General features: G+C 32.0%; 9 protein-coding genes across 16 annotated transcripts; 3 read left to right on the top strand and 6 right to left on the bottom strand.

The window, feature by feature from the left end:
* The first annotated feature begins 364 nt into the window (after window positions 1-364).
* LOC113863402 (long chain acyl-CoA synthetase 1-like) lies at window positions 365-5440 on the top strand. The gene is made up of 19 exons (XM_027496970.1): window positions 365-510; window positions 684-747; window positions 822-911; window positions 1010-1066; window positions 1147-1195; window positions 1478-1554; window positions 1673-1712; window positions 1788-1882; window positions 2034-2201; window positions 2609-2719; window positions 3178-3265; window positions 3343-3409; window positions 3534-3609; window positions 3796-3913; window positions 4187-4432; window positions 4524-4663; window positions 4758-4940; window positions 5075-5194; window positions 5303-5440. Exons 1-19 carry the CDS (start codon window positions 365-367, stop codon window positions 5354-5356), a joined length of 1989 nt encoding a protein of 662 aa, XP_027352771.1. The 3' UTR covers window positions 5357-5440.
* A 293-nt stretch (window positions 5441-5733) lies between these two features.
* Window positions 5734-7802, top strand: LOC113863403 (pentatricopeptide repeat-containing protein At4g02750-like). Its single transcript, XM_027496971.1, has one exon. The coding sequence runs from the start codon at window positions 5923-5925 to the stop codon at window positions 7510-7512; it is 1590 nt and encodes a 529-aa protein (XP_027352772.1). The 5' UTR covers window positions 5734-5922; the 3' UTR covers window positions 7513-7802.
* Window positions 7803-8223: 421 nt separating this feature from the next.
* On the bottom strand, window positions 8224-12337 carry LOC113863401 (probable pre-mRNA-splicing factor ATP-dependent RNA helicase DEAH2). 5 transcript variants are annotated; one of them, XM_027496969.1, is made up of 7 exons: window positions 11887-12334; window positions 11332-11534; window positions 10120-11204; window positions 9592-9717; window positions 9256-9494; window positions 9006-9124; window positions 8224-8765 (listed from the first exon to the last, which is right to left on the bottom strand). In XM_027496969.1, the coding sequence occupies exons 1-7, from the start codon at window positions 12160-12162 to the stop codon at window positions 8639-8641; spliced, it is 2175 nt and encodes a 724-aa protein (XP_027352770.1). In that variant the 5' UTR covers window positions 12163-12334; the 3' UTR covers window positions 8224-8638. The 5 variants fall into 5 exon arrangements, 1 of the variants encoding a protein (XP_027352770.1); XR_003504533.1 differs by having other exon boundaries at window positions 8353-8765; window positions 9592-9818; window positions 11887-12337; XR_003504534.1 differs by lacking the exon at window positions 9006-9124 and having other exon boundaries at window positions 8360-8765; window positions 9592-9818; window positions 11887-12281.
* Window positions 12338-16385: 4048 nt separating this feature from the next.
* LOC113863420 (probable glycerol-3-phosphate acyltransferase 2) lies at window positions 16386-18707 on the bottom strand. The gene is made up of 2 exons (XM_027496991.1): window positions 17951-18707; window positions 16386-17326 (listed from the first exon to the last, which is right to left on the bottom strand). The coding sequence occupies exons 1-2, from the start codon at window positions 18659-18661 to the stop codon at window positions 16445-16447; spliced, it is 1593 nt and encodes a 530-aa protein (XP_027352792.1). The 5' UTR covers window positions 18662-18707; the 3' UTR covers window positions 16386-16444.
* Window positions 18708-26652: 7945 nt separating this feature from the next.
* LOC113861517 lies at window positions 26653-30679 on the bottom strand. 4 transcript variants are annotated; one of them, XM_027494377.1, is made up of 7 exons: window positions 30545-30679; window positions 29680-30013; window positions 28724-29168; window positions 28553-28558; window positions 28026-28324; window positions 27191-27546; window positions 26687-26846 (listed from the first exon to the last, which is right to left on the bottom strand). In XM_027494377.1, the coding sequence occupies exons 2-6, from the start codon at window positions 29980-29982 to the stop codon at window positions 27211-27213; spliced, it is 1389 nt and encodes a 462-aa protein (XP_027350178.1). In that variant the 5' UTR covers window positions 29983-30013; window positions 30545-30679; the 3' UTR covers window positions 26687-26846; window positions 27191-27210. The 4 variants fall into 4 exon arrangements, with proteins under 4 accessions (XP_027350180.1, XP_027350178.1, XP_027350179.1 ...); XM_027494378.1 differs by lacking the exon at window positions 26687-26846 and having other exon boundaries at window positions 26881-27546; window positions 29680-30051; XM_027494376.1 differs by lacking the exon at window positions 26687-26846 and having other exon boundaries at window positions 26881-27546.
* A 2287-nt stretch (window positions 30680-32966) lies between these two features.
* On the top strand, window positions 32967-43322 carry LOC113861036 (flowering time control protein FCA; the record flags this gene model as incomplete). The annotated part of the gene is made up of 15 exons (XM_027493635.1): window positions 32967-33192; window positions 33330-33400; window positions 34040-34118; window positions 34261-34343; window positions 34450-34501; window positions 36899-36946; window positions 37103-37167; window positions 37589-37640; window positions 38362-38441; window positions 38522-38586; window positions 39313-39372; window positions 39469-39766; window positions 40833-40997; window positions 41083-41211; window positions 41376-43322. Coding segments are annotated over 15 exons (1524 nt in total), but the record flags the coding sequence as incomplete, so codon positions are not given.
* LOC113860730 (WRKY transcription factor 23-like) lies at window positions 43106-45072 on the bottom strand. Its single transcript, XM_027493231.1, has 3 exons — window positions 44557-45072; window positions 44001-44144; window positions 43106-43871 (listed from the first exon to the last, which is right to left on the bottom strand). The coding sequence occupies exons 1-3, from the start codon at window positions 44919-44921 to the stop codon at window positions 43484-43486; spliced, it is 897 nt and encodes a 298-aa protein (XP_027349032.1). The 5' UTR covers window positions 44922-45072; the 3' UTR covers window positions 43106-43483.
* Window positions 45073-56668: 11596 nt separating this feature from the next.
* Window positions 56669-60408, bottom strand: LOC113862876 (stachyose synthase). The gene is made up of 4 exons (XM_027496148.1): window positions 58348-60408; window positions 58050-58227; window positions 57595-57962; window positions 56669-57476 (listed from the first exon to the last, which is right to left on the bottom strand). The coding sequence occupies exons 1-4, from the start codon at window positions 59818-59820 to the stop codon at window positions 56910-56912; spliced, it is 2586 nt and encodes an 861-aa protein (XP_027351949.1). The 5' UTR covers window positions 59821-60408; the 3' UTR covers window positions 56669-56909.
* Window positions 60409-68214: 7806 nt separating this feature from the next.
* Window positions 68215-69981, bottom strand: LOC113861031 (glycine-rich cell wall structural protein-like). The gene has a single exon (XM_027493631.1). It carries the CDS (start codon window positions 69979-69981, stop codon window positions 68215-68217), a length of 1767 nt encoding a protein of 588 aa, XP_027349432.1.
* Between the last annotated feature and the right edge of the window lie 304 nt (window positions 69982-70285).

Genomic DNA, 70285 nt, shown 5'->3' with positions numbered 1-70285 from the left:
TTATAATAATTAAGGTCGTCGATTCCAACTTGACTCGGTTTTGGGTAATACTAAAAAACCTCCAGCATTATCCTTTGCTTTCCTGGGTGCTAGGAACCCGGTTTCCACATTCCACTACTTGTTTTTAATATAACATGTTCCTGGGTAATACCACATCATGCTTTCTCTCTGTCACTTTCATTTTCTGAAAATTTAAATAGAAACAAAAGGTTACCTTTTTCTAGAATCACCACTCGTTGATTTAATTAAATATGGACTGGGTTGATGAATATATATTGAAGCGAGTTAGTGTTCTTTTGTTTTGCACTAGTGCTTGCTGGCTTATGCGTTTCGTTCAGGTTTCATACAGTAATAATCAACACGAATGAAGAGTTTTGCTTCTAAGGTTAAGGAAGGAAGAGAAGGTACAAATGGCGAACTATCTGTTGGTCCTATATATCGCAACCTTCTCTCCAAAAATGAATTTCCTCCTCCGGATCCTGATTTGAGTACCGCTTGGGATATCTTCAGGTATTTTCATAATCATGTGTAGTTTGAGAGTGAAACTGAAAGCTAATAAATTCTATTTTATCAAATAAAATATGAAGATAATTGGAAACTTAGTGGTTGGTTACTGAATGATAATTTTCTCAATGAGTTATTAGGAGACTTAAATTGACCCTTTCTTTGATGATTAATTGCAGCGTGGCTGTCAAAAAGTATCTTCAAAACCGCATGTTGGGATGGCGTGAATTTGTTGATGGAAAGGTATTATATTTCAATTCATTTTATTATGTGTACATATTCATAAGATAAGGGAGTTTGTTGTTGTTTGTCTATAGATAGGACCTTATGTTTGGAAGACATATAAAGAAGTTTATGATGAAGTTCTGCATATTGGTTCTGCTTTACGAGCATCTGGTGCTGAACCTGTAAGTGCTTGCAAAAGGACTCGTCTTAATGTCTATTGTAATAATGAAGTCTTTGAAGGGTTTTTCTTAATGTCTATTGTGATAACACTGTGTCACAGGGCTCTCGTATTGGAGTTTATGGGTCTAACTGCCCTCAATGGATCGTGGCAATGGAGGTTTAGCTGTTCCCGAAGTTTTCACTATTGTTCCTTCTAGAATCCTATAATAATTCATGAACGTGTTTGTATTGATGCAGGCTTGTTGCGCGCACAGCTTGATTTGTGTGCCTCTCTATGACACTCTTGGTAATTTTTATTCTCAATTTTATTTATCCTCTATGTTTTCTCTTTTTTGTGTACAATTATGAGCTTTGACTAAAACTGATCTAAGTCAGAGCTATGCTTTGGATTTTCTTCTTCTTTACATCTCACAGTACACTAGTAGTTCTAAATTAGTGTTAATTTATTTCAGTAGTGATAATAAAAGTAAAATTTACATTCTAAGCTTCATTTTTCACTAACTTGTTTATCTGCTTTGTCATTCTTCATATATTTATTAACTTAAAGAAATTAAAACACCAAATGCAGGGCCAGATGCTGTAAATTTTATCATAGATCATGGAGAATTAGACTTTGTATTTGTTCAAGATAAGAAGGTTATACAAGTAAGAATCACTTTCTTGAGACATATCATTTTCCTTTCCAGTTTGGATTTAGATATCAGACATTTCAGAGGCAAATAGAGGTTCCGAATTCTGATTGGGTACGTTATGCTATTTTCAGCTTTTGAATCCTGATTGTAAATCTGCCCGACGACTGAAAGGTAAATGTGACTAGTTTAATGTTGTGGTGCTGCATTTAACAGAAGGCATTTGACCTAGTTTGGTTGTGGATACAGCTATGGTTTGCTTCACTTCATTAACAAAGGAAGAGAAAGATAAGGCCATAAGCATTGGGATCAAGCCATATTCATGGGAAGAGTTCTTGCACATGGTTGGTTTGTAAGAATGTAAAATTTTATCACAATTTTTGGGATGTGAGGTTTGGTAATCTTATGCAAAATGGTGTTCTCTATAGGCCAACTAATGTGATTACACATGCTTAGCTCTAGGCGGGTCAATCTGAACAGCTTACTGTCTTACAGGGAAAAGAAAACCCCTCAAACATTTTACCACCTCAGCCTTATAATATCTGCACAATAATGTATACGAGTGGAACCAGTGGAGACCCTAAGGGTGTTGTTTTGACACATGAAAACATAACGGCTTTCGTTAGAGGAATGGATCTTTTCATGGAACAATTTGAAGATAAGGTAAATCTTTTATGTTACCATTCTTCCGTGACTTTCAACTGCATAGAATGACAATTACAACAATAATTTCTCAACTCTTGTAAATTTAATGGGATGTACAGAATACGTTCTGTGCATATGAAGTTTTCTGTCTCGAGTATGTTGAATCAACAATAAAATTATGTTGTGCGATAGTTTTTTTTTTTCTTACCAACCACAACTATGTAATTTGTTGCGTTCAACAGTATAATATTAATGTATCAAAGTTTACAGTACTTTATTTGTATGGGGAATACACGTATAGTATTTAGGAATGAATTTTTTCCATTTACGATATACGAATATATATTTCAATAATACTTTGACTTCAGATTCTAACACATTCCTCCTTTCTAGCTTTTTTGACATGAGTATAATATTTTGCATAGATGACAACAGAAGATGTGTATTTATCCTTCCTCCCTTTGGCTCATATTCTTGATCGCACAATTGAGGAGTATTTTTTCCATAAGGGAGCATCTGTTGGCTACTACCACGGGGTACGTTCTTGCAGGAATACTTTTGTTGATTTGAATTCATTCGATAATTTTTGATATGAATATGAGTAGAAAAGACACTAGGAATATGTATGCTAATAAAATGGTCATAGAAGTTCCGTTTTCCGAGAGACTTTTTTACTTTTCTTCATATTTGGACTAACAGAAGATGTAGGAGATCTAAATAATAAATAGAGTAATGCTATGAGGATTATACATTATACATACCATGAATAACAGTAATAGAATTGTTGTTGTTAAGTGACAATGGTATTTATAGAAAAGGAATTGTTCCAATGAGAGATGATTACCTAGCTTAAACATAAAAAAATTGCTGACATTTTTCTCTGCTCAGTTTCATCTGTCTAGATAAGTACATAATCTTCCAGCAATATATTTCCCCATATGTTTTTCCATTTGTTTCAAAAACCAATATTGAATTCAATTTCCTTTTCGTAAAGGATCTAAATGCGTTGAGGGATGACTTAATGGAATTGAAGCCAACGTTGTTTGCTGGGGTCCCCCGAGTATTTGAAAAAGTCCATGAAGGCATGTTCAAGCATCAGCAGAAAATTTATACTTTATTTGAATTCAGTATAAAAATTACCAAAGATTATCTGTTTCAGGAATAAAAAAGGCAGTGGAAGAACTCAATCCAGTGAGGAGAAGAGTTTTTGGCATGCTCTACAAATAGTAAGTTGGTATTCTATAAATATATAATTTTGAATATTTTGTTAAAGGTGGACTTTGTTTATTGGATGATGATATGCATTTTGAAATGACATGGTTTTTGCTTTTCATGCCTATATTGGTACAGCAAACTTGCTTGGATGAACAAAGGATATAAACACTGTAAAGCATCACCTTTTGCAGATCTGCTAGCCTTCAGAAAGGTTGTATCTAATATTTGCTACTTAACTGCATTTTAAAACTATTTTCCATATTGTAACCCAAGCTGCTTCTACAAAAAAAGGCTAATGCTAATTCATGCCTTTCATATTTGTGAAAAATTGACTTCTTTTACTTATGGTAAACTTCAAATTTTCACCCTTCTCCTCTCCCTCACACGGGTGAGTCAGGTCAAAGCTCGGCTAGGTGGGCGTGTTAGACTGATAATATCTGGAGGTGCACCCTTGAGCTCAGGGGTAGAAGAATTCTTGCGTGTTACTTCTTGTGCCTTTCTATGCCAGGGCTATGGTAAGGAACTCTCTTGTTTTATGTTTATAAGAATTTTGTTAATTTCAGCTATTAGAGCTAAGTTTAAACATTTAAAAATAGAAAAAAAAAACATATTTTTATATTAAAATTATAAAAATATAATATATACTTTAGAAAAAAAGTACTATTAATTGTTTGAATTCAGCCTTAAGGACTTCATAATATAAATAAGATAACACAATACTGTTAGAACTAAAAATATATACAATACATTGAAACACTGACATTATGAATCTATGATGGTTAATCCAGGTTTGACCGAAACTTGTGGGTCTGCTACTCTTGCCTATCCTGATGAAATGTGCATGCTTGGTACCGTTGGTCCTGTATCTGTATATAATGAACTGCGGTTGGAGGAGGTTCCAGAGATGGGCTACAACCCTCTTGGAAGTCCTCCATGTGGTGAGATATGTCTGAGAGGGAAAACTGTTTTTACTGGTTACTACAAAGACCCTGAGTTAACAAGGGAAGCCATAAGAGATGGATGGTTTCACACAGGTTCAAATGTCATTTTCAGTCTCAAACTGAAACTTTTTGTTTTGAATGTTTACATGATTTGATCTGACTGTGCCATTGCTGGTATCCTCAGGTGACATAGGAGAACTGCAACCTAATGGTTCTGTAAAGATCATTGACAGGAAGAAGAATCTTATTAAACTTTCTCAAGGAGAATATGTTGCACTAGAGCATTTGGAAAATATTTATGGAATCACTGCAATAGCAGAAGATGTAAGCATCTTCATTAATTCAGTACTGTTAATGTGTACAATTTTCAATGCTAACTCTTGATGGGTATGTAAACATTTTTTTGTTTTTCTATAAGGTCTGGGTTTATGGGAATAGTTTCAAGTCAGTGCTAGTAGCAGTAGTAGTTCCCAACCAAGAAAATACCAAGAAGTGGGCTTATTCAAATGGTTTCATGGCTCCTTTCTCAGAACTATGTTCTCTTGACCAATTGAAGAAATATGTGCTCTCTGAACTCAAGATGACTGCTGAGAGAAACAAGGTAACATCTATGTTTAGTGAAATAATATTATAAACGGACCATGTGACTATTCTTCACGACTATGTTCTATGTTAAGCTTTTGGTGCTTGGAGACTTTTTTTCTCCTTTTTATTTTTTCTCTTTCAATGTACTAGCTGAAGGGTTTTGAATATATCAAAGGGGTCATATTAGACCCGCAACGATTCGACATGGAAAGAGATTTGGTGACTGCAACAATTAAGAAGAAAAGAAATAATATGCTCAAGTATTATCAGGTAATTCAAAATAAAAGAACAATAAAAAGATCTCTCAATTTAGATGTAAAAGAACATTTTCTTATATATTATTAGTCCTCACTCCACGAATTGGTGACATTATAACAGGTTGAAATAGATGAAGTATACCGAAGTTTGACCACAGATAAGCATAAAATTTGAGGTTCCATTGCCAGATGAAGCTGTTCATGATAACAATACCATTTCTTCTTTTTCAAGTCCCACCAATGTTCAACCTTGTGGCCATTGCTATGGTTCGTTCTATTCAGCTCAAATCATGTCCTAATTGTCAAGTGTAATTTTGGAACAAGCAACGCGTATTCATTTGGCAATACACCATTATAAATACAACGCGAATTCAACTGTCCAGGACCTAATTGTTAAGTAATGCATCTCAGTTTTAAGAAAATTTAGTTATATTTAGCTAAAGTTTCGGTTTCATGTTTTATTTAAATAAAAAAAATCATTAGACCTTAACCTTAGGCCTATCTTCTAAAATTGAGTTCATAAAGCCTGACTACCAGACCAAAAACATGCAGTTCAACAATTAATTTTATAATATTAACAAAAATAAATTAATTAAAAAACATTATAAACATAAAAACAACATTTTCTTATATGTAAAGTTGGAGCAAGTGTAAATCTGTAGCCAGTCAGACATGAATACAAACGCATTTGTGGATAATAACTTGATTCAATCATGTTGAGAAAGAAAAGCGAAAAAAGAAATGCGTGGCGTGAATAGATTGGTGTTGCGGACACCGTGTTCCCACTCTCGCAACATGTGTACGTTCACATCGACAAAGCTGAACTACATGATCGACACTTACATACACGACAACAACATAAACCAAGCTCGTAAACTGTTCGATGAAAACCCCTCGTCCCGCAACCTTGTTTCCTGGAACATGATGATGACAGCATACGTTCAACGCCATCAAATCGAACATGCCCACGACCTGTTCGATCAAATGCTCCTTAAAGACGCCGTTTCCTGGAACATCATGCTTTCTGGTTTTCACAGAACCAGAAATTCTGATGGGTTGTACCACTGTTTCTTGCAAATGGGTAGAGCTGGTGTAGCCCCCAATGACTATACCATATCCACATTGCTCAGAGCAGTTATAGGTACTGTGTTGGATTTTCTGGTCCACCAGGTTCATGCTCAAGCACTGCACTTGGGACTTAACTTGAATGTGTTTGTTGGGTCTTCGTTGATTAGAGCTTATGCAAGTTTAAGAGAGGAGGATGCTTTAAAGCGAGTGTTTGATGATATATTGGCGAAAGATGTTACATCTTGGAATGCTTTGGTTTCGGGGTATATGGAAGTGGGAAATATGGTTGATGCTCAAACAACATTTGATGTGATGCCCCAGAGAAACATAATTTCCTGGACTAGTTTGGTGAATGGTTATATCAGGAACAAGAGAATAAACAAATCAAGGTCTGTTTTTAACAAAATGAGTGAGAAGAATGTGGTGTCTTGGACTGTAATGATTAGTGGGTATGTGCAAAATAGGAGATTCATGGATGCATTGAAGCTTTTTCTTCTGATGTTTAAGTCAGGAACTCGTCCCAATCATTTCACGTTTTCAAGTGTGTTGGACGCATGTGCTGGATGTTCCTCTCTTCTGATGGGAATGCAGGTTCATATGTGTGTTATCAAGTCTGGCATACCAGATGATGTTATCTCATTGACCTCGCTTGTGGATATGTATGCAAAATGTGGGGATATGCATGCAGCATTTTGTGTTTTTGAGTCCATTTTGAATAAGAATTTGGTGTCATGGAATTCGATAATTGGCGGTTATGCTAGGCACGGGCTAGCTACTCGGGCGCTGGAGGAGTTTGATAGGATGAAAAAAGCTGGCATTACACCTGATGAAGTTACATTTGTGAATGTGTTGTCAGCATGTGTGCATGCTGGTCTTGTTGAACAAGGTGAAAAGCACTTCGCAGCTATGCTAACCAAGTATGGAATTCAAGCAGAGATGGAGCACTATACTTGCATGGTGGACCTCTATGGAAGAGCAGGGAAATTTGATCAGGCAGAAAAGTTGATCAAGAATATGCCATTTGAGCCTGACGTGGTGTTATGGGGTGCATTACTTGCAGCTTGTGGCCTGCATTCAAATTTAGAACTTGGAGAGTATGCGGCAGAGAGGATCCGCAAACTGCAAAGCGATCATCCCGTATCTTATTGGATGCTTTCAAAGATCCAAGGTGAGAAAGGAATATGGAGCAGTGTAAATGAGTTGAGGGACATGATGGAAGAGAGACAAATCAAAAAGCAGAAGGCAGTTAGCTGGGTTGAGTGATAAAGATAATGTGCAATTTATGAGAAAATATGTTGCCAAAGTCTCATTCTTTTCTGGCTCTTTCTATTTTTTGTCAAAGTCTTTCTTTTTTGGCTCTTTCTACTGCAATGAATTCCTGAGGTATATATAATACAGCCCAATTAATGTGGGAATCTTTGTTATGAAGATCCTCAAGCCATCGGCAAGGTAATATGACAGGTGCACTACTAAATACGTTTTCCCTGCCTGGCTTCTCATATGTAAATCAAACGCCTATTTCTTGAGGATTTCTGAAGTCTGAATTGCTCTTAGCTGTTGAAACAAATTGATAATGATTAAAATGTCTGAACGAATTTTTCTAAAAACAGGTTTCCCAAATACTCACATAATTACAACAGGAGGCCAATAAAAACATTGCCAATATTGAAATTGTATATCATGTTCACTCAAAAATATTGAAATTCTTTGGAGATATGTGAGGACGGGTTATTGGGGGCGTGGACTAGTGGATACCAGATATGAAGTGGAAGTTGTATATCTACATTCTTTTAATCTAATCATAATTTCTTATATTTTACAGGTATGAGCATCAGTTATATTTGGGTAGGTAGAAAATGGAAAAACGAAATTTGGAGAATGACAAGTGTAATGGTTAGCTTATGATGATTTTCGTTCACTGTTACGCAGCAAATAGTTGTTTTCTTACACGAATTACCAAATGCATGAGTTGCGCTTAACTATTGATATCCTACATTTCATTATAACCATGCAAGTACCAAGTTATTTACAAATATTCCTTCTGAACTTTTTACATCCCTAAATATTGTACTGTTAGAATTGTCAATTAGTGGCAATAGATAACTGCGAATGACAACACTGTCGGCTTAGTATATATCATACTATCAGTCAAATAATGAAATCCAGCATCCCCACATTCAAGATGGGAATCTATCCTTGGCCGACACTAACATCCAGAACCAAATTTGGACTACAAGGTACTAGAGAACATGGAGGGCAATGGTACAAGATCTTCCTTCATTTTTAACTAAACTACCGATAATCAGTATTACATTTAATGTCTCAGCTCCAAGAGATGAAACATCAATCCAAATCCAAAGGAAAAAAAGTAGTGTGGATGGCGACGACTTCATTTGCGGCTCCTCGCTTCCACCTTTTCCTTCTCTCGCTTCTTGTAAAGTCTCTCAATAACATGCTTTGCCTCACATTGTGGAAAATTAGACAAATCATAGTAATGCGGTGCTATATCAACCAACCTGGTTAGAGTAAATTTCATAACCAAACAATCAGAACTATGAAAACTAGATAACCCAAAATCAAAGAAATTTGATAACACTGTGCTTGAAAATCTAACTATGTTCCAACACTTCTCCCCACCATAATCTAACACCATAGTTCAATGTTGTGATTGCATCTGTCTGAGCGCTTAATCGTATTCAAAACTTTATCATCAGGTTTTCACTTAATATCAATAATCCATAAAGAAAAAATCTCACCATTCCCCGCGTATGTCTGTAACAGTACGAATAAAATTCCGACTGGTAAGAACATATTCATTATAAATGACCCATTCAGGCTTGTGGTCTAGACAATTTGATGGATGCAAATGCACCACCTACAAAGAGGACATAATTCATTATAAACTTAAAAAATACAATATAGAACACTACAGCTGACAATCTAGCTCTTCTAGTAGCACAAATGAAAGAGAGAAGAGACACACAAAAGGAGCTCATCTAAACAAACCTGGTTATCCTTCACTGTCAAGTAGTGTCCTGTACGTTCCAGATGAGCAACCTGCATGAAATACCCAGCTAGCATAGCTTTTCTAATGTTGACATAATAGTCACGGCTGTTGAAGTCAGTGCTGCACAACTTCAGATTAAACCGGGCCATGATACGCACTAATTGTTGTCTAACATTATCAGCTGCTTTCAAAGCCCTATGATTAATGAAGTTATCATAACACCAAGATGGATCCTCATCTGAAAAAACATTTACAAATAACAAACTTATAGCATAAAAAAAAAATCAATAAGTTGTAAACCTTTGAAACAAAAGCTAGCAGAGATAACCACTTACTATTTTGCTTGTATGCATGGTAAACATTCAAGAGCGTGAGATGATCTCCATCAATGTGCCCGAACCTAGCTTTTGCCTCATCCGCAGCTTTTTGTGCCTCCCTAGGCCGTATAAAGCAATTGGGTACTAAAGAAAGAAATTGATTATCACAGAGGAGGTCCACGGTAGGTCAGCAGATGCATAGAGGCGAGACCACACCATTTGCTTCATGAGAGAATACTGAGAAACTGCAACTAACTACATCAGCACTTACTTAGAATCCTATGGTGCCTGCCAACCGGGGGCATGGAACCCAGAGAAGACAGTTGCTGATGACAACCTAACAGGACACACTACTGACCACATTCATGTGCAACTAAGCACACATGTAAGCAGTCAAACATACTCCAATATATTCACAAGATTATCACTGTGCACATGCACAATGGCAGGGAATCCATTTCAAAATGGAGCCCAACAGAACTATATTGCCTTAACATTGTGGTGGGATACGGGACTGACACAAGCAACAAAATAAAAGAATAATACCTGAAAGCATGGCAGAAATTGACAGAATCTCATTTGAACAGTTGAATTCAGGACTGACAACAAGCATCTTTGACATCTGTGGGTCCAAGGGTAACTCACTCATAATTTCACCCAGTTTGGTTAAGTTACCATCATCATCCAGTGCTCCCAAGTAATTCAACACTTCCAATGCACGCATTAAGGTCTCAGGGGCAGGAGGGTCCATGAAATCAAAATGCACTAAATCATCTATACCCAGTTTCTTCAAAGTAAGAACTGTGTTGGCAAGATTTGATCTCAAAATTTCAGGATAGGTCTGTGGCTGAAGATCATTATTGAAACTTTTCTCAGTGTAAAGTCTAAAACATTTCCCTGGTTGAGTTCTTCCAGCACGCCCTGATCTCTGATGTGCACTGGCTTTAGATATTGGTGACACTAACAGAGATTCCACACGAACGCGGGGATTATAAACTGTCTGCTTGGCAAACCCTGGGTCAATGACATAGACAATACCATCAATTGTCAAGGAAGTTTCTGCTATGTTAGTTGATACCACAATCTTCCTTCCAGGAGGCCCATCCTCCTTCAGTGGAGGTGGAGGTGGCTCAAAAATCTTCTGCTGCATGGCTGGAGGAAGAGTAGAATATAGGGGTACCGCTTTGACAGGCCCCACCTGGTCTCCCATATTAGAAACTTCTTTTGATATTTTGCGACATGCATCTTCTATCTCTTCCTCTCCAGTCAGAAATACAAGTATATCTCCCGGAGGTTCACACATGTGTATCTGTACCACTGTCCTAATGGCAGCCTCCAAGTAATCCCTTTCAGGTTCCTGTGTATAGAAAATTTCCACAGGATGTAGCCTTCCTGGAACTTTCATAAGAGGGGCACCAAAAAAATAGCCCTGGAACTTTTCAGCTTCAAGAGTTGCACTCATAACAACCAACTTTAAGTCAGATCTATTTTTAAGGACCTCCTTCAGAAGGCCAAATAGCACATCTGTAGCTAAAGTCCTCTCATGTGCCTCATCAAGAATAATAACTTTATATCGTTCCAAAAGTGGATCTGCCATTGCTTCTCTTAAGAGCATACCATCTGTAAGATACCTGCAAACAAAGCATTCCACTTGAGACTAGATGAAAAAACGAAAAAAGAACAGAATGAAAACAACATAGATAACGCATAACAAGCTCATAATTAATATCAGAAGCAATTTAAAGCAATTAAACATACTTCAAAACTGTCCTTGCACTACTGCAGTCTTCAAATCTGATACTGTAACCAACCTCTTCCCCAATAGTTACATCCATCTCTTCAGCCACACGACGAGAAACAGACATTGCAGCCACTCTCCGCGGCTGAGTACATGCAATCATCATCTTCCTACGTTTATCCGGGGTTTCTAAATCGACAGCATCCAACACAAACTGAGGGATCTGTCACCCCAAAAAATAATTTTAAAAATGTTAAATTAGAGACACCCACTCACACACAGAAAACCTAATGCATCTACCACCGCAACATTAGTGTATACAAATGAAAACAAAAATAAATAAATAGATATAATAACAATAACACTAAAACACACTACAAAACAACACGACACAGCATAAAGCCAAACACTTCGTTAAATAACATTCTCCACAATTATAATTCATAACTTCTAAATACAAACGTAAAAAACACGAAGTACATAACTTGAACTAAAAAAACAGGGATAATGAAGTTAAAAACCGAAAACCCATGACCAATCTTAACATCCCAGAAGCTGAAACGAAGAAAACAAACCTGGGTGGTTTTGCCACTACCAGTCTCGCCGACGAGAATCAAAGTCTGGTTATCCTTCAAAGTCTGGAAAAACTCGTCTTTCTGGTGCCAAACAGGGAGCGTCTTTCTCTTCTCCAAAATCTCAAAGTACCTTTGGGAGTAAGGCTTCGCTGTCCAGCGATTGATGAGACTGTTAGCGACGCTGTTATTGACGCCACCGTTGGATTTCGTCATCTTAGCCACAGAATCGTCTACCACATCGAACAAGCTCACCTTCCTCTTTCGTTCCGTACCCATCAATTCCGAAACCCTAATTCCCCCCTAATTCTAATCCAAAAAAATGGTTCTCGGAGTGACTAGGGTTAGGTTTTGGTGCAATTATAAAACGACCAGACTCAAGGATGAGAAGATGAAGTCTCCATAATTACGATTGCGCCCACTATTTTTCACTGTTTCTCTTTTTCTTTTTTCTCAGATTTCTTTTTTTCTTTTTGGTTCATATATTAAAATCCAGCAGCTACACAAGGCCCAAACCTACCCCTTATTAAATCTTATTATTTGGACCATCTTTTCTGGGTCACGTATCTTGTTCCTTTCGACATCCTCTATAAAACCACAAGCAGACCCAAAAGTAGTTGACAGAAAAAAAAAACACAAAGATACCCAAAAACAGTGGCCTAATCCAGAAGAATGACTCATGACCAAAAAATATGAATCCTTTCCTGTGATATGTCAATGGAAAGAACTAATAGAACAAATTATATTATGTCCAGGATGGAATTTGGTCTTCTTTTTCCTTTTTTTTTGTCAAATGCGAATTTTGTGTCTAAAAACACAATATATGATAACATTTTACCCTATTGCAAAACTCATGCTCTAAGCACTTGATATTTTGACTGTGTTTTAACTTTAAATTTTAAGTTCTCTCGATGTATGAGTGGAATAGTATATAACTGCTTAATTGATCGATAGTATTAGTTTAAGTGGCACATGATTAGTTGATTTAAGTAATATTTTTAAATTTAAATATTGTGTGTGAACAAAAAATAATGTGATAGTTACTTAATGGGTCTCCAAAATCAAAGTACATGATCACTGCTTTATAGTCACTACAGTCACACTTTTAATTTTTAAAATTACTACCCCTAATAGGCAACGATTGTTATATATTATATAATTTTTACTTAATAACAAAAATAATGTTAAAAATTGTGTTAAGGAAAGTATAGCGCATATAAAAATTAAATCAAAGATCTTCCATTAGAAGATTAAGTAACAAATTATATTTCAATTGAAGTCCTTCTGTTGTAATGTTATATACTTACTTTATTTGCATTTTATTATTTTTTACAAAATTAATTTATATGACACTTTATATGTTTATCCTTTTTTTTGCAATTTTCTAATAATTATTTATATTTTCAGAAAAATAAATTATTTATATTATGTTATTTATTAAAATAAAACTTAAAAATTAATATAATAATATTCATTTGATAAATCCGTACATTGTGTTTCCTTTCATCCAAAACCAGGTCCATTACGGGGAATATGACTCTAAAGAATAATAAACGAAGGATAAAAAAATGCAAATAATTTGAAATAAGAGATTATTCTTTTTTCGTGAGGGACGAGACCACATCACATTTATAATGATATATCATTATAATCTGTAAGAGCATTACACATAATGGATTTTTTTTTTTTGTGAGGAATGAAAAGACCACATACACTAAGGAATATCTTGTGCTCTGCCAGATTTTCACTGTAATATATATGAAAGCAAATGGACCAATTTATCATATAAAAATAACAATATACTTTGTACGAAGATGACATTAATTAATAAAATAGTAATTTTTAGAAAATTATTATTTTTATATATTTACAAGTCTAAAATAATGTTAATTTTTAGTTCTGTTTTTATTTTTATCTAATTCTCAAATATTTTATATACCTGTTATAAATAAGAGAAAAATAACAATAGAGATCATGTTAAAAAGTTAGTGTTTTTAATATAATTAAGAAGATTAATCACATTTCTTAATTTGAGCATTATCTTTCAAAGTAGATAAACAAATGAAAGAAGTATGATCACTTGATAATGAACATTTTCTATCATTTGTTAATGGGCATGCGATTTAAAAACATTAAACATGGTTTTTTTAAAAGTAATTTTAATGACATAAAAATAATAATTTAAATAACTGTGTTTTTAACCTACTAAATGACTTTTTTTATATTTTTTTCTTGCGTATCAATGAATACATCATATATAACCAACACGTTTAAAAAATTTTGGGCACATATCAAGGGTGCATCGTTCACAGAAAAAATGTAATTTGTCATACAACACTTTTAAATTTTTTACTATATTATTCATCTTATGTTTCATTTCTTACTTAATAATAATAATAATAAAAATAACACTTTTGTTTTTCTCTTTTGATTTTGCCTTTTAATTACAAATACAACTATACAAAAGTGTTGTATAATTATATTTTCTCTTATAGATGCACTATGATGCATTAAATACCAAAAGTCGTACTCTCCCTAAAAAAAGGTTATACCAGAAAAACGAAAAGACAAAATCTAAATAGAGTTTTATAAATAATTTTAGCGTTATTTTTAATTAAAATTAAGTTTTATACCTTGATAATTAACTTCAATTTTTAATGTCTATCTATATAAACACAAATTATTAAAATAAAACTTTAATTTTAAATAAAAATATTCCAAAAATATTTTTAAAAAATTGCACTATGTAAGTTTTATCTAAAAAGAAAAGCTAGAAATGTGGCTATTTAATTGTAGTAGCAGAATGTTGAAGAGAGTCGTGGGCTGGCAAAACTAGACATGTTCCCTACCTGTGAGATTACAAAAGTTCATGGCTCCACTTGAGTCTGATTTATGACCATCTTTCAGGTTCTGTACTGCATCAATATCGATGATGAATCATCCTTTGGTTCATTTTATTAAATGCTAATTTTATTTTTAAAAATTAAATTTAATTAAGACATATAAATATTGTTGATATTTAAGACTGCATTATAAGCTGATAACCTGCACTTTCCCATTTCCTTCAGGATGTACTGGAATCTCTTTAATGGAGTATGACAATGGTGTAGTGCAACTTTTCAACACTCTTTACTACGTGGTCTTCTTCCTTCTATGTTACCCTGCAAAAGAAATACGCGTAGAGCCCACATATATTTAAATTGTTATTATTAGGCTGTCAGCGTATATAAACTAGTCAACTGCTTTGTTTACACTTAGTTATTAGTTAAAAAATATGTCAATGTTTAGCTAATAGCTTCTACCATGTTATCTTCGGAGAGTATTTTTAATTCCTAAAAAAAGTATGAAATTTGGTTTAGGGTACAGTTTAGATAAATTTTTGAACATATATTTATAAAAGTAAAAAAAATTCAATGTAAAATAAAGTAAATTCTTCTTATGAATTAAAATTAATTTATCTTCTGTATTGTTTTAAAATATTTTTATGTAACTTCTTAAAAATTTATAAGTTATAAATACTCATCTAAACATTGTATTCAACAATATCAATGTGATATTCTATAGGCTACTACCAGCGGTTTGTTTACTTAGAGTGTGTTTAAGTGAATGTTGTGAAAATTGATTCTTAAATTTTAAAATTTTATAAGATTAATTTTAGTTATATTTGAATTTATCAGAGTGGAGTTTTTTTTTTCTTCTTCAAATATTTGTATCAATGAGTCTATCATAAAGGTTAATATAAAAATCTTTAAAACAAAGATTATATCTTTTCCTTTTTGAAGTATTTTTAAGGATGAAATCCTGCATAGTCGAAAGTAGTATATTTTTTGTGGCAAACTCACGGTTTCATTAAAGTAGAGTTGCTTGTTTTATAAATTGATAAGCACAATCGCGATTTTGTTGAAATGGAAGTACTTCTTCTCCGTTTTCACAAAATGCGATTAAAATGGCCCTCCATATATGTACAGAGGCATGATTATTTGGATTAAAATTCTGAGCGATGGTTGATAGAATGGAAAAAAAAAACAAAAAACACATTTTTAATTTTAAATGGCCCGCAACTAAAATCACATTTTTAATTTGTATTACCCCGCGACAACTAATACGAGTACACAAACAATTGCCAAAAGTCTCTGTTCTAAAAATTCGATCATATCCCCTTACATGTAGTTTAAGTTTAAACTTTGCAATCAAATCAAAAGTGCTGGAAAAACAATGACGAATTCGATAGATTAGCTGGCATGCAGACTTAGTTAGTTTACATGGCATATCACCCACGACGAAATAACATAAGCGTTTGGAAAGTGGATAAACTTCATTAATTATTGTAATATAATTACTATAGATGAAATTAATATGAAGATATGAAACAATATTGTTTTATATTACAAGGTAGAAATGAAGACAAATGGCAAAAAGATAACATTCAAAGGGGAAGATATAGAAATACATTTTCCCCGTAGTTTTCTTGTCTATCTTTTCCATCACAACAAGGTCGTTGTTTAACTATAGGTGATTTAAACTGACCATTAACATTAACATCAAAACTATATAGTATTTATTATTTACCAGTGACTATACCTTCATTACCGGCCAAAGTCAAGTACTTGTCTTTTCTACTAAGTTTAGTGCATTGAAATCCGAGGGCATTCGCAATCTGCGTTTGTACATGATTCGCCACTACAAATTTGGAGTCCTCATTATCACACGTGGCAACTGAAGGTGACACGTGCTCCAGCAATTGAACAAAGTAATCTGGGAATGGATTCATCATAAAGAAAATTGGGTCCAAGCACTTAAGACCCCCTGCGGTTGTGCCGTGGAACATATTCACGTGGCTATCAATAGCAACAGGTTCAATTTCATCGCACAGTTCCGAAAACAAAGGGCTGAACCTTAATAAATATGGCTCTCTGCATGTGGTCCCTTCAGGACACACAACTAGGTCTCCTTTTTTCAGCATTTGCTTCATCGTTTTTGCATCCTCGTTGCGGTTCCTCGTTAAACGAACGGTCTTAATTGGTGCTAGTATCTCTGATATTCTACTTAAGCTATATGTCACGGCCACTAAGTCTCTTTTCAACATGAACGAGATGTATAGAGGGTCTAGTAATGTTCTATGGTTGCATACATAAAGATTGCCATTGGGATTTTCTTCTTTTTGTTTGTGGGTGTTGTGGGTTTTGGGCCTTGAAGTTGTGAGACGAAGCCCAGATAAGGTTAGGAAGGGTGTTGCAATGTTATAGGGAAGTGAGACTCCTGCTATGATCCTAATCAAGGAGAGGATGGAAGCAAAAGGAACCCACATTAAGACGGATAGAGCATTGAGTGGTGTGGGTCTTAGTGCTAATCTTCCATCATGGAAGATTAGTGCTTTGGGGTATTTGTCCTTTGCTAGCTTTTGCCAGCTTTTCTTATCAGCTTCTGTCACCATGAAGACTTCCTAATTATTGTTCAAAAAAGAAAATTCAAACCACAGTCAACAAATGAGTTTCAAGATTCCAAACTCGAGCATATGCTGAAGTGAAAATGCAGAGTAAATGAAGTAAAATACTATTACTTTTTTTCTTTGCACTTTAATAATTTTGTTTCATTCACTTCTTATTTTTATTTTATAAAATTTAATGAATAATTAATATTTTTATAATTAAAATTCATTTGATAGACAATAATAAATAAATAAGATAATTAATATAATAAATAAAATTTATAATAAACAATTAAATGATAATAATTTTTTCTTACTTTCAAAATTAAGAATAAAATTATTGAAAATAAACATATTATTCCTAAAATATTTTAAAAATAAGCAGATATATTTTATTAAATTTCCTAAGAATCCTGTCCTAAAAGTAAGTCGCCGAAAATAATTTAATTGGGAAATGAAAGATTTCATCAATCAAAATGCAATTGAAAATTATCAATATGCAAGAGAGAAGTAAGAAATAACACAAATAATAACATAATGAAAAGATAGAAAAATAAGTTGTCAAAAAAATGATAAAAATAAAATAATATAACTCAACGAAATTATTTTAAAATGCAGCGAATAATTTAAAAGACAAACCTTGCATGGAGAAAAGAAGGAATGGTCAAGATCCTTATGAAATCTTGAAATTCCAATGATATCGGAACAGTATCCTTTCCCTTCAAGAACTAGCTCCAACTCATGCATGGTTTTTCGCTCCTCCATGAACCCTACAAAGAAACCCTTGAACACTTTCAACTTTCTTCCCACAACATCATCTATCTCCAAATAATCTTTCAAGAAGCTTTCCACCATCACTAGAGGCAACTTGCTTAACCCCACTTTCTTGCCACCTCTATTCACCACCTCAAACATTTCTGCTCCAACATCCTCCAACAACAACTTGGGCAAAACAGCACTTCCAACCCTGAAGCTCTCTGCTTTGATCCCAAAGAAGCATATCATAACCATAATCTTCAACCCCATTTCATCCCCAACTAAACAAACAAAAGGGTATAGCAAAAGCAAAACAATGGCTCTTAAGATCCCTCCTGCTTCAAAGGCAACGAGCATGAAGTATGGGAACACTGAAGATGATTTCAACAACGAGCCTTCTACATCAAAGATGATAGTGTGTTCATTGAGGTCTGAACGATGAAGCAAAGAGGGGTATCTCTGGTATTTAAATTGGGTTGCTAATGTGATATTGCTAGTACTTTTGCGGAGACCCTTGATTGGCCTGAAGAAAAAACGGTACCAAAACGTGAAAAGAGATTTGAAGAAAAACGCACTCTTCACCATTCTAGCCATCACTCAACGTATGATTTTGATACGTACGTACAATTGTTGGTTGCAAATTTTCAATACCTTCGTACTGTGTCAATGGAACCTAGGGTATTTATACTCGTACAAATACATCAATACCCTTAATTTTTGCTATTATTACGAAGCACCATCTTGACCTGGATTGCATGCCCACCTCGCGTTGACTAATCAATTGTTTGGTGATTATGAACGGATTCAATTTTTTCTTCCTTTTTGGAGAAGAGATAGTTATGGCCGCTCTCATTGACTTGAATGGAGAATCATTAAATTACGGTTTCACGGGGCCGAGTTTACTGAATAGTTGTATTATTCATCAGCTGATGGAATTGACTTATGAAACATTAATCATGCATTATGTATAGCATGGGATTAATACAACTGTCAAGTTGTATAATAACTGCTGTCTTAACACAAGTAAACGATCGACTAGCTTATATATATTTTTGGTTATATCTTCTTACAAGCTTTTTTTAATAATTCTCTTACTACCTCATAAAGTATGTATTGAATAAAAAAAATTGCATGCATTCATTATTTCAAAATATAAAAATATTTAATCTTTTTCATTTAATAATTAAGATAATTTTTAGAATAAAAGATAAGGCAATTTAGAATTATTCTATTTTTTCATGGGTTTCTTACGACATAAGTTAATAAATCAAGAACACTAACTTTTATGTTTAAGATTGAGTTTAATAAATAATGATAGTACGATTTTATAAAAATACAAAAATGTAACAATTTTTTTAAATAAAGTTAACAAATCTGTTAGACAAATCAAAGCTCTTGATATCTAATGCTTTAAGAACACTGACCATATAATTTAAAGTGAAATATTTTTACTAAAAATTAAATCAAAATATATTTGAAATTTATGAGAGGTAATGCATTAATAGAATTTTATTTCTTTAATCAGTATTTTATTAATTAAGATAGATTACAAAAGTAAATGTTACGTTAATTCATTAGCCTACATGTTAAGGCACACGTTACCAACATACATTTTACGAGTCAGGATACATTATGAGAAGATATTTAGTGTATATTTAAATTAAACTCAACTTCACCAATAATGACATGTACTTAATTAGTAAAAATAAAAGTATTTAATTTGGAATATGATTGATATTTATGTTTTAAAACAATTGAAAATATTTAATAAAATATATTGAATTATACATTTTGAATGGTAATCCTTGAAATAATTTTTTTTAAATTATTGGTTTTACGATTATAATGTTTTTAAAAAAGAATAGATAAACACAGACAAGGCATTTAAGAGGTTGTACAAAGGGAATTAACTTCCAGTGTTCCACTTTTGGCGATAATCTTTTCTCACACATTAACTCTAACCATGTGGAAGATGAAAGGTGCCAACCGATAATTGTTCTCAGCTTATTTAGATATAGAAATATATAATACTTTTTTCTGTTTCAAAATTATTATTATTTTGTCTCATTTTACTTTTCATTTAAAAGTAACTGGATAATTATTATTATGGATTTCATTACTTTTCTTTTTTGCTTTTTGTTGAGACCTTTATGCACCGATAAAGTGAAGAACATGTCAAATATAAATATCGTTGGCGCACAAAATGATGTTCCTACGAGTAATGTGGAGGCTTGCTAGCAAGACCAAATCAAATTATTTCTTCAACAGCAGAACCGTGTCATCAACTACATTCATGCATCTTTAACACTCCTCTATAAGCCTTTTGTGATTTTTTATTTTTTTTAAATAATATATTTGTTTCTAAAAGTTATACAAGAATGACATTATTTTTTATTTTAAAGCATTAAAATTTTCAAAGGAAATGTTGAGAATAATTAAACCTTATGTGTTTATATTTATTTTTAAAACATCTTCAAAATAAGAAATAACATAAAAATACTTTTTTATTTTTTAATTATAAAAAATATCATTGATAACGCGAATACAAAATTAAAACCAAAATTACTTAATTTTAAAATTAAACTACATGTATAATATTTATAAAAATACATAAATAAATTAGCACATTTCATAATGATTTTTTTTTATTGACAGTATTCATTTGCAATAAAAAGAATCTACTTCGTCTTCATTTTCTTATGAAATCATATGTCTCGAACATTTCTTTTAAAAAAAATTAACTTTTTGATACTTTAATCTTATTTTTTTTATTGTGGTTAGATTTATAATTTTAAATTATGTTTTGTCCTTTATTTTTTTGTTTAATTTTAATTTTTTCTTATTTATTAATTATACACGGCAGTGAAATCTGTCATATTTAACCAAAAAAAATCACAATTTATGAATAAAAGTGGCAACTGTTGACAAATTTGATTAAATTAAAACTAAATAAAAATATAAAATAATTTTAAAAATAAAATATTAAAAGATTAAAATACTATCTAAATTATTATTATTAAGTTCATTTTTTTATGCCAAGTAAATTAACGTGCGTATATTCTCATTCTCGTTTTTGAATTCCACCAACAAACATAATCAAACGCCTTTAGCCATGAAAGAGAATTAATGTATAGCTAAAGAAAAAAAAAAGGGAAAAAATTAATGCATGGCTATCTTTCGTTATCAATTATTATGCGATAAAGAAACAAATTTCATAGAAAAAAAAAATACTCGTCCTATCACAGAATATTCCTTTCAAATTCATGCTTTGTTTTAGCTTTTAATTATTTTTATTATTTAAAAATAAAACTATTACTATTATACAATTATAGTTATTTGTTGTTTTTTATTTTTTTTAATACACATGCATTATAAAAAAAAATATATGCTTTAAAATCAGAGACAGATTTTTTTTAATACACATGCATGTAAAAGGAACGAGGAGAAAACATGTAGATTAATTATATTTTTATCATTTATATTTTAATTTATGTGAAATTTTATTCTTTCTATTTTAGTTACTTAGTTGCGATTTGTTTTAAAAAAATGAATAATAAGAATGAAAAGTTGACTACAAGAAATGAATTTTCAAAAAAAGAATATTGTTCTTCTCTTCAAATGAAATGTTAAGTTGTTTTCTCTTTACTTAAATAAACAAAGGGCTAGTCCTTCTAATTTTTCAATTAATAAAATTAAGTTTGTTATCTCATATTTCATTCAATAATTAATAAAAATATACATGCTATTAATATATGTACATTAAAAAAATTTATTATTATTAACAAAAAATTTAAATATTTAAATAAAAAAGACTTTTGTTACATTTTACAGTTTTTTTATTTTTATTTAAATATATTACAATTTTTTCTACTCTATACAAATTAATGTCATGTTTTCTTATAATTTTCATTAATTATAAAATAAAATATGGGACAAGTGACTAAATTTTAATAATTGAAAGTTATGAAGGCTAAATATAAATAATTAAAATTAAAATTATTATAATCACACAATTAAAATAAACAGAATTGGCACTAAAATATTTTAACTTTTCTTTTTTATTTCATTCGATCTTTTAATTTTTAAACGCATTTTAAATAAATTATTTTCTTTAAATCATATTAACTTTACACACACACACACACATATATATATATATATATATATATATATGTATGTATGTATATGCAAGTTATATCATTTTAGGCACCACCGTCATTAAGCTATATTCATCCTTTTTCGTCAAACAGTACTCATTGTCTCGTGCTATGTTATATTATCACCACCACCGGCGGCCACCATGCTAAGCTCCATTGCCTTACTTATTGTTTTACAATCATCCTCTCCATCGATCACTTCAATTTACAGATATTAGACCCAACACTAGATCGACCTTCCTGGAAGACTCTAGGTTGCCACATCTTAGCTGCAAGTGAAAGAGAAAAAAGAGGAGGAATATATGATGCAGAGGAACAATGGCATGAAGGCACATAAATAATAACAACAACAAAAAGTTGATATAATTAATATAGAGAATGACTTATTTAATTAAAGAACTAAAATAAAATTAAAAAAAAAAAGAAAACAACTGAAAAAAAACAGATAACCAAATTATTGATTTTATCATTGAGACTAAAAATATAATTAAATCATTTCTTATTCATAACAAAAAAATTAAAATTGAGAATATACTTAATTTAATCCAACTAGTTTTTTGGCGACTCACACATCAGTATGACACGGGCCTTTCATGGCTGACATGCACCCACTGAATGCAACTATACTCGGCCCTTGAATCAAGGATTGCTACTTGTGCCTCTCCTTTATCGAAATCAAATAATAAATTAGATTAATGGAGGTAGTAAATACGTGATTCTAGTACAATGAGAAGTTCACTTCCTTGCACTCATCTTATCGAAAACTCCTCACAACCATAGAGGCCAACCATCGATCAGAAATACAAAATCGACATGCAAATCATTTGTGTGCAGATAATGTCCCACACAAATACTATCATTATCTATGCTATAATTAAGCCCATAAACATTACATCATTATAAGTACTAAAGATATTAATTATTTTGATTAAAAGCAACTATAGTTTGAGTTTGGCAACAGTTACAACAAAATTAAATTCTTCTTTTCTTTTCCTCCCATCTTTCACAGCATGTTTTGGCTTCACTATTATAATGAATTGAATATAGTACAGCATCTACCGTGGTTCACGAGTGATAATAAAAACAAAGTGCATTTGCGATCATCACATTTAAAAAAGATGGGTGAGAATGTTAACAAAATAAGTGTGCGAGTGAACTAAGCTACTTGCCGAGGACGCTGGCAACTGAATGGAGTCTAAGGAAAATCGGGTGGAAAACGTTTGAAATGCTCCGTATGAATAAAATATGGATGCTGAGTTCGGTTGCTCTATAATGAAACGTGTAGTATTTAATCGTACACTCTACACAACACTAAATCTGAGAATTGTGTTGTTTTTTATATAGTAAAGTAATTTAAAAAAGAAAATCGGATTTGCAGTAAAATATTGTACATCTTTATTGCTGAAGAACTAAACTGATGGATACTTCAGCTAATTATGATTGTCGATTGTGTAGAGAAAAAAAAAAGAAATCAATACCAAGGATATATTACTGGTAACTTGATCAATAGGTAAGGTAAATTTATAAAAATTTAGATTGCTAATCAATTCCTGAATGGATTCCGTTTCTGAGAAAAAAGAGCAAAGAAAGTTGAGAACCTTCCTCCTAGTAACATTTCTAGAATAGCCGCCTCAACAGCACTCTTACTATACTAAACCTGCTTTTTAATTGGGTTAACATGGCTTGTAAGATTAACTAAATGTGTATATATAAAACATTTTTATGTCTTATATCCTCTTTGAACTACGTTGTACCCTTAAATTTAAGATAAAAACATAAAAAAAATTATATTTTTGACAATAATTACAGATTAATTCACAGACTTACAAATCAATCTCATTTAATTCGAAAATTTCACAAATGAACTTACTTAAACATGCAACTAAATAGATCAAAATTTCTTTAGTCTAAACTCGCATAAACGGTAAGTCGTGTAGATCAATTGCGAACTAACACATAAAGAACAGACAAGGTGGAAAAGACGTAAGCATGGCCAAGGAGTAGTATTCACAAGCAGGGGAAAGGCAAAACAACTGGACAATGTCCAAAAAGCAATAAAAAAAAAATTTGTTAACGATGTGAATCGTAATGTTCAATTTTAAACAAGTTAAATTAATAATTTTTTATTAAAAAATTATTTTTAATGAAACTTTATTATCTGTAGTTACTTAAAATTAATTCTAAGATTAATACCAACATTTTAAAAAAATTAAGGATAAGTAGGATTTTGAGATTACAGAATTTGAATTGTGATTATATAATAATATGTCCCCAATTTTATACTTTTGCTTAGGCGAGCAAAATATTTTTTATCAAGCGAAAGTGAAAAAAATAACTAATTACATGTCACGGAAGATAATCCTAGTCTATTTGTTTACGGAAGATAACTAATTTAGGGTTGTGCGACATTTTAATACCAGTAGTTCAATAATGAAAGGTAATAGAAATAGAAATATCAAAATACATGCGCTAAATAGAATAATTTTTTTTAACATGTTTTAAATCCTGATATAACAAATATTTTAGACCCTAAATTTAATTATATTGACTCAGTTACACCTATAGTTCTTTTAAATTCGTCAATGTGCAATTTTGCTCTATTAAATATTTTCAATCTAATTAAATTTATTTATAAAATTATGCAAATTTAGTCCTTTTATCATTTTTTTCTAATTAATATTCTCAGATTATTTTTTATTTAAATATTTGTGGAGTTATGATAAATTTGAGATATACAAAAAGATTTAAAATTTTTAGACGTTTAGTGAAAACTTGACACAATTTGAAAGATTTTATAAGATGTAAGATTGGGATTTGAAAAGAAGAGTTTTAAATTTTTTAAGTAGAAGATAATTTAATTTGTAAAAATTTTGGATAAAAATAAAAAAATTTAAAGATTTTGGACAAAAGAAAATTAATAAGATTAAACTTGATTATAAAAATAAAGGACTCAATTTACTAAAAAAACTTAGAAAAAATCACATGTGGTCCAAATTAAAAAGACAAAATTGCAATTAATCTAAAATTATTTATTTATTGTAGTTTTATTTAATAAATTTAAAAGTAGGTACTTTTTAATTTTTTTTAAGAACTAAAAATCGATAAATTTTATATAAAAGTTGTTCTCATCAACAAAACCTAACACACTTAGAAGATAATCGTGCCCATGAAACATGTTAAAAAAAGTTCAATTCTGTGGACGAAAATGAAAGTTTATTTTTTAATTATGTGAATAGAAAAGACTGTTTTGAAAGAAAGAGAAAAAAAAACTCGTTAGTGATGCTATCGATTAAAAGATATTCTTAGTAAATAAAACACAATAACAAAGTCTGTGATATATTTTCACAGACTATATGCATATTTCACCCATTTCGAAAATAGAGACAAAGTTTAGGAGGAAAAAACTATGAATCATACAATAATAATCCTTTGAATATTAAAAATGCTAATTACAACACTTAGCTCCCACAATTCTTTTCAGTTAGTTTAAAACCACGAATACATTTACAACATTTACTTAATTCTGGATTTAACAAGATAACACTACTATGAAAGATAATAATTTCTCTTCAAAATTTTAATACAAAGCCCCTTTTTCAAAGGTCTAAACAACGGCAAATTAAATAACTTAATTCCTGATTAAGTTTAAACAAGTTGATTTATGACTTTTGCACTCAATATTTATCTTCCGTAGTTCTCTCACTATATCGACGCCTTTAATGTCGTTGCAGATTCTTAATTGATAATGTATTCAAAATGTTTCAATAGAGTTAAATTTACGACACATCTTTTTTCTAAATGAATTATAAATCATACGATTCTTAATCGCCTTATGCTAATGAATTAATTTCTCGCCAGTTTGAAATGATATACAATTGCCAATGTTCCTTGAACAATTAAATGTCTTACATATTCTTTTTAAATACTTCCTTTAATTTGTAATGACAAATCAATAGCGTCATGTCAAACTTGCAACTAAAAAAGAGTTTTTAAGATAGAAAATAAACATCTAATAATAAAATTTAATTGAAACATTTATTCTACTTCTATAGCTTTAATATAATAAATATTTGCCTTTTTCAAAAAACAAACCTATTTATAAATGCTTAAAAGAGCTGATGTTAACAAAATCTTTTGAAAAAAATTACATCTTGATTTGCTATCATAAAACCATTTAGATGTAATGTAATCATTCGATGCGTGACACGGAAAAGTGTTAATAATACGAACCAACGAGACCACCTGCTCGAATAAATTATTGCAAGAATGAACATGCGCCAACCTAAAGAATGAACAAGCACCAACCGTTTTCAACTACGCGGTGACATCAGTACCAACCTCAATAAACCATAAGAACCCTTACGCGTAACAAAGCGTAAATTTCATTCTACTAAAATCAATCAGACCAAGCTGCAGTACCATGTTACCAGTTAAGATAATAACCCAATAATGCATCGCAATTTACAGCAAAGTTCTTAACAAGGCAGAGCAACTATATTTCAAAAGGGGACCAGATCAGTCAATTGAAATGCATGTCTTTCGCAAACCTAGGATTAACCATCATACTTACCTAACTTATGGGCTCCCGGGGCGTTAAACTGCCTACTCGATCAATCTGGACCCTGAAAATTTTTTCGAGCAAAATTAAAGCTAATGGCTGAAACAAAACACAATCTGCAAAATCCAGCGCAACAAACTGCAATGACATCCTTGGTCAACTAAAATCTACAGATCTATGAACCTTACAATATTAGACCCTTCTATGAGACAACATGAACAATATATACTACTAAATGAATTTAGAAAGAATGGCAATCAAATGCTGGGCCAAGATCCATAGCTGATGAGTGATGTTTACCAAAATGAGACAAGTTCACCAACTGTACAGTTGAGGAGAGGAAAGATCTAAACTAAATATTAAACTCCTTTTTTGAGTAGGTTTGACAGGCTAAGTAGAATAACTCACCCCTTGATTGACATAGAATTTTAATATCTGTTGTAAGCTTTTGCAAAATCTCCATGCCTGCGAAATTCACCAAAATTATCATGAGGCCTAGTAGGATAAGTTTCCATGTTGTCTGAGAACCTGTTCCTCGATTCCAAGGGTAAATTAGTCCCACCATATGGGGGATTAACATTGGACCCATCATATTCAGGAAAACTCTGCTGTTTAAAACCTCGATAACCAGATGACATTTGTTGGATTGCCTGCTGTTGACGCCTCTGCCCATCAAGCTGGAGAAATTCTTCCCACTGTTTTGCATGTGCAGCCCTCACCAAAGCAACTCTGCTCACGTGCTTCTCCCTCAAATCTCTAATAGTCTTCCATAGTAATAAACAAAATATTAGAAATCATGAAGTAGCACAGTAAACAAACAAAGAGTAGTATCTTGTGAGATTTAAAACCACTTCCAATGTTACTTTCCTCACTTACAAATCCAATGTCTAAAGATCAGCAAAACTTCTTATACAAGCTAAGTTGCAGGAAAACAGAAACAAAGTTCAAGTTAATTTTAACCAGCAGCCCTTCACTAGTGCACAACCAAAGGATAAACATTGGCATCAGCAATGCAAGCTGATACTAAAGTGTAAGATTTGACAAAAATAACAGAAATAAGAAAATCATCACAGAGAAAATAATTCTACTTTAGCAATTTGGTTATAACTTTATTCCTGATTATAACAAAGATTTTAATATAATACTACATTCTTTTTTTAGCAAGATGGCACAGGCAAGAATAAAGGATTGTTAATTATGACTTGAGAGATTTCAGAAAAACATGTATCACCCTTGATCATACCTCACGATGCTTGAAATTTTCTTCATCTTCTTCTCTGTCACGAATTTTCATTAGCTCCATTGCCTCGTTCTTATGCTCCAACTCTAATTCTTCTAAAGTCTTAGGGCTGGCATTGTAATCAAACTGATGACCAGGCTGGATACCAGATTCTCTACCATGAGAATCCCACCCATCATTCCTATAAGTACCCATGTTTTGATTACGGCCATCAAAAGAATTATATGAGTTCCCTGTATAAGGGGCCTGTCTTGGAGATCTTGACTGGCTTGAACGACCTCTAGCTCCACTATTTCCATAAGCTTCATGAAATGAAGAGTATGTTAAGCACTTGATTCAGGATGCCAACATAGATGATTTGCTTTAATTCAACAAATTGCACTTGATTCAAGATGCTAACATAGCTTTAATTCAAAAACTATCTTTATATTCGCATACTGAAACCATGGGAGCCAATCCTTTCAGTAAATATGTTCGTAATGGAGGCAACCCTTCAGGACCGAGATAATGCTTGAAGGCTAAGAACTTACCTCTTGCTGCAAGTAAATGACAAGTAAGATCAATATTGTTACAATGCAGGTCATTTGAGGATAAATTTTACTCAAAAATAATAGTATTAGTATGCAGAATCCTATCAGACTACGAAAATGAGATTACCAGTTCTCTATGGATGCTGTAAACATATCCTATGCTGTCCCTACCTTGTGGAGAACCTCTTGCAAACTTTTGAATGTCCTCCCGGACACGCTCTTCAACAGCCCTCTCTTGCCTACCAAACCTATGTTGAAACTGAGATGTGTTTCGTGGTCCAGAATGAGACTTTTGAGGCTCAGACCTTTGAAATCGAGAATTAACCGGACTCCTCTCAGGTGATCTTGAACGGGTCATTTGAGAACTAGAAGATCCCCTTTGATCACCATCCTCTCGAATCTTGTGCACAGCATCAACACCTTTTGCCAAAATTAACCTGTCCTTACCACTGACTATAATAAATTTCTCATCCATCTTAATTTTGCATCCAATATCCCTTTCAATCTTGTTTATAACTTTCTCCGTGAAAAGTGCCCGTACTTGTTTGTCTCTAGCAGGTATCCTTTCAAAGAAATCTTGAGACTTGCGATTTGCTCCAAGTGTAGATGGACAACCCTACATTCTCAAGTAGAATATCATTCAACTAAAATAATGACAACAATTATAATAATTTTAATCAACTACCACCTTATATCATAAATCACATTCACAATACCATAAGGCCCCAAAATGATAAAGAAAATCAATCATCCCAAAACAAGTAGAGACAACTCAACTCCCCGCCTCTTCTCCTCCAAAACAATAAGGAGTCAGCATGTGTGATTTAGTTCATAGTTCCAATGCATACTAAATGAAACCGCAAGTGCAGATACTAGTGCCAACCAAAAATTAAAGACATTTTTTTTATTGAAGGACTGAAGAAGTGGGAGGTTAAAAAATAGAGAGAACTAAATTATCTCATTGCCCCCTTTTCTCTATTGAAGTCAGATGTAACAATCTATCAAAACCTAAAATTTAACCACATAAGCACTGGGCAGGCTTGAACACTACATGCCAATGCTTACATAGCAGAAATGTTTGCAAAGGGGTAGAACTGATAATGAAGCAGTGGAGGAACCTGTCATACCTGAGTGAAATGCCCTGATTCTCCACAAAGTTTGCATATCATTTCCTCCTCCTTCCTTTTCTTCCAGTTCCTTTCAGTAGCCTTCGACTTAGCCTCCCAAACCTTAGCTTCTCGGCTGGTGAAATCAGTTGGGACAGCATTAGGGTCCCGGGCTTCTTCCTCCTCGTCAGAACCTGCATTAGACCTTTTATTTGGTTTTGCCCTCTCTTGCGTATTCGTAGTAGCAGATCCTGGGGGGCCAGTGTACTCCTTATAGAGCTCATTAAAATCGTCGTCAATGTCAGGATCCGGTCTGTTTGCCATTAAACAAAAATAGCCAACCTAGATTGAACTCCTGCATTCCCACAAATGAAGCAGCAATACTGAAATCCACTAAAATCAAAAATAAATAAATTAAAAAGATGCGCTATCAAGGAACATGCCATGAATACATTTTACCATTAATTTCAATGAATTATACATTGCTTATGATTAATTTCAACTAAATTCGAATTTAATAGACGCATACTCGTTTGGAAAAATGCTGTTCATAAATCAGCATACACGATTAGTGCAGAACTTATCAACATAGATTACGGTAAATGAATAGGTTTGATAAATGAGCCGCGACAAGTAGACAGTTTACAACGAAGTGTTTATACTAGTGGGTCTTAGTCCCTCGATAAATTAATCGTTTGAAAACACGCTCAAGTGAGGAATATAAACAACAATATTCGAGAACGAAGCGTTGAAAACAACGGAAACGAAAGAGATTGCGAAGCTCGAATTGAAATGAAAGGCGTAAAACGAGAGAAACTAAGATGTTATGTTAATCTCATGAAATGAAAGTGTTAGGGCATTGGATTTGGGGAGAGAGGAGACTTACGGTGAGAGATGAAGACGACGATCCTCCACACTGCGAAGTGTCGATTACGTTTCCACAAATAATTAAACAACACACAACCTATCTACATTTTCTACTTAGGGTTACCTCCTTGCTCGCCCGACCCGACCTCGTTTTCCCAATAATAATAATAAAAAAAAGGGGTTAAAAATAGATATTTCATCTATAATGGAATTAAGAAAATTAAATGTATCAATAAGAACGAGAGAATTAAATGTATATTTAAGGAAAAAGCATAAACACCTTAACTAATTATATATAATTCCGTACCAGCAGTTAAAAAATTGTAATAATATAACTAAAAATAATTTATTTATAATTATTTATTTAATTCAAATGCTTCATTTTTCTGTCAAAAAGAAAAATTATTATAAATAAAAATCACTTATTTTAAGAATAAATTACACTATTTAATAATTTTGTATATTATCAAATTTTATTAATTAAAATTTTTATTTATATAATATTACATTAATAATTATACGATTAAGAAAATACAATGTTATAGTTTATATTTATTTATTTATTTATATTTTAAGAAACTTATTACATTCTAAAATAAATTTATTTAATAAGATTTTCAATAGTTTCATGTTAAAAATTTTAAACTTTATCAATTTTAATAAATTTTATACATTTATTTAAAGCTCTTAAACTAATTATTAAATTAACAAAATTTTATATTTATAAAATTATTAAATAAAATAAATTAATTAATATTTACTTTTTAGAGCAAGTAAAACCGTTTTTATTACATTACAATTTATTGCTCTAAGATTTATAATAATAATAATAATGATAAATTACAAAATTTTATATATATTTTTAAATTTTTAAATTTTAAAAAATTAAAAAAATAATTTGTTTTTAACATATAAAAAAATGGTTTTATTTTATTATTTTTAGTTTTATAAATATTTATTAAAAAATTATCTAAATTTAACTTGACTACAATTAACTGTATACTTTTAAATTAGTTAATTATTAACAAAGAAAATAGATAAATGTGCAATTATTTTTTATATATTATAGTAAATGTAACTCATTGAGATTAATCTAAACTTTAGTATTTTATCATAAAATAAAATAAACTTTTAACATTATATATAAAAAAATGATACACATAAGAAAAAGTATTTCGTAAATGTATTTTTTTATAAAGTATTAATTAATTGAATGGATAATTTATATTTTTGTTTTGAATAAATAGTGGTAAATTTAAATTAAATTATCATTCAAATATCAAATATTTTAGTATATAACTATTTTTAATTATAGTTTAGTTGAGTATTTTACTTTTGATTATTTTAATTTTTTTAATAAAAGTTCATCAAAAACTAGAGATCCAGATAGAAACTATATCTGCATCTGCAGTGCATTTTTGTTTAAGCAAAACAAAATTCGCTTAAGCGAATTTAGCAATAAGTGATTTTAGCTTAAACCTAATTTTTGTTTAAACAAAACAAAATTCGCTTAAGCGATTTTAGCAATAAGTGATATTAGCTTAAACTTAAAAAATTTGCTTAAGTCAAAGAGTAATTTTTGCTTAAACAAAAATAGAAAATTTCGCTTAAACTAAAAATAGGGGTAAAAAAATCATAGAAAAAAAAAAAGGAAAAGAAGTCCAAGAGACAGATGGAAGTGAGAGTGAAAGAGAGAATGAGGGTGAGGGAAAGTGGAAGAAGGAGAAAAAATAATAAGGAGAGAATGTGTGGTGGTGAATGGAAGGAGAACTATATGAAGAGAGAGGAAAAAAGAGACTAGGTGAGACTGAAAGAAGAAGAGATAAGAAAATAGAGGGAGATTGGGTGAGAATAAAAGGGATGAAATGGGGGTGGAGTGAGGAGGAGAAGATGAAAAAATAGTGAAGAAGAAGAAGGGGCTGAGATGAAAAAAAAACGAATCTAAATTCACTTAAGCAAAAATAAAAATGTGAAGTGCAGTTTCCTAAACTGCAAGGAATTTTTTTCCATAAACTAGTAAACAAAAGTTAGTAATGATAACAAATTTAAGGTTCATAAATATTTAAGTTTCATAAATTTTAAAATACATTTATATTATAAATTATAATAATAATTGAAATTTTAATGGCTAAAAAAATTATTAAGCAAGATAAGTATTTAAGAGTTAGTTTTAAAATAAAAAATTAATTGTCAGTAAATATTAAATAGTTAAAACATGAAATTTTATCTTGGTTGTCTTTCTTATTATAAAATAATAAAACTTTATATTTATACCAGTGCTGATTCTGTTATCAGAACATTTTTTTAAAAATACAAAAAAAAGAATACTAAACCTCACAGGCACTGCAAATTGTCTGAGAATTGTTTAGGAAGCAGAGCAGAAGAGCAACGGAGGCCTGTTACGTCGGTGATTCTTCTTCAGTTATCTTATCTACGGCTAACGTCAAAGTAAGTGTAATCGAGAGTTGACGAAGCTGGAGAATCAGAAGGAGCACGCAGAACAAAGGGTCAATTTCAACGGAAACCCTACAAACCCTTATCCCCACGACAATGCCAACGCCTTTAATCACTTCCACCCCATACCTCCCGTTGTTGATTCTCCATACGCTCTTAACCATTCCGTGCCTCGCCCTCCCCGCAAACGCCCCTGGCAAGGAACTTCTCCAGGCACTACCGTTTTTCCTTCACTCTTTTATTATTATTAAATTTAATTTAACTGAAGTTGTGTCTCCATATACTATATGAGTGTATTATGCATTTGTTTTGCAAGTTTTGTCTGAATTGTTAGGCTCTCCTTTTTGCAGATCAAGTGGACGGTGGATGTCACGTAAAAGTTTATGTTGCGCCAGTTCCAAGAACCGCAACAGAGGCTGATGTATGTCTCTTTCACACTTTCACGTTAATTTGTTAATATAAATGTTACATAGGAATGATCATGATGTCCCTGTCTTTATTGCATTAGAATGGTGGAAAGCACTTGCGAATTCAATTGTATGCCTTGATTTGCTGAGCCTTGAATCGCCTTATTTATCTTCAGTTTGTTACAGTTGTTATCCATTCCGTGTCCTGAGCATAATAGTAATTGAAATCAGACAAATGTGATTTCATTTTTCTTTCGTAACCAAACACTAGAGTAGAAATTATCATTCCATTCCATCTCTATGCTCAATCCCATTTTGATTCCTTGAAATTCCATTATCTGTGCCAAATGTGCTCTATTTGTAAGGGTTTCAATTGGTAAGAGATGCCGTCCCTTCCCGTGGAAGAATTTTAAGGCCCCCCCTATAATGTACAGGTGAAGAGTGTTTGATTGTGATGTTCAAACCACTTTTTTTTTTCTCTCTTCATTGTCAAAAGGGATACTTTTATTTATTATGTTTTCACAATCAAGCGTGCATTTTTTTCAGCTAAATGGTTGGTGCAATACTTGTTTATTATTTTCTTCTTTGCTTTCTTTATTTTTATTATAGTGCTTACTCTTCTATCTCTTTTCATTTTTGTAATTTTATATCAGATTCGCCCTGTGTTTGAAGGACATGGAACTATTGTTGAGGTTGTTCTTTTAAAAGATAGGAGAACTGGCATACGGCAAGGTATCTGTATTTTAGTTTATGCAATTTGGTTTTCCAAGCTTTACAAGGAGCAATGACTTTCACTTGATGCTCGCGTGCATATATGCTGTATGCCATATCTACAGGTATTAAAACTAGTGTAAATTTCTTTTTACTTACACAGGAAGCTGTTTTGTGAAATATGCAACATTAGATGAAGCTGACAGGGCTATTAAGGCTTTAAGCAATCAATTTACATTTCCTGGGGTAAGAACAATTTTACCTATTATGGTTGACTTAAACCATTTCTTCTTGCTATTTGTTTCATTATTTTAAACACATCTTTATTGTTTGACACATTTACATTTCCTAGGAATCATGTCCTGTTGTTGTAAGATTTGCTGATCGAGAACTTGAACGTCTGGGTAATTGTTTAATTTTAATGTCCTTTTGAACCTATAAATTTAATACTGTATTGCCATGTCTTAGCCAGGTTCCACTTAGCTAATTAATTGAAATTATTTTCTCAATCCAGATTGGTTATTTATTGAAATATATCTGTTTGCATACCTTATTCAACTTTCTAATAAAAAAATTAATGATGAGAACAGGTTTCACAGTTTATTATGGACTCCAGATGTATGTCCTGATATAGCTGTTAACTCCCAGTCTTGTGAAGATTATTTGAATAATAATAAAATTATTAAAATCTGCTCAGTTTCATTCAGTGTACCATTTTGCTCTTGGCATTATAAATTTTCCTTATTGAGTTATAAAAAGTGTTGTTAAGCTGCAGTATTTTCTGCTGCTGATATGCTCTTTTTAATGGGGAATTGATTATTGTTTTCATGCTTATGCTGTGTCACTTCCTTTCAAAGAGTAAAGTTGGAAAGGGAGAAATGAACATTTTGAATTCCAGAATACAGAGTATTCTTGTTCTTTATCTTCCAAAGACTTTACTATATATGCTCAAACTTTCCCTGACAATGTTCTGTTTTGGAGCAGTTTCTGTAGGTTTTTGAAATAGAGGGGAGTTTTGTCAAATAAAGACAAATTTCAAGGGAGTTGAGAATAAAATTCTCTCTCTCTGTACAAAATGAACCTTTCTTATCTTTTGGTTTAAGAAAGAAAAATCTTTTTCTAGCCTTTATTTTTTGTGTTGAGAGTAAACTATGTTGTCACTTGTTATAGTGTTAGCAGCTTTGAAGACGAGAGATTTAGTTATTATGTAGAAATTAATTTTAGAAGTTTTTGAGACAAAAACATTTCTTATAGTATGTTAATATTAAGTTTAAATTTAGGTTTAAATGATATTTTCGTCCTTATACTTTATTTTCATTCATAAGTTAATCCGTACATGTAAAAAATTTGTATATTAGTCTCTATACATACATTTGTTTTTTATTTGGTCTTTACCATTATATTGAAACTAAACGATGTTTGTTTCATCTACCTCCTCCATTCTTAATCACCTATTTGTTGGGATTGTTTAAAAGAATTACCCTTTATACTAAAAATCATCTTTCACTTCTGCACTCTACGTGTGATGATGATGATCCTGTTGAGCTTGATGACACACCTGACAGTCCCAAGTTGTGCTTCTCTTTTGTCCCTATTCCACCAAATGCACAAGCAAGTTTCCATTCGGCTTTGCAAGTCACAAAACATGCCTCTTGTCCTTGCCATCTATCCTTCATTCTTTAACTTGCAGCTCCTCATCACTGTTACATTCTCCACCAATACAAACACCTTATATCATGTGCCCCTCATCCAGTAGAGCTTATCTTTCTGTGAAACTAACCCACAAATGAGCAGTTGACTTGGTCTTAGTTGCTAGTCCCAATGGACCACACCTAAGACTTCTCAAACAAGCAATGGCTCTTGTGTTTCTCCCTCGAACACATCGATCACTTGGCCATTGTTACATACTCCTCAGCTGCAACCTGCAACCTGTGTTTTTCCTTTAAGACACATGACTTCTTATGGAAAACACACAGTCCTTCAAGTCGTCTACCGTTTGTTTTACACGGGACAAGCTGATCTAGTTGAAGGGTTGAAGAAAGGAATCAAGATACTTGAAGACTGGGTGCACAAGAACCTGGAGTCCTGCTTATCAGATAATCCTACAAGACCATGCTATGCTATAAGCATAGAACTAACATCAACACCAATTCATAGATTTTATGTGGGATTTGGCTTTGGCAGTTCAAGTGGGTTTGTCATACAAGAGTTTGAGGAGTTCTTGGCCAAGATTTTGGGAGGCATTGTTAGGGAAATCCAACTTGGAATATGTGGTGTTGGTGAGGAAGTTGGCAGTGGCAGAGTCATAAGAATTGGATAGATAAGGGGGGAAGAAAGGAGTATTCTGTTAGACCTTGGTGATTGCACTCATGTGTATGTAGAATATAGCTACATTGAAGGTGAGATTGATTAGTGTGTTATAAGAAGAGCGGAAATTGTTTTAGGTGTTGGAGAAGCAATGCAAATAGCTGATTAAGAATGGAGGAAGATGAAGCAAACGTCATTTAGTTTAAATGTAATAGCAGGGACAAAATTTGAAACAAATGTACATATAAATATTGATATACAAACTTTTTATATAAAAGGACTAACTTACAAATGTGATTCAAGTATAAATATAAAAATACCATTTAAACCTTAAATTTAATACTTCTAAGAGTTTATACTACTGTTTTTCTATTGTAAGTTTTGTTGATGAAAACATGCTATAGAACACGGTTTACTTTTTCTCGCAAGTAATGAGTAATTTAAAGCAGAATACTCGTGTTTTTTTATGTGATTCTTTTTTATTCTTTTTGTAGGGGTTCGAGGGTTCTGCCGTAACTTGGAAAAGAAAGATCCTTTAGAAGGCATACTTCTCTTCCTTTTCCTAGGATAGCGATGTCCTTAGAATTTGAATATATAACTGGCCAAACTAATATTTTATTCTTTACTGCTGTTTCTTTTATCTATTTTCAAACAGTCACTTCCTATTTTATTTTTAATTTGTTTCTATATTTTTTCAGAGGTGGCAGATAAAGTTTTTGTTAGTTACATCAACAAAGAAGCTTCAAAAAAGGAAATTGAAGAAGTATGTTTCACCATTCACATTCATCCATATGTATTTTTCCATCACCTGAAAACAAGTTAGTTTAGCATTTTTTCATTCCAATGACTATATCCATGGTTTTGTATTTAGCTGGAGGGTATGCTAATTGTAGAAATGTACCCACATCCTAGTTCAGATGGATGGAAATGTTGCCCAATTGGCTCATTTTAAATGGAATAGATATAGATATTAGATACAAAGGTAATAGTTCCCATGTGGGCACTTGTCATGGTGTTATTATGGGCTTATGGCTAGCAAAAAATTTGTTATTCACATCTACATATCTGTAACTATTGGTGGTTCTCTATTTTGCTTTGATACAAGATATTGTGGAATATTCTTTATAATCTGCAGGATGTGATTTTCATTGTGTTTCTGAGTTTTGTATGCATATTCTCTGCAGATATTTTCCCCTTATGGGCATGTAGAAGATGTCTTCATTGCACACACTCGTGGTTGGTCCTTGATCTTTCCATGCAATGTTTTTGATACAATATCTGCGGCTTTGAAGAATGGACATATAATTGATTCTGTCCTTTATTTCTTACCCTACATTTCTACATATAAACTGTGAGAGATAGAGCAAGAGGCAGTGTCCAGATAGATTTAGAAAATTCTCTCTTTCTTTCAAATCTCATTTAGCCAAGTTTTTCTTCAAGAATGATTCTTTGTAAGAAAAAAATATGAGTAACATGTTAGGACTTAGGAGACCCCAACCATTGGTTAGTTAGAGCAAGCTCATTGGACAGAAAGGAATAACAGAATATAAAAACTAGGAGGGAAAGCAGAGAAGGAGTGATTGATTTTGGAGTGGAAATTGGCAGGGAGAGTCTAGGTTTCTTGAATACCTGAGACACGTGAATAGGAAGGGAATAAGGGAATCATACTTTTGTTTCTTCCTTGATAAGTGTTTTGTACCTCCTTGATACTGAAGAGAGGCTATCTGTTGCAATGAATATTATTTATTTTTATTTCTGGTCCACTTCTACTTCTATCATAAAATTACTATATATTTGGTACATGCATATAGAGACAGGACCATGCCCCATCCATGTTGTAGTTTTTTTGCTGTGCTAGATTTTAGCACTAAGTCTTGTATTTAATTTATGTCATCAATTTATTATTCATGGTTTTCTTTTCACCTAACCAGTTATGTGGCATTTCTTCATTTTCAAGGATATGCTTTTGTCAAATTTTCTAATAGAGAAATGGCATTGGCTGCAATCAAAGGGCTGAATAAAGCCTTCACAATGAGAGTAAGTCTATTTTATTGATTGATACATATTATTCTGTCCACTTTTGAATGCTAGCTAAAATCTTATTTTTATTTACATAGGGTTGTGATCATCCATTAATTGTTCGTTTTGCGGATCCTAAGAAACCTAAGACTGGGGAATCAAGGTTTTGCTTTCTCACCCCGTTATTTGTCATTAGCTCTGTTTTTCATAGTCTTTGATTGGCCAACCAATCATTAAAGCTTATTTTGATATAGTTGATCTGTGTCTGGGAATGATATTTTAAAAGTTAATTTAAAAAATTGTTCTTGTTTGGATAGTATTAAGTAAATCACTTTAAAGCATAAAATACTTATAAAATTTACTTATTCTCAATGCTAGTGCAAATATTTTTAAACTCATTGCTATTAATAATAAAAGAGTGAAGGAAAATAATAAAAAATGAATGAAGGTGGTTGGAATGGATTTTGTCTGCCACAAAAACTGAAAAAGGTGGCTGATGATGGAATATGTTTTATAAAACCATAATCTTTCTTTCATCCAGTGTGAAAACGTTACCAAATAGACATTTTGCAGTTGAATTAGGGTTTGTTAAATGCAAAAGGGAGTTTTGGTCACTTAAAATCTGGAAAAAAAAAAAAAACACTAAGTGGTATTAAAGACTCAAAGTGTTATACTTTGAATATATATTTGTCATATTTACTTAGAAAATAAATCCTTTACAGAAAAACTTCCAACTGAATTGTAATTCAACCCCAATCGGATCATTCAACGATGAATTGAGTTCCCCTACTCTATCAACAACCAATATGGTTTTCCAAACACTTGAATATTTTGTTTGCTATTTTATTAAAGGAGATAAATTTACGATTTGTATTAGTGATCTCTTTAGGGGCAACTATTTATCTGGGAATGCAAATTTTGGTCCCTGTTCTCAAGAACCTCCAATTTGGTTTGTTTCGCTTCTTCATCTTCTTCTTCTCACATTCTTTGCTAATTGCAACATGCATATGACTTGCTAATAAATTTCTATTTAATCTCGTCATAGGCCATTGCCAAATTTTGGTGATTCCAATTTTGGAGGGAGTATTATGCCTATTGGCCCGCATCATTCCACAATTGCACACCCACAAGTTGCTTCTCATATGCAGAACTGGGAACCTGGTACTGCTGTCATACAGCAACCATTTGCTCCCCAACAAGCACATTCACATTTGGCTACAATGCCTTTACGGTCTATTCAACCTTCAAACCTGCCTTCTCAGCCATTTTTTCCTGAGGTGCAGAGACCATTAAATCCAGCAGATTCATCAGTTCAGAATATCGAGCAGCAACTAAGTTCACAGGTTAGTGGCTAACAGGTAATACTGCAATTGATCATTAGAAGTCTTTCAGGGAAATTTTGGTTTTGGTATAAATAAATTTCTGTTATTGAAGAGGTGGACTGACGTTGTTGAATTGATATTAGAAAAGTTCTAGGAACACATTATCTAACACATTTTTTTAACATACTTCTAGTCATTGACTAAAATATATTAAAAACTACAAAATTATGAGAAAATAAAATCATTAAATTAAGAATGAGATCTACATAATATTTGTAATCTATAGGCTTTGTTTGAGAATTTGGAGGGAGAAGGAAGAGAAGAATTTGAAGGGTAAGAGAGGAAAGGAGAAGGGATGGGTGATAAAAAATCTTTCAAGATGGGAGAACTTAAAATCATGGACTTTGGAGGGTTTATAAAAATTCTCCCTCTTATCTAAAAACTCCCAAATAATGATTATCATCAAATTAGCCTTCCCCTTCCCTCCTTCTCTCCCCCAAAAACTAACTCCCAAACAAAAGACTTAATAAATTTTAGCTAATAATTAGAAGTATGTTAGAGAGTGTATTCCTAACACTAGTTTCAATTCACATCAATCCACACCTAATATTGTCATCTATTGTATTCCTGGGTATATGTTTGTTGTTAGCTATGACAGCCTTTAATCTTCAAGTCATTTTTATTCTCCTGAAATTTATGCAATTTTATTCCTTTATAAATAGAACAACTTCGAGCATTTATGAATGTCTTAGGTGCCACACTGTCATGTTCAAAGCTGTTTAACTTACTTCAATAGTCATTTATGAAGTCATTTGTTTTTTTTTTTTTTTTCCTTTCTTTCTTTCTTTTTCTAAATTATGCATTGTTACAATTGAGTAATGGTATTAAAAGAGTCATTATTGATCTGTTATAAGTAATGGTGAACTACTAAGCATTCCATTCTTTTTTAATGTTGGACTAAATCTCTGCATCTGTGGTCATGAACTACTTTGCACGTTTAAATGGGTTATCTAATTTGACATAGTACTGGTTAAGCACCTTAATTTGGCAGACCACAATAATTTTCTTAGTTTAATGTTCTTCCCAGCTGCCTACTGAGACTGGAAACAACCCTAATACTGTTGCTGGCAATAACCAGCCTGATATGCCTACTAGTCCACAAGACGAAGATCCCCCCGAGTGTGACTGGAGTGAACACTACTGTCCTGATGGTTATAAATACTACTACAACTGTGTCACTTGTGAAAGCAAAGTAATGTTTCAGCTTTTTGATCTTTTTCCTACAATCTGTTTTGGATTTCTGTTACTTTGGTGTGTAATGGTTACTCTTGGAGCAGTGGGAGAAGCCTGAGGAGTATGCATTACATGAGAAAGAGTCTCAGAAACTGCAGGAGCAGGAGGATAAAAACCGTAGTCACTTGCAATCATCATTACCTTCCTCTCAACAAGTTACTCAAATACAACAGGTGCATTTTCTGATGTATTTCTCTCATAAAAAGTTCAGCAAAACCAGAAAAATAGAATAAAAACCTTCCTTTCCCCCCTTGATTAATTGTTCGAGAAAGTACTCTCTATTTGGTTAATAGAGGGGACTTAATCTTCACTCATCTAACATTCTCGAGTTTTGCAGGAAACAAATCATGACCACAGGCAGTCAGAAACAAGTCCTGTTTTTGGATAGGCGTTATTTATTTATTTTTTCTTGGGCAATCGAAATCTAGGTTAGTACTTCTACATAGATATTTAGATTACCAAATGGCTTAATTTTTTGTTTAGAGGCAATGTAAGTTAAACTCTATCTTTTGGGGGGTAGGAAAACCTCCTCCCTAAATGAAACGTTGAGAGTTTGAAATGTTTGAATTCCAGGCGGGACTTTTGTGTTTTTTGGGGTGCTGTGGAATCTGATTTTCAGAGATTAATTTGTATTTATATTGCTCGTGATTGTGAGAGGAACGAGAAATTGATTAAAGGCTAGGGAGTTTGATAAGAAATGTGGCTCCACTACCACTGTAGGGTCTACAAATTTAAGAAGCGCTGCCCCCTAGGTGTACGTGTAAGTTTTCAACGCATACAAATAATTATTGTCTATAGGAATTGGATTTGAACTTGAATCGCTTTTCTTGCTCCAGTAGTAGTGCCATGTGATAAATGGTACCGAAATGCCCATCTCATTCACTTCGTCTTACCTTCATGGTTGTCCTGGATTCCGATTGATTAAGTTCTTGTGGATCTAGAAACTGACTTTTAAGTCAAATGGGTAACTTTGAATTGTATTTTATTTTATCTAAGTTTGATACTGTTACAATAGTCGGCAGGATCTTTTCTCCTGACATTTATTTGTGTACGAGTAAAGGAATAGAAGATAGGTAAATAGCACATTGTAGCACCAATAAAGGTAGAGCCAAAGCCTCAATTTTTGACCCAGAAAGCGTTTTTGAGGAGTATTATCACTGGGAGGCAATGGGAGATGGATTTTGTAAACATTCTTTAACTGCTAAGGAAAAGGGGAAAGAGAAGAATGCGAGAACTGGAATAGAATCTGAGTCTAAACGGCAAGCGAAGGAAAAAGAGAGACAGAGGGGCTTGACAATTCAACTGGGGAGAATTTAATGTGGGTTGGTAATTATTCCCTGCTCTATGCGGAATTGAACAATTTTAATTCAATCCAATGTATTGGGTGCTTAATAGAGAGAGGGATCATGTAATAGGGAATAGCAGGGCCCCATGGGCTCATTGATAATGCCGTATCATATGCAACCCTTAGTGCGCATTGGTCTATGCCTATCTGTTGAAACCTCTTGCGATGAGAGCCTCACCTGCCCAATAGCACCAAACTTGCGAAAGAATACGACACGAGATATTATGGTGCCTTAATATATTAAGCTAAAATGAGTCATTATCAAGATCCATTCCATCGTGGAAGCCAGATCACGCTTCAAATGCAATGCTTGTTTTAAGTTTTTACTAATTTGTTTACTTCTCTTTCTTTAATTCCCCCCTCTTTTACCTCTCCAACGAATCAAATCCATGATTGGATAACATTGCATGCAGCATTTACTTGATAAGGTTAAAGTGGATTGTCAATAGTTGAACTGCTCTTCCTATTTATTAACTTGTTACCGTATTGGCACAGTTCTTTCGCCACCGTATCCTTCAAATTAGAAGCACATTTCCCTAGAATTCGTTTTCTGTGGATTACCGGAACTAAACAAAGCAAGCAAGAAGGTTGCACCTCAGTTATTTCCGTTTGAAAACCTAAACCTAGCAATCTACTATACTGCCGTGCCAGTGAAATGAATGCACATTCCTTCAACAAAAAAGAAACAAAAACACAAGACAAACGAGGAGTCAGCATCTTCAGATTATAAAGAAGATAGAAACCTATTTGATATATTTTTTAATCATTTCCCCACAGTCCAAACCACCAACGGATATTTTGACTTGCTCTTTCATTTTTTTGTATCTATTAGAGTACAAGATATTAAATCAAAACCAGCTAGTAAGAGACATCAACGAGGAAATGATACATCTGATCATCGTGTTACACTGATATTTATGTTATGACAAGACCTATATGTGCAAAAAAGATAAAGCGGGTTTTACATATGATCATCATCAGTATCACCAGTACCACCTGTCAGTCAACATAAGAAAAACTTACATATACCAGTAATGGAGTCCTCATCTAAGTCTCCTACAAAAAAGTAATCATAATAAATCACATAATGGAGTTATCATTTACTCTTCCTTCAACATGTGAGAAGGAACAACATCTTGAAGAAGGCCATGGTCACATAACAATGCAGTCGACCCTGGATTACAAAACAGTCTCTCTTGAGGAAAAGAGACATTCTTTGAAGAAGGAGGAGGAAAACCCAAAGAAGACAATGTATTGACGTGGACTTGTTGATTGTGCTGATAATATTGGGACATGTAGTTCCCAGATCCACCCATTACTGAACCAAATTTGTCGGCACACCCAGTAGAAACTCCTGAGCGAGTTATAACTGGGCTCGGATGTGTGTGTTGGCCTTCGTAGGTTGTCACTACAATGCTTGGATCATTAAAAGATCGCTCCACACGTTTCTTCACATTACATGAAGCACTGGTGCAACGATAGTAGCTCCTACATATGCACACAGTTCAAATGTTCACAACATTTCTTATTTACTTTCGTTTTAGTGGTCAAAATTTAATCAAACCGAAAGAAAAAAGGGAAGGAATCAAAGCGTGTATAGAAGAATTAAAGTGTTACCGAGGAAAGGGGCTGTTTTTCACAGCTTTTTGACCGTACTTTCTCCATCTGTACCCATCTTCCAGATGATCGACCTCGCTTTTCGTCATGAACGCGAATCTCGGTTCTCTCTGTCTCTTCTGATTTGTCTTTTTGGCCTTCAACCTAAAACCAACAAGAACCAGATCCCAGGAACCATCAAATTTTATTAGAATGTCCCAAACATCAAACAAATTAACGTACTATAACATTATATCTCGGGAAAAAATGTAAAAAACAAAAACCAAAAGACACTCATGACCCATCTTATTCATTTCATATCCCTAATTGAATTATCAAATGCGTATTTTACACTCAACCGCCCCAAATTATGCTCCTCCAATATAGCATGAGCCATCCACCTTGAATTTTACACCAAACTTAACTTCTCCCCTACCCCAAAAAAATTAAAATAAAACACCAAATAACTTAACAAAATGAAAAAAAAGGTCCATCTTTGTCCTTCCATCACAAATTAAATTAGCTTTCAGCAAACACTAAAAAAAAGTGAGAAGAAAAAATAGAAAAAGAAACCCACTGTTCCTTTGTCTTTTGCTGTTCATGTGCTTGGTCTACAGTTTTATTCTGTTCATCATTGACTGCTTCACTGGACGCAGACGAAATGGATGAAGAATTTGGAGTGGCAGGTTGTTGTTGGTTCAACACCTCGGAACACTCTTTCCCAGTCTCAGGTTGTTCCTTAACAGCAGAGGTTAGAGGCACAGACACGTTTGCCAATAGAGGCAAATCAAGAAGAGGACTATAGTCTTGCACACCCAATAACTCCATAAACCCTAAAGTGCTTTTATCTTCAGAAAAATCAAAGAATGGAGGGCAAGGAAAGGAAGAAGATCCTACGGCATAATCCTCCATCTTCACACCCATCATCTCCTTGTTCTCCATCTCAAATGCTCAAACCAAAATCCTTCATTTCACAGACTCAAACCTCACGATATGGTTGATCTGGTTTATAGATAGCTAGGTGGAGGAAAAAGATAGAGTGGTTTTGGGGTTTACACATTACAAGAAAGTGAAAGGTGTTTGTGAAGTGAATGAATTAATGAAGTGAAACTAGTTACATTATGAACGTGGCTAAAGCCAAAAACAGTGACTCGAGACTTGACCGGCAATTGTAGGTAATGGGGTGGTACGGACAATGTTGAGCCGGTTGTATTCAATGCATGAGGATGGTGGTGTTTCTCATGGTCGACGCTTTCATACGTAGCGTTTGACGGGTTGTATTTGTGTGCCGTGTGTGAACGCTGTTACAGTTTACATCCCTTCCCTCACGGAGACATGTTCTGGATTCTAACGCCGTCATGGGAACATGCTGCTGTGATGTGAAAATCAAGTACCAAATTTGGCGTCTGCGCCTATAATCAAGATATATATTCAAGAAAGATGTTATTAACATTCTTTTAATATATTTTTAATTCTCTCTCACTTTTATAATTTTAAATTAAATATGAAAAAATTGTTCCTAATACTTTTTTGATAAAAACTATAAAACTTAGGACAATTGTTTGATATTTTTACAGTTGTTTATCAATAAAAATTAAAGTGTTTTAATAAAAAAATTAATATTATTATAAATTGTTGAGATAAATGTCTAATTTTAATTAATAAATAACATAAAAATACCTAAAGAGTTGTAATTATTTCTTGTCTTAATAAAAATTTTAAAAAAACTATTGATATATTTTTTAAAAACACTCTTTAGTATGTTTTGTATAATTAGCTTATTTTTAAGAAACGTAAAAATGTTTGACTCGCAAATTGATTAGTCTTTCAATAATAAAAAAAAAACTGTTTAAAGTGTGTTTAAAAGAATATATATATATATATATATATATATATATATTACTAATATTTTTATTAAAATCTTTTGCAAACCAGAGAGACAATGTATTTTTTAGTTCTCTTTTTCTTTTTTTTTTAAAAAAAAAATACCATTTACACGTTTATGTATGTATACTAATACGTGAAGTGATCGAACTAGGCACATCCAGATCCTCCTCTGTACTCTTTTTCTCTAGTATTATTGTTTTGCTTTACGAGCTTTTCGGTGTGTTTTTTATAGAAGAAAAAAACCCGACAACCTTTTACTGTCGGTTACTCGATAAGAAAAGATAAAGAAAACGAGGATAAAATGAGGGGAAAATAGTAAAAAAAAAAAAAACTTAATTTGACATTTAATATATAAAATAAGAAGCAAAAAGGTTAATGAATAATATATGTTATATCAATAGCATTTACGAAAACAAATTGACTAAAAAAGTTATACGAACTCGGGGGCAAATGATTCATGTATAAGAAAAGAACATTACAGTCCCATATAAATAAATGAGTGATTCGTTTTGGGTTTAACCGGGAATTTATGCCAAAGCGAGGGTTCACAAGGAAATGAGATTATACCCCATTACTGATCTAGAAGCAAGAGAATATATTGAAATATGAGACTCTGCCTTTGGAGTTTTTCTACTTTCTATTTGGCATATTAATTGGAAAGAACCGCTCCAGTACTGTTAGCTGAACGATAAAGAATAGACATATACTTTTCATGCTAAACCGACCATATCCCAGGGAGCCTACAAGGTTTTCCAAGTTTACTTTTCGGTTTCTAGAACAAGTTTTTTCCTCCCATGTAAATAAGAAAATAATCTATGATGAAATTTCATTTTTATTTTTGAAACCGTAGCAGAAACACTATTTGGATGATAATTAAAACATAGTGATGAGTCATGTGTAAAAGTATTAAAAAGTTGTTTTAAAAATAAATGAATAATTTTCAGAACCCGAAATGGATGGAACACGCTTTTTAAGAAGCTCAAAGGGTAAGCTGTGGACGCATATGATATCTAGCAAAATAGCAAAATCTAGAGTGGGTGTGGACGAGGCTGCTTTACTTTTCTATCAAATAATACACTCCAAAACCGAGAAAATAAAGATTAGAGAGATAAGTAATCACTAATCAGCGATGTGATTAAAACATAAAACAGAAAAAGGGAAAATGAAACGAAAAAGTTACGATCTGAGGAACTCTTTCCGCAATTCTCTTCTCCTTTTGTGACGGGAAAAGAATGCTAAGTTCATGCACGTGTGGTTTTTAGCGAGCCACGAGATGCATGCTGACGTTTATAGTGCCGTGTAAGTACTTTGTTTCTTCCTACTGGCTACCACCCTTCAATAATTCTGTTTCTTCCTTTCCTAATTCTTGGTAATTAATCAATCACCGTTTTTTCTTTTTAGATTATTTTTCACTCATTAAATGTTTCAAACACGTGTATAAATTTAATTAAAATTAGTAGTTTATTTAAAAAATATATAAAATATTCGACTTCAAATTTAGGGTATGATAACCATAACTCAAACATTTTAACAAATGAAAAGTCATAGCCACAGCAAACAATGTTGGAGTTATCAGCAACAAGTGGTTTCTTTAACAATTTTTATATATATTCATACTTACTTTTATGCTAAGTCTATTTTTATTTATCTTTTCCTCCAAAAAAAAGGGTGTGTGAGTGTATGATTTTCCTTTAATTACCGGCTTGGACTGCGTGGTACCGCCCTATGGATGCCCGGAAAAATAGCCACGCTCTTTGGTCCCCTGTTCTACTATTTCATTAACTTTATGGTCCCCTCTTTCACATACGTTGATGAACCCTTTATACATATACAACCATTTTATAAATTTGAAAATGACACTCACTGCAGAGAAGAGGATTAACTGTTGTGCTAATAAAGGCTTCATAAACTCTTGGTTCTGCATGGGAGGAAGCACGGTGGGGATGCCCCTTTTATTTCCAAACCCAACTATTTCTGCTCACAAATATAGTTTCTACATACATGAATAATTTAACGATATGCTTTTCTTTTCTATCTTTATTTTTGAAATCACGAAAGAAGATCCACGGCTTACGAGAAAAAGACGAAAAGGAGATCCTTTGCATGCATGTTTTCCGGTAGGATATGCCCACTGTCGCTAAGAGGAAATTCTAGTTTTAGAAATTAAAACCAATGAGGATAGAGAGTGACTATTCTGCAAAGTGGATTCGCTAATCTATATTCATTTCTTGGTGGGGTTGGGCAACTCTCGTATATAATATAATATAATATATATATTCCATTCTACCCAGTATAGCTTCACATGGTTGCATAATTATTTCTTTTTCATGTACTAATGTACTATAGAATAATTTTATTTTACACAAACAATATTTTCACCAAATGCATAACATTTTAAACATTCGGTTGACTTTTCTATGCCACACAAATCTAAACTAGTACCATAATTTTGGATAAAAATAACCAAAAAAACTATTAATAGTTGAATTTAAATACTTAAAAATAATATTTTTTATTAAATATATTTATCACATTTTTATAAATTTAATATGATAAATATTTTTTTAATGTTTAACCTCATCTTTCTTATGAATATATAACGTTTCTAAAAAGAGAAGTTTAATAGTGTATATGTATTATCTAACCATGAGTACTTAACTAGACACGTCATGTTGCAATCGAACTTAACTTCAAAACACTAATATCTGGCCAACTTGTCATTATGTGCAACTTTCTGATTCAATTATATATTGCATCAAGTTATCTAATTTGATTACTTTATGAATCTAAATTCTTTTTCATTATGAAGAGAATTAGATCATTCAATTTTAATTTGTTAAAATAAATCAAAATAAAATAACAAATGAAATACGCACCCACCACGACATTTTTCTCGATCTTCAATCGGTCCATCAACCTCTTTGCCACCGGATTCAAATCCTTGTCATCAACCTCCTTAACTTTATATGCACAAATACGTGTGTATAATTTGAAAATATTTCAATAATAATATTAATTATTAGATTATGTAAATAATTATTCTTTTTTTATATATTAAACATTGTTTGAAATGCATTATAATTAAACTGTCCTAATTTATATTTAAGAAAAAATAGCATCAGATTTTATAAAAAAATTTAATTTATAAAGTTTATTACATGTTAGTAAAAAAATTTTAAAATTTATTTTATTATAATTTACTAAATTTAAGAAAATACTAATTATTCCAAAAAAATTATAATGTCAGTTACATAAATATTACATAATTTATTTTTTATGGATAAGCTTTTTTTTTCTATTATAGTCGTGTAAATTTTATTATACATATATATATATATATATATATATATATATTTGATTTTGAGCCTATTTAGTTTTTAAATATTCAAATTTAATATTTGAATCTATTAAAATTGAATTAAAATTTTAAAAAATTAAACTAATCTAATCGATCAAATCAATCTATTTTTTATTAATTTAAATTATTGATAAATTTACTGATAGACCCGTATCCCATACACCTTAAGATACTGTTATGAACTACAAGTCAACAAAGACTCTTTACATAAATCCAAACCATGATTCATCACTTTATAAAAAAAAAAAAATTCCGTCCACTTGTATTTAGCCTTTATGTCTAACTATTTTAAGGGAGGACCAATCGATAACATTATTATCATTTCTATATTCATTGAGTGTGCCTGTTTCTCAAATAAAATACACTTTTTTATGCTCGAATGACTTAAGAAAAGGTATTGTTTGAATGAATAAAATTAATAATAAGAGAAATTTATTTCATATTTTTATAAAAACAATAGAAAATTAATGAAAATTTAAAAATTTAATATAATATTATTTAGTTGTGTACAATTTAAAAATATTTTTAATAAAATATAAAAAAACCCCGGAACTTTTTTTATAAGTCACATAAAAAATATTATCATTCATTCGTTCATAAGTCTCTCCTTAAAAATTATGACGTGTACGTTTTTAGTTTCTGCGCACATAGGATTGACGAAGCCACAAAATTGAAATATAAATAAATTATGAAATAACATGACACCACAACATCTTGCGATAGCAATGCATGCTTGTGGCGATCTAAGAATGCGAATATCAATATCCTGGTCATGTGAGAAAATCTAAGCTTCCAATTTCTACTTCATAATTCAGAAATGACATTGTAATTACATTTCGATTGAATCTTAAACCGGAGAAGTAACCAACATATGAACTAAAGCTGTAAAACATCGTTATTCAGTTAAAGGATTATTATAAATTATTTATTAAAAAAAAGATGGAAATGAAAGACTGACGGTTTGTGGTTGGGTTGGGTACAGAACAGAAGGCAGGATACACGCGAGTGAGGGGTCCCCTTCGCATTCGGTATCCGTCCGCTTCTCCAATCCCACACGTGTGGGATTCCCGCATGCGCCATGTAACCCCTCTCTCATGTCTATTCACCTCCTGTTACGCCATTTTTGGATGCTTGTTACTCTGTTCATAATATTTTTAAATATTTATATTTCTAAAATATATTATTATATTTTATATTGTGATCCCCGACTCTCTCTCAATCTGTTGACGTTCCAGAAGATTCACACAATTTAAGGGAGCAGAAAATACGGCAAATAAAACTCGTGATAGTGTGAGAAACTTCCCGTTTTGGCTTCTTTTGCCTTTTAATTTTTTCTCGTGAATAATGGTAACCTCATCCAATTGGCCTTTGAATGAATATTCAAAACCCAATAATAAAGTTGAAATGAGGACGCTAGCTGCACATGGAGACGAGAGCAAGTATAAATCACATTCAATCATTTTTGGCTGCCTTTGCTCTAATATGTGTTCTAATTCTATTCACGCATACCTCCACCCGTTAATAAGATAATATATATCCGTTTCTAAATGGTCAGAGTCAATATATACAATCAAACAATGATCCCAATGTTATATACTTTGGACAAAATTATACGTTATTTTTTATTTCAATCCAAAAATTATATTTAATGTTAATATATAATTATCACGTGAATCAACCAATCAAAATTGTTTCAACTTAATTTGTAATTTTGAATTTGAATTTCAATAAATATTATATTAATAATATTTAAAAAACTGTACTTAAAATTGTTGATTGAATATTGGGGTGGAATCGTGACGCCCCACCACCATCTCTTTTTTTTGTTGTCTTGTTTGAGGCAGGCATGGAAAATCTTACAAGTAAAATACTAGCACGAAGAATCGTCGTCAGATACAGCCTGGTATACCAACTCTCTTTTTAGTTAATAACAATATTCCTTACTCAATTAAGACATCTGCTGGAAAAGCAAGCACCATAAATTATTTTTTTCCGTTCATTTTATATACATAATTTATAAAATAAAAAATGTATTTCACTAATATCACACATTTTTATTAGATAATGATGCAGCATTTACACTCAAAATGAACTTTTATTGGTTCCTTACTCCATTCAGATTTAGCTCTGAATTGCTGTAGCTGTCTCATTCGGTAATTAAACGGTTTTCATTAGGGTGTAAGAAGGGTTTATGGATACTTGACTCAAATTATTTTATAGGGTTATTTTTAATTTAAATCTGACCTCTTGATATTCTGTCTTAATATTATTGAGTCTACTACTTTTAACTAATAATGTTGTATATAGTTAAATTGTATAATTAATATAAAATTCTATGATGTGTGTTTTAACGTGAATAATATCAATATAAATATGATATTGTGATATATAAATTATTGTTTATTACTTTTTAAAATATGACTACAGATGGATAAAAGAGATAAAAAAAATTATAATAGAAAATAAATAAATATAGAAAAGGTGTAAAAAGTATAATTATTAATACGTTGATGCCATGTCAATGGTGGCCTTCGTTTTGGACTACAGTTCCCTGAAGTTGGAAATAACTGCATGGTGGTGTAGTTTTCGACTTTCATTTCACAAATTAAGAATTTTCCTGTCCTTAAACGACTGAGTGTATTTTATACGTTTATAATTATTAATTAAATAACAATAATTGAAACTTTAATAATTTTAAAATTTGTGTATATATGTATATCTTTTTACTAATAAAGAAATAAAATCTATGATGCTTTTTAAGTGAACCATGAAAGTTTCTTAAAAATTACCTGATGGAATTCCCCTTTGTTAAGCTTATAAAATTTTGGTGAACTTTTATAAAAAAATAAATAAATTGGCTGTATTCGGATTCTATTTATATGGTTTTTCTATATCATGATTAAATCTTACTCTTCTATAACGTGATAGTAGAAATAAAATATATTTATGAACGATTTTATACGAGTTAATAATTGAGTTAAATTTAACAAATGCTTTAATTAAAATAACTGTAAGTATATCTTTAATTTTTTTTATTTTACACAATTTATTAATAACTGTAAATATAAATTGTTAAGAATAAAAACATATATTGTATCCGTCACGTGATTTTATAATCCATTTTTTATTTTTAGGTTTTTAATTAATATTTTTTTAGATTTTTATCTTTGTAATTATTCCTTTATGTTTGTTTAATTCTTAAATGTTTATTATAAGTATGAAAATAATTAATAAAGGTCAAATTAAGAAATAAAACAAAATTTGATATAAATAAATATATTAACTATATTTTTAATCCATGTGCTATTTTTAAAATGAATAAAAGGAATGAAAATAGTAATAAGAATTTAACGGTATATTATGTGTGTGTTTGATGTATACAACAAAGATAGTTTCGTATTTTTCTTGATTGGTTGGACTTGTTATTGGGCATTAAAGGTATCATTATGTTTGTGTGTTGTGAGTCCCACTTGAAATGCAAAAATGGCGTTGGAAATGTTCCATGTCCATGGCTTTTAGGGAAAGAGTAGACAGTACTAATTAACACTCAAGAGACACATATCATGTGACTCGGTCGCCCGTAAATTTGTTAAAAGCTTGTCCTGGATTTATATTTATATATATAAAAAATCTTCTCATTTAGATCTTCTTACGTTAATATATGTGTAATTATATTTAATCTGAATATTTTTATTTAACTTATATTTAACTGTCAATAAAACAATGAATTATAATTTATTAGATATAAATTAAATAAAAAATTTAAATTAAATATAAGAAAGAGATTTTACATTTACAATATAATTTTATATTTATAAGAAACAAGTATTTTATCTATTATTTGATTCTTGATTTTCAATTTGATTTTTGCATTGGATTGCATTAGTTGATTTACACCCTACTTAAAATTAATTTTAATGACTTACGCTTCACCGTTTTAAACGAAGCACTTTTCTTTGAGCTGTGGACAATGCCAGTTCTTAACAGATGCCGAAGCAATTTTTAAATTGTTTTACTTTTTAAGTTTGTAAAATTCCTTAATTATTAGATTAAAATTTGTTAAATATTTTTTTATGTTTTAAAATTATATATTTATTTAACTGTTATTTATAAAATAATTAAGAAGTATTAGAAAGGATATAGAATAAATATAACAAATATTGTACTGTAATATTTACTCCAAATCTATTCCTTGTTTCTGTCGTTGAACTGCCCACAATCAACTTTTCCTTCGAACATGTTTAGCGCATCACGTTTGTTTTCTTTTTAGAACTCATTTGACAAACGGGATAGAAATAGAATAAGATTTATTTTATTTTATTTTATCATGTTTTAGTGTTTCGTTAATTAACAAGATATAAAAATTACAAACTTATTTTATTCTTTCTTTTAGTGTAATTTTTTTTATGAAGAATTGAATTAAAGATAGATAAATATAATAACACAGTACATTTAATTTGTTATTTTAATTCGTATCAAGTGTTGAATAAAATAAGAACTTATCATACTCTTGTTTTTTTTATTATTCAATTTTTATATCCTATCTTTTTTTTTTCCAATATAGAAGGCGTAACTAAGGGATCAACCAAAACAGCACACCGAAAAAGAAAAATAAAGAACACGTTTAGCAACTTTCAACTTTCTAAAACTTTGACCATAGACTAGTTTAGATGCAATCATCCAGGAGATAATAAGAAAAAGGGTTTTAATTTTTCATTCCACTTACAAACACAAAAAAATTCATACATAAGGAAATTTTTTTCAAAACTATATAATTTAATATACCAATAAAATTAAATATCATAATCTTTAATAAAAATATATTATTTATTAGTTTTTTAATATTTTTTAAACACATTAAGAAAAGAACTAAGCCAAGTCTAGAAGTTAATAGTCTGTTTTTTTTTTAAATAATGACGAAGTAAAGGATAAAAACTAGAGAAAGAAATTGGATACACCCCAGCAAGACTTGGGAATGGAATGAACTGTATAAACTTTCACTAAAATCATCAGTTCATACATTCCAAATTAATTACAAATATCGTCATAATAGAACTATAAAAATGAAGATAATTTTTATTTTATAAGTTAACTTTTAAAGTTGAATTATGTTAAATTTAAATTTAAGGTGGTACGGTAATTCATTGTAGATCGGATATTGCACTATGATTGATTGAAAAATAAATAAATTAGCCTCACAATTTTTTTCACTGCAATTAACTTAATCTCGTAAAATTTGCAGTACAACGTACTTGTTCTTGTGACTCAAAAACATTTCTCACTTTATAGGTCAACTTTTGAAGTTTATACTCAAATTTAAGAGAAGTGCATGTTTAGTTTGGACTAAAAAGTAGTTTTCATAAAAAAAAATTATTATTGATTTTGAATGTAAAACAAGCTACTAATCCAACAAAAAAAAACATTGAACAAAACAAATCATAACTAGTGCTTTTGTTTTTTGGATAAATCTCTTGGATCCACTTAAACCGAGCTGATGTGAGGCCCAAGCCCAACTACAATAATGGACCCAATTACCATCTAACCCTGTCACAAGATCAGGGTTACCTGCTCCATTGGACCACCGATGCACGAATATTCCATTGCACAATGAGGAGCATAATCAACAATCTTTATATTCAGTCCAACATATAACGTGGCGTGAAACAGGCTAAAAGAAAAGAAATATCAAAAAGAAAAAAAAAAAGTAACAAAAAAGTTTGATTTAAAAAAAAGTGAAAGATAGAAGGGTGAATAAAAAATAACTGTAAGAGCCAGAGGATATAGGAAAAATTAAATATTGTGGCGAGGGTATTCAATAAAAAATTCACACTTCAATTAATGAAATTTTGTTTATTTACTAATCAGAAAGATAAATTTTGTGCTCCTTAAAAAAACAAACAAAAATAAAAAATCAATATAGTTAATTTAGACTCAATTATAAAAAATATATAATTAATTTAATTCGATTCATCATATTCTTCAAATTAGTTCTATCCGATCAACACCCTTACCGTTAATTTCCGACCAAAAATTCGTTTCCATTCAACTTTTTAAGCTGCGGACAATCTATTATTTATTCAAATCAGTTTGGTAGTTACTAGTTAACGCCTGATTAGCGTTGGTGATGTAACAAGTCTACTTTTTCATTAATATAGTCATTACTTTGGTCATAAAGTTAGTAGGACTAGGATTTATTAAACCAGAATAAAACCGACCAAAGAAACGGATAATTTATGTAATTATAATTTAAACTTTTCAATTGGTCTCATATCACTTTCACTATTTATTGGTCTTAACTTTTGGGGATGATCCTGCTTGACCAAACCTTCTAATGGATTCCTCTTTCGCGAAATTAAAAGAACAACCACCGACACATATAAAACATCGCAGTGCACACTCAAAACGGTTGATTCACAGGGCCATTGTCCACGTTACTGCATACGTCACAGGTGTTGCTTGCTTGAAATATCAACGCAACAAATGTTCATGTCGTGAGCTCCAAGAAACTAATTAGTTAAAGGAAATTTCCTCAATTCTTTCAATTTTGCGTGGCACTAGTATCAGATATCTCAGCGCAACACGTACCTTCAATCACCGCGACAAATGGCAACAAAAGAGTGCAACTATTCGATATATCTTGGTCGTAGAAATATAATCTTCTTGTAATTAATGGCCATTCCAAGTTCAATAATGCTTTGCAGAAAACCAAATCACTTGAATCATCAATTATTGTTAAATCAGGTTATAAACGAAAGAATTAAATGACAAATCACACTCCTACATGCCTTTTATAAAGTCGGTTAGGGATGAGTTTAAGTTTTTAGAACAGTGACGAAAGATTTGGTTTTATCAATTCGTGCTTTCTCGTACGTACCAACAAACAGTAATCTAAATGAAATTAATGGCAAATGAAGTCACAAAGTTTTAATTTCACGATAGAGTATTCATATGAAAGAAATTCATTTTTGTATTTGCAGTTTAGAGAAATCAATTATGTTAATAATAATTACATAAAATAATCAGTTTATTAACTGATATAAGAACATATTTAAATAATAGTGTACAATGATAATATATAATAATAAAATTCAATCATACATTATAAAATTTTATACTATATAGTATCATTTTATATTGGGTGCAATTAAGTTTATACTCGATCAGGAGGAAAGGACATCCATACATTACCAAGTGAGTGATTTCTAATCAAATAAGGGATCTGATTATCCTTTCACAGCACTATTTTGAGTAGGATATACCGATTAACTCAGATTAATAATCGTTGTCCATTTTTAAGTGATTTGAAACTATAAGTCGAATATCAATTAAGTTTGTTCTAAAGTATGTACGGAACGGAAAGAGTCTCAAGACATATAGTGCTTTAAGAATCTAATATAATAAAACTAGCGTCGATTAACAAATGTGCATCGGAAAAACAGTTTCCATGGTTAAAGAGATCAATTTGATTTTCTAATTTACAAGGAGACAGGTTACGCCATAAATTGATTCATTTTCTTGGCATGTAAGCAACAAATACACATACTAACGTAAAGAACAAAGAGATTTAATTACACGAGTATGGTTTAAAACTCAAAAACAAAAAGAAATCAAGTAATAGACAATAAAATCGTTATCACATCAAAACGTAGTTCAAGCCTATCAATGTGAGAACCACAAGATAAAATCTAGAAGAAAATTGCCAAATCAGAAACCCCTCCAGCTTCTTCAATCCAAGCAAGGTTGAGAGTCAGTTTGCCATCAAGCAGCCACTCAAAAGCAACATCAGAACCATTCAATTGGAGCTTCTTTGGAGATTCACTTGAGTAAGCGAGGAAACTCCCACAACCTTTAACCTTAAGCTTAGCACCACTCTCAACATACTCCAATTCTTGAATTGCCCCTCCACTGTTGAACAAGTTTGTCAGCCCAATTGGTGCAAATTTGATGCTACCACCCCCAAGATTCGTGATTGGGACAAAGCTGTAGAGCTCAAAAGTGGAAGGTTGGATGGTATATTGAATTGGTTCAGATTTTGGGGTCATCAAATGAAGTTTCTCAGCCTGATTGTGGTATACTACATACTCTTCTGCCTTACCCATATGGGATGCTTCTTTCTTTTGGTCCCATTCAACCTCAGTTACATGTACAGTACCAGATATTGGCTTGTAGCATTCAGGGAAACCCCTGATCTTCTGCACCTTAGGATCCCAACCAGCCCCTTGACAGTTGAAAGCTCCAATAACTCCTCCATACTGTTGTATGACCATACATAGTAACACAATCAAATATTTCAAAGATGAAAACCAAAGCCAAATTTAATAGACCATACTACTGAAGTTTTGTATGTCAGCGAGATAGAATGATAGATACCTTATTGAAGTTCCAAATTTTGAGAACTGTTTTTTGGTCAAAAAGAGGGTTCTTGAAAAGGCAGTCTCTTGTTGGAAGGGGAAAATGTATGCATTTGGGTACAGTACCATCAGGGAACACAAGCTTCTTAATCAGATCAAAGTCATGAGAGCCAACATTGTCACTCAAATAGACAGGACCACCACAAATAGCCCTTGAACCTGCATGAAATTTGGCACACACGTGATCTGATTGGAACATGTCCCAGTCGGGCTGAATCATCTGCCCCATCCACAAGCTGTTGTAGGAACAGTGAATCATGTGTACACCTTGTAACCAAAAGACTCCCATTGGGTCCCCATTGGGATCTTGGAACCAAAAGTCATCCCCTACAACAAAATTTTGATGAATTTGGTTAAATATTGATTTTCTTAGGTCCAAGTTAATAGATCAACAAAATTCATTGTAACACTAACCAACTCTTCCCATTGAAATTTGCTTCGTTCCTAGGAAGAAAAAGTCATTACACTGCTGCATGCTAGCAATGATTCCATTTCCATTGAAATTCTTGACAATAGAGTCCGTCAAACCATCGTAATAAGCCTTTGCAAGTTCGACTCTGCCTCCATATTCTTCACACACATATTCAAGACTCTGCAGTCACAAAAAGGCGTGTATAGTTGAAGTTAATGAGTGCTTAGTTAAAACAGACACAAAACTACAAAAGCTAAAACATGTTAAGAAAAATAAAGAAAACAAAAGTATAAAACTCACATGAATGACATCAACTTTAACTCCTGTAATACCAGATTGTGAAAGATAAGAGTGCATGGAGTTGTACAAGTCATAAGCTTGATTAGGATGAACAAGCCCAATTGACCCTTTCACAATGTTAACCACAGCAAGATCTGGCATTGTTCCATCAAGACCAGGGGAGAGTTTGCAAGGGGTAATTTTGGAATTTAGGTGTGTAGTCCCTGGCCTCACACCACCCCACGCGCCACAAAGCGCATGCCACACATAAACATCATCCAAACCTTTGAATTCAGTCCGCAAGTCCTTTGTGAAAGCCTTAATCCCATACTCCTGTGCTTTGCAACAACACCTTCCACATTCATTTTTTGAAGCATTGCTTTCTTTTTTCTCTCCCCCAAAGAGATCATCAATTTCCTTTTTGACCTGCATGATCTTTGACTCAATATCGGTCAAATTGGAACTCCCAGATTGTATGACTTCATCACGTTGCTTTTCCAAACGCTCAACTTCAATACCTTTTGCAATCAACTCCTTAACCGTCTTTGGGTTAAAAGAAGGAGCATTAGGACTCAATAGGAGTCCAGCTTTGTACTTTTTGAACTTGTCACCTTCATCAAGTCTATGAAGCCTTGCAGTCATTTGTTCACCACCTAGAACAAGATTTTTAGCATCCTCATTGGGGTCATCACCATCAAGATTGATACTTTGCCACCCATCATCCATGATAACAAATCTTGGAGCCACACCACCCTCTGCAAAATCCTTAAGTCCATGCCAAACTCCAACAGGGTTCACCGTTAAATAGAAAGCATCCCAAGTGCACCAACCGAATTTGTCAACAAGATTTGGCACCGTTTTCTCTTCCAACAATCTGAAGGAATTGAGGTGAACCCTAAGCGCACTATAAGTCTCTCTCATCAAGTTGTAAGGGTTTTCACACACATGCACGTAGGCAATTGAATTAAAATTTGAGGCTTTAGTATGGGAAGAACCACTCTCAGCACAAATCATGACATGGCCATCAGAGCCAGGGTGAAGAGCAGACCTAAAACTTGCTTCAATGATGGGAATGATTATGACATAGGATTTGATTTCAGGAACTTCAATGAGGACCCATTGGGTTTCCATTTGAAGATCTGAACCAGAATTTCCCACCCACTGAGTAGACCACCATGTTTTGAACCTGAAGATACTAACAAAGTCCCTGCTACTGAAGCTACCCAAAGAGTTCATCAACCTATTGGAGGGTTCCATCTGAGAGAACCCAAAGAAACCACCTTTGTGAGACACAGCAATGACACGCTGAAGGAGGGAAGGTGGGGCTTCGGAGGGTTGACAGACAGAGAAGAAGGAACTGAAAGAGACATTCATAGGTACCTCAGAGAGTAATGGCACACCTTTTACTGTAAACCTCCCATCAGATAAATCAAAAACATTTTCAAATGACTCTAGTCCCAAGGTGGAATTCACTGGATCGTTTGGAGGAGCCATGGAAAATGGAGAAAAAGAACAGAGAAAAGATGGAAAAGGGTGAAATGATTCAAAGCTGTAAAGACTATAAACCTTGCTTTGAGAAGTTGAGAAAACTAGCACTCTAGTGGGATATATATAACAGTTTTGAGTATCAAGTTAAAACACTGTAAAAGGAAAAAAAAATATAGGATGTGCCAATTTAGTGTACTTCACTGATATGTGACGATTCCGTGATCATAGGCATTCATCGGGTTATAGTAACATGCGATATTTCAAAGTATGGAAGCTGTTAAAAAGAGAGATTTCAGCAATTTAAATGGAAGAAGGTTATAAAGCACAGTGATTTGAGGTCATACGTTTGCAACGAAGAATATGAGAGTAATTATAGCAAGTTGGCGAAGGGCGGGTATCACAGCCACAGGACACAGATATAGCTAGTACGCAGAAAAGCTTGGTTTGAAGTGGGGCACTAGAAAGCAAGAGCTGTGTGAATGAATATATAGCCCAAAAATGGAAATGCCTTGTCAGCGGAATTTAATTGAAAACAGAGGAGAGATGATACTAGATATATATGAGTGCGGTTGTTGCCATAGTTGATTTCTACTCGCCTCAAGTCTCAGTTTTCTTGCTTTTTGTTTGTTTCTTTGTCCATTCTAACGCTCTTTTTTTTCTTTAATCTTTTTTTTTTTTAATTTTATGTTTGTTTTCTCGTTTAATAGAGAGACAGATACATAACCACGTTAATTAGTGTATCTATCGAATGAAATACAATTTAAAATCAAACGTTGTCTCTAAAACTTAATGTTCATACTATATTTTTATTGATAATTATCCATAATTATATGTAGTGTCTGTTTTCTTTTTCTTTTTCCACGTACACATGCGGCCATTTTTTCCCGGCTATCCATAATTCCATAAAGATTCATATGGGGGCTCTTCCTTAAAAAAATGACAAACAAACAAGCAAACAAGAATTTTGACTCCTATATTTAACGGTTGTTTTCTTAAGAACTACAAAGTTCTTAGGGGAGAGTTCACACCTCATTTCACTATGATGCTCTAAATTCAGCTAAGTCATCATTAAGGGCCTAAACTAATAGCAAGAATAGATGATCAGATAATTGAAAATAATTAGTATCACATAATAATTTTCATAAATCGTGTATCTTTTAATTCAATTATTACTTTGTTAGTTAAAACTGATTTTAATATTCTTAACTTTGAAATAAATAAAAATTCTAAATATACTTTTAAGCGTATTACATTAATAAATCAAGTTGAGATAGTATTATTAAAATTAAATTACTGTATAGTTTAAACTTAGACCGTTGATTTACTTTAAAATAAAAAAAATAAAATAAAAGTACTTTTCGAAAACAAAGACACAAACTACTTGACGCACTCCATAGAATATTATTTAAAATATATTTTACCAGATTCATCAGTATTCAGAGTGGAATAAAAAAACTCGATTTTTTTACTATGTGAGGAAAGTTTTTTTTATTATAATTCAGCAACGTGTAGTTGTGAGTCCTCGTACAGTTTTGTGACCATAAACTGAAAAAAAAAAAAAAATTTTGCGACTCCGAAAATGTGGAACCCGAACAACAATTTAAAAAAAAAATCATATTTAAAGCCGACGTTAATATATTTTTGAGTTAAAAATTAAAAAAATACTTTTGTTTTGATCTTGATATTTTTTTTATCGATTTGTATTTTACATTTTATAGAAGCGAGTTATTTTAATCCTTGCTCTTATTTTTCTTTGAAAACTAAAATAGCTCATTTGATAAAATAAAAAATATATAAATTGACTAAAAAAAGTATAAAATCGAAATGAAAAGCTATATATGATAAAAAAAAAATATTTAAGTCTTAAAAGTTTATTTCCTAGCTACCAAACAAATTTTTCCAAGTCCATTCAAATTCACTCTCTCTTACACAAAACCACCGACCCTAATCAACAAGCCACAAAATTACGGAATTTGATCTTCATAGATTCTTCCTTTCCTTCATCTGTCAAGGATTTTGATATCCCTTTCTTTTCCTTTCTCTTTATTGTTAATTTAGATTTTTTTCTCAATGCTTGTTACTTTCTTATGGTGGGTCAGGAACATTGATATTGCTATCCTAATTCCTTGTGGAGCAAGTCCCTTGAAACCTCAAATCTTCTCGTCTGGAACCTGCTTCATAGGATTGCATAAAAACTTTTGGTCCCAGACATAGGATGGCCCTAGCTTCTTTCTTGACAGAAAACGAAACACTTCACATAAAATTTCAACTTCTCACGATAAAACCTCGCAAATTTTGTCAAGAATATTGTAAAGGCCATAAAAATAAAGAAATTCCACCAATTTTATCTGTTTGGGTTTTCAATGGATTAATTTATCATAACAATATGCTTACTAATACATCAATTTGAACTATGTGCTTAGTTAAATTCAATAGGAGAAACTGCTTTAATTTTTCAAAAATATGTTGGTGCTTAATTGAGTGCTCCCGTCATTTTAAAATATGTGGAGGTCCATTTGTAAAGTGGTTGAAGAATTTAGTATTAGGTTTCTTGTGGACATTCAAGATTCTGATGTAGAGATTCTTGATGTTTTTCATAGTAATAGAAGTTGATATGAGAGAACTTGCCACGGGTTTGGATTGTGATCCTTCTTTCTTTGGGGTGTATATGATCTACGATTACTGGTCATTTAAACCTTTTTATGTGGACGAGAAAAGGTTGACGAATTATTATTGTTTGGGCTTAAATGAAACCTTTGGAGTTTATCCTTGCTTTACAATTGGTTGCTCCAACATTTGGAAGCTTCACATTGTCGAGGTTAATTACTTTCTTTGGCTTGTGATGCTTGATGCAGTGCCATGTGGCTTAAGAGACATGGGATTCAAAATGCCTTATGTCATTGTTGTCAACATATTGCAAAATTTTTGGTGCATTGCTTGACCGATTGTGGTCAAGTTCGTAAGATTCGGGGCATACTGGGCTATTATGGGAAGGTGACAGACATTCTAATCCTTAAAGCATGAACTTGGATTATATTGTTATTAAGAATATGAAGCTTAAAGCTAGTCTGTTTAGTTTATTTTAAAAAAATTATCAATTTTCTTAATTTTTTAAAAGTTTATCAATTTAGTACCATGTTTGAATTTTTTTAAATAAATTATCTCAATATATTAAATAAAATAATTTGAAAAACATCGAATTAATCTTTTTATGTTAAAAGATAAAGTTAAAATAAAAATATTTGTAAATATGAGTTAAGACAATAGTATAAATTATTAATGAAGATGGTACATCTTTATTTTAAGAGAAAAATGATAGTCGCTTAATTTAGAAACATACATTTCAATTGATCATTCTTAGAGACAAGTTTCTAAAACATCTTAATTAGCTTTTCAATAAAAGGAGTGAGGACATGATGCTGGCTGATCTCTCTGGATCATTCAGAGAAGGTGGTGGATGAAGAATCTATAAAATATCTGATTACATACATATTCGTGATTTATATGTTCCTAATCCCATGACTATTATTGATCAATTTGATAATATCCACTTTGTTTATTGCTTTTCCTTTTGTAGCACTGACATGCACAGGTATTTATAAATCATTATTAAACATGAGCTATTTTACAATATTATTTATTTTGAGTATTTTTATCTGTCATACTATCTCCTTTTCACAGTAAAATCGAAAAAAATATATATTGTGATTTTCTTTTTCTTAAGTAAAGAACGCACCTTCTTCATTTCACAGGTGACAAAAAGAAAAGGACCCCCATATTTTTGTACTTCCTTTTTTTCTCTCTCACTCGGTTTAGAAACCAACATCATTATTTATTTTTTGGTCTAAAATGCTTTTTTTTTGTCAAATAAAATGCTTGGTTTCTTAAGATAATGAAAAAAGCACAAAAATTTACAAATGGGGCAATCACCAGAGAAGTCGGTGGATTAGTTTTTGGTTGGTTTGTAAGTCGGTGGATTAGTTACAAAGACACTTGTGATTTGAGATTATCCTTAAAGTTGACAACGAGGTCCATTTCAGGACCCAATTAGATGTTTTCGTTGTACCAGAAAATAGGTAGATCTTTGGTATTTCTTATTTGGGATCAACACAACTTCAAACACCTGGGAATATATTCTCTATTCGGGACATCGTTTTCTTTACTTTTTATACCTGTTTTCAAGATAAAGCTGTAGTTTAATCTAAGAATATTCCAAGGCTAGCTTTTGAATTTTGTTTTTCTTTATTTAATTTAGGTGTTTTCAGTTTAGTTGGATCAGTCAAAGGTTTGAAAACATTTTTAGGCTTAAATATATTTTAGTGAATTTGTAATTTTACTTCGTTTGAATATTTTTTTTGTTTAATTTTTATATTTTCTTAAAATTTATTTCTAGTTTTAATTATTATGGGTCTATTATGAGATTGTAGGACGTTAACTTTTTTTTATTGTATTATATCAATTAAAGAGACTTAAAAATAGCAATGGGTACTTTATAATTTTATTATATTTTAAAATATATAAATAAAATGAATTCTTAAAATTGTAATTTCATTAATTTTTTTATTGATGTGAATAACGGAGAAAGTCTGATTTGATAAAGTTTAATAAGAAAATTATATTTACAATATGATTGAATTTAAAAACTAATTATTTTTTTACTCTGCAAATAGTTTAGAAAGCATGAAGAAGCAGCGTTATATAGATAATTTTTTTATAATTAAGTTTTTTAAGTTAAATATTTCACAATAAAATTATCTACAATAATTTATCTATATTAATATTAAGTTACTATTTTTTTTGTTACCAATTAATTTTAAAATGCATAAATATTTCTTCGAATATTTTTTTTATCTTTGTTTTAGCAATTATATCTATTTAACTATCTTTTACTAAAAATTATCGTTTCATCTGGTAGTTGAAATTCAACTTCTAACTATTTTATCAATCAGTCCCGTAATTATTTTAACATCAATGGAGGAAAGAGCCTAATTAATAGCTAAACTAATGATATAAACTACACCCAAGTCCAAATAAATATTAGCCTTCTGGACCGAGCAAAAAAGTCCAAAACCTTGCGGACCCAAAAACAGTAAATGGACATCCTAAGCCCAACTAACACAAAATAAAAACGATGATGCAACGAACATACAGTGACACTTTTGCACAACAAATGCATACACAGTGAGAAAGAGGCTGCTGCATGGGGCATGCATGTTTTGGCGTTGGCTGACTATGGCAGATGCCATGGTGGCTTCAAATACGAGGAGAGGAAGGTTCCTTCACACTGTCACAACATTGCGTCTCATGTAACGTTATCCGTAATTTCTCTTTTAATTTTTCGTTATTATTATTTTATTTTTCAATTAGGGTTTGAATTGAAAGAATCTTGACGACACAATCGAGAGTTCTAAATTAAAAAATGGTTAAGAATGTTTTGAATTTTTTAAAAAAAATCGTATAATTTTTGGCTTAAATATATGATTAATCTTTATAAATATAGCATATTTTGTAATAAATTCTTATAAATTTTTTTATTATGATTTAGTTTATAAAATGTTAAGTTGTTAAAATTTAGTTTTCATGAATATGATAACGATTCTGACAAAGTGAATGTGGTGAATAATTTAATGTTCAAATAAAAAGCTGACTTATTGCAATTTATAGGTAATTTGTGTGCATTATTCTTTTAGTACTGAAGGGAAATCAAATTTACAATATCTGTAGTGTTCGACAATGAAGTGATTCAAAGTGGAGCTAATGAGTTTGACTTGCAATTTATGAGCTCTGATGACTGGATAAAGTTCCTATACTCTTAAGTCTAAACAAAAGTTTAGAAAACAAAGATTCGAGTTTAAGATAACCTAGTTTTTAGCAATATTGAGCGACAATTTCAACTCCTTGATTATATATTCTTGTTCTATATTTAGTACCTGAATTCTATCCTCACTATCAGTCTTGTGATGTTCTTTCTTTTCTTCATTCTCCTTTTGAAATGGAATCCAATGTTTATATTATCATCCATCTATTATTATTTTACTCTAAAGTACCAAGGCAGGTTTGATGAAGTTCACTTGTAGTAGTTACTACTTGTATTTTCATATCTCTCTTTTTTAATTTTATCTTATATAAAAAAATTGTTTCTTATTTGTTTTTTTTTGTTGTTTAAATGTCTCTTTTTTTTTGTAATTTTTTTTACAAATCTACAATAAATTTTAAAATTAAAATAAATAAATGAAAAATAAAATAAAATAAGTACAATAAAAATTACAAAATAAATAAGATAGTATTTAGTATTCATATAAACTTAGTCATGCGCTTTCTCAACTTCTAATGTAGTTTCTGTTTCTGTGTGTTTGGACTCGTAATAAATTGCATTAATGAAATATTTAAAACATTTTATTATAATAAAAGATTAATTAACTAATTTTTAATTAAAAATAATTAAATTTGTGAGTCCTAACTTATGAAAGTGTAGTAATTTATAAATTTATTCTTTCTAACATAATGCGATATCACTTTTTTAAGCAATATATATATATATATATATATATATATATTTATATACTTATATTAAGAATATAATTTATATTTCAAAGTCTGAGTGTGAAATTTTTATTATAATTAATTTTTTAATTATTATATTTGATAATATTTTTAAAAGAGTTGAATCTTTTTAAGTTAAAATAATTTTTTAATATTATTTTGGTTTTAAACTTAAAGAGTAAAACAGATCTTTTTAAAATTTTATAATGATTGCATGCTAAGATAACTATTTTAAATAAATGTATTAGGAGTATATTGAAATTAAGTTTTCATCATTTCTTGCATATAATTAGACTTGCAAACTTAGCTCAAAAGAATAATTTTTAAATAAAAAATTACAATTATTTTCCTTTAAACGAGCATTTAGTTGGCTTTCAGTCCAACACCTTGGCTGATACATTACAAGAAATTAAGTTAATATTTTTTAGTTTTATTTATAAAAATAACTATTAATAATTTATTAATTTTAAGTATAAAAATATTTTTTATATTTATTATAAAATTAGTTTAATAAAATATTTTTCATTTATTTATAAAAATGTATTTATTTAATATAGATTATATTAATTTAACTATTTAATTTAATTTAAAATAAAATATAAATTTATAATTAATTTTTATTGATCTTAATGAATTAAATATTTATTTATTATAAATAATATTAAATGTAATTTTTTTACAACTTTTTGATCGGTTGTAAAATTTTAATTTTCAACAGCCACGTAGTATAACTACCGAAAACTAGCTCATTAATAATTTTTTTTGTTATTTTGCACAAATAAATAAAGGTGATTTTTATAATACTTTAAAAATCAAGAGATTATTTAGTGTAGAATAATTATCACTTCAATGTTATATTAAATATATATAATAAATAATAGAGATTATTAACTTATCTAAATAAGATATATGTCCTTTAATTTTTAATACACTAAAATAATTATAACTATCAATTTAAAAATATATAAAATATCCTTTCAAATTTATAAACATAATAACAAACACTTTAAACAAATAGTAACTTTACTGACAACTTAAACCTAATTACAATGCTTTCAAGCTGATGACTTGAGAGTGGGAAAATGTATGCATTAAATTATATTAATTTAATAGTTAGATTAAAAATTAAAGATTACATTCACAAAAAATTATATAATTTAAAATTTATTTAACATTGTTTTAATTAATTTTTTTAAGTAATGTATAATCTATTTTTTAAATACTATAAAAAATAATGTTTATAATATAAATACTAACAAATATTTAATTCATATAAATATTAGCATGAATAAGTAATAGTCATTAAGAATTAATATTCACATTTTATTTTTAATAGGTGAATGGTTTAAGTAATTGTTATTTTTACAACAATTGCTAATTAATTTTTTTAATACATATAATATTTTGAAGTGTTTATCCAAATATCATTTACCTTTTTATCATGCCACAATTTTTTTATGATACGCCTATGCTTAATTAAATATTCATTTATGTTAATTATTAAAATTATAATCTATCTTATTTTCAAGAATTAACTTTAATCAATAATTTTATTTAAGGTAACTATAATAAATATTTTTAATAATGATTTTTCCAACTTATAAAATATTGTATAAGATTATATATAATAAATTTTTATAGAAATTAACATGACATAGGATCACAATTCTCTTATAAAAAATACTAATATTTAATTATTATAATTTAGAATTATTTATCATTACATATACATCTACTACATATTACAACTAATACAATTTTTTTATTTATTTTCACTTATATCAACTATAATACCATCAGTAGCTTTTGTTTAAAGACTTCCTCAATAAATCATATTCCTTTTTCTTTCATTTCATGTTAATTTTCTCCACCAACCCTAACACCAGCCCTTTCATTAGTAGCTTTGCCTCCATTAACACCTCCACTTGCACTAATGCTAGCTCTTCCACTTGTACTAGTACTGCCACTACCACCAATACTACCTCCTCCGCCTGCGCCAACACCACCACCTCCTCCAGCACTGATACCCCCTCCTCCCCCTACTCCTCCACCTGCACCAACGTTAGCACCCCCTCCTCCACCAACACTTCCACCTCCTCCACCACCAGCACCTACTCCTCCTCTCGCACTTGCACCTCCACCAACTCTAGCACTTCCCCCTCCTCCTATGCCAGCACCTACTCCTCCACCTGCACCAATAGCAGCACCCCCTCCTCCACCTACACTAGCACTGCCACCACCACCAATGCCACCTCCTCCACCAATACTTCCACCTCCTCCCGCACTTGCACCTCCACCAGCACCAATGCTAGCACCTCCACCTCCGCCAATTCCAGCTCCTCCTCCAGCACCAGCACCAGTACCTACTCCTCCTCCTGCACTTGCACCTCCACCAACTCTGGCACTTCCCCCTCCTCCTATGCCAGCACCTCCACCTCCTCCCGCACCAGTACCTCCACCACCACCTGCACCAACACCTCCACCAGCACCAATGCCAGCGCCTCCTCCTCCACCTACACTAGCACCGCCGCCACCACCAATGCTACCTCCTCCACCAACACTTCCACCTCCTCCTGCACTTACACCTCCACCAGCACCTCCACCTCCGCCAATTCCAGCTCCTCCTCCAGCACCAGCACCAGCACCTACTCCTCCTCCCGCACTTGCACCTCCACCACCACCTATGCTACCACCTCCACCAGCACCAATGCCAGCACCTACTCCTCCACCGACACCAACACTACCCCCTCCACCACCTCCTCCTCCTGCACTTGCACCTCCACCACCACCTATGCTACTGCCTCCACCGGCACCAATACCAGCACCTACTCCTCCACCTGCACCAACACTAGCACCACCACCACCGCCTATGCTACCCCCTCCACCACCTCCTCCTCCTCCTGCACTTGCACCTCCACCACCACCTATGCTACCGCCTCCACCGGCACCAATGCCAGCACCTACTCCTCCACCTGCACCAACACTAGCACCACCACCGCCGCCTATACTACCTCTTCCACCACCTCCTCCTCCTGCACTTGCACCTCCACCACCACCTATGCTACCGCCTCCACCGGCACCAATACCAGCACCTACTCCTCCACCTGCACCAACGCTAGCCCCCCCTCCTCCACCACCACCTATGCTACCGCCTCCACCGGCACCAATGCCAGCACCTCCTCCTCCACCTGCACCAACGCTAGCACCACCTCCTCCACCGGCACCTCCTCCTCCGCCAAGTCCAGCGCCCCCTCCCGCACCAGCACCTCCGCCACCACCTGCACTAACACCTCCACCAGCACCAACGCCAGCTCCTCCACCTACACTACCTCCTCCACCTCCGCCAATTCTACCTCCTCCTCCAGTACCAACACCTACTCCTCCACCAGCACTTCCACCGCCTCCTACACTAGCACCTCCCCCTCCGCCAATTCCAGCTCCTCCTCCACCACCACCACCAATGTTACCTCCTCCACCAACACCTCCTCCTGCACCTATATTAAAGTTACTTCCACTTCCTCCACCTTGACTACCATTTTTGAAACCTCCTCCAACTTCACCCTTTCCTCCGTTACCACAATTTTGAACTTTCCGCGCTTCTACTATCCCAATGATTAGTATCATTAATAAAACAAAATGCATTTTAAAAATAGGTGAAAAAATAGCCATATTTGTTCGAAAGTGAAAATATACGAGACAGTGTTCAGAAAAAGAAAGTAGTTTGGCAAAAGCTTGTAGTTCGATGGGTAAGTCTAACATACTATTTATAGCATGCGTTTGAAATAGAATGTTAATGATGTGGCGACTAGCACTAAAGTTGCCCGAAATTTCTACTAGCTTTTACGGATAGTTGATGGCCACGGGTGCCCCCTCTAATTGCACTAAAATTCTCAGCCAGATTTAGTGCTTCTGCCGGCAAGCATTTATA

The sequence above is a fragment of the Abrus precatorius genome, unplaced genomic scaffold (assembly GCF_003935025.1).
Source record: "Abrus precatorius isolate BTA unplaced genomic scaffold, Abrus_2018 Scaffold3, whole genome shotgun sequence".
NCBI lineage: Eukaryota > Viridiplantae > Streptophyta > Magnoliopsida > Fabales > Fabaceae > Abrus > Abrus precatorius.
Note: the sequence above shows the minus strand (reverse complement) of the source record. Positions and strands in the feature narration are given on the sequence as shown.

What these genes read in the sequence shown, in the direction of transcription:
- LOC113861031 (XM_027493631.1), bottom strand. Translation starts at nt 69,981, where the DNA reads ATGATACTAATCATTGGGATAGTAGAAGCGCGGAAAGTTCAAAATTGT.
- LOC113863401 (XM_027496969.1), bottom strand. Translation starts at nt 12,162, where the DNA reads ATGGGTACGGAACGAAAGAGGAAGGTGAGCTTGTTCGATGTGGTAGAC. An exon ending in AATTTCTGCCATGCTTTCAG is followed by an intron (nt 9,718 to 10,119) that starts GTATTATTCTTT and finishes TTCTTTCTTTAG; the next exon opens with TACCCAATTGCTTTATACGG. An exon ending in ACAGACATACGCGGGGAATG is followed by an intron (nt 8,766 to 9,005) that starts GTGAGATTTTTT and finishes TACTCTAACCAG; the next exon opens with GTTGGTTGATATAGCACCGC.
- LOC113863402 (XM_027496970.1), top strand. Translation starts at nt 365, where the DNA reads ATGAAGAGTTTTGCTTCTAAGGTTAAGGAAGGAAGAGAAGGTACAAAT. An exon ending in ACCGCTTGGGATATCTTCAG is followed by an intron (nt 511 to 683) that starts GTATTTTCATAA and finishes GATTAATTGCAG; the next exon opens with CGTGGCTGTCAAAAAGTATC. An exon ending in GAGCATCTGGTGCTGAACCT is followed by an intron (nt 912 to 1,009) that starts GTAAGTGCTTGC and finishes ACTGTGTCACAG; the next exon opens with GGCTCTCGTATTGGAGTTTA.
- LOC113863403 (XM_027496971.1), top strand. Translation starts at nt 5,923, where the DNA reads ATGCGTGGCGTGAATAGATTGGTGTTGCGGACACCGTGTTCCCACTCT.
- LOC113861517 (XM_027494377.1), bottom strand. Translation starts at nt 29,982, where the DNA reads ATGGCAAACAGACCGGATCCTGACATTGACGACGATTTTAATGAGCTC. An exon ending in AATCAGGGCATTTCACTCAG is followed by an intron (nt 29,169 to 29,679) that starts GTATGACAGGTT and finishes TTGAGAATGTAG; the next exon opens with GGTTGTCCATCTACACTTGG. An exon ending in AAAATTTCAAGCATCGTGAG is followed by an intron (nt 27,547 to 28,025) that starts GTATGATCAAGG and finishes TTACTATGGAAG; the next exon opens with ACTATTAGAGATTTGAGGGA.
- LOC113862876 (XM_027496148.1), bottom strand. Translation starts at nt 59,820, where the DNA reads ATGGCTCCTCCAAACGATCCAGTGAATTCCACCTTGGGACTAGAGTCA. An exon ending in AATTTCAATGGGAAGAGTTG is followed by an intron (nt 57,963 to 58,049) that starts GTTAGTGTTACA and finishes ATTTTGTTGTAG; the next exon opens with GGGATGACTTTTGGTTCCAA. An exon ending in AAATTTGGAACTTCAATAAG is followed by an intron (nt 57,477 to 57,594) that starts GTATCTATCATT and finishes GTCATACAACAG; the next exon opens with TATGGAGGAGTTATTGGAGC.
- LOC113863420 (XM_027496991.1), bottom strand. Translation starts at nt 18,661, where the DNA reads ATGGCTAGAATGGTGAAGAGTGCGTTTTTCTTCAAATCTCTTTTCACG. An exon ending in CCTTCTTTTCTCCATGCAAG is followed by an intron (nt 17,327 to 17,950) that starts GTTTGTCTTTTA and finishes AACAATAATTAG; the next exon opens with GAAGTCTTCATGGTGACAGA.
- LOC113860730 (XM_027493231.1), bottom strand. Translation starts at nt 44,921, where the DNA reads ATGGAGAACAAGGAGATGATGGGTGTGAAGATGGAGGATTATGCCGTA. An exon ending in CAGCAAAAGACAAAGGAACA is followed by an intron (nt 44,145 to 44,556) that starts GTGGGTTTCTTT and finishes TGTTGGTTTTAG; the next exon opens with GTTGAAGGCCAAAAAGACAA. An exon ending in AAAAACAGCCCCTTTCCTCG is followed by an intron (nt 43,872 to 44,000) that starts GTAACACTTTAA and finishes GTGCATATGTAG; the next exon opens with GAGCTACTATCGTTGCACCA.